The sequence below is a fragment of the Phoenix dactylifera genome, chromosome 3 (genome assembly GCF_051530095.1).
Source record: "Phoenix dactylifera cultivar Ajwa chromosome 3, Ajwa_hap1_PhDact_Kaust_v1.1, whole genome shotgun sequence".
Classification (NCBI taxonomy): domain Eukaryota; kingdom Viridiplantae; phylum Streptophyta; class Magnoliopsida; order Arecales; family Arecaceae; genus Phoenix; species Phoenix dactylifera.
This window is the reverse complement of record NC_143192.1, coordinates 40,942,669-41,006,154: the sequence shown is the minus strand read 5'-3', so window position 1 is coordinate 41,006,154 and position 63,486 is coordinate 40,942,669. Positions and strand designations below refer to the sequence as shown.

General features: G+C 39.7%; 4 protein-coding genes and 1 long non-coding RNA gene across 8 annotated transcripts; 2 read left to right on the top strand and 3 right to left on the bottom strand.

Moving 5' to 3' along the window:
* Positions 1-4,354: 4,354 nt before the first annotated feature.
* Positions 4,355-6,517, bottom strand: LOC120109892 (uncharacterized). Its single transcript, XR_015976361.2, has 2 exons — positions 5,026-6,517; positions 4,355-4,920 (listed from the first exon to the last, which is right to left on the bottom strand). It is a non-coding gene; the product is annotated as an uncharacterized LOC120109892 (long non-coding RNA).
* A 10,019-nt stretch (positions 6,518-16,536) lies between these two features.
* Positions 16,537-19,371, top strand: LOC103712793 (flavanone 3-dioxygenase 2-like). Its single transcript, XM_008799420.5, has 4 exons — positions 16,537-16,802; positions 16,902-17,149; positions 18,324-18,648; positions 18,794-19,371. Exons 1-4 carry the CDS (start codon positions 16,605-16,607, stop codon positions 19,034-19,036), a joined length of 1,014 nt encoding a protein of 337 aa, XP_008797642.1. The 5' UTR covers positions 16,537-16,604; the 3' UTR covers positions 19,037-19,371.
* Positions 19,372-24,723: 5,352 nt separating this feature from the next.
* LOC103712792 (uncharacterized) lies at positions 24,724-29,625 on the top strand. The gene is made up of 4 exons (XM_008799418.6): positions 24,724-24,958; positions 25,101-25,273; positions 25,495-25,558; positions 29,215-29,625. The coding sequence occupies exons 1-4, from the start codon at positions 24,751-24,753 to the stop codon at positions 29,421-29,423; spliced, it is 654 nt and encodes a 217-aa protein (XP_008797640.2). The 5' UTR covers positions 24,724-24,750; the 3' UTR covers positions 29,424-29,625.
* A 4,425-nt stretch (positions 29,626-34,050) lies between these two features.
* Positions 34,051-36,772, bottom strand: LOC103712791 (transcription factor bHLH71). 2 transcript variants are annotated; one of them, XM_039123505.3, is made up of 5 exons: positions 36,481-36,740; positions 36,246-36,357; positions 35,324-35,968; positions 34,756-35,238; positions 34,051-34,648 (listed from the first exon to the last, which is right to left on the bottom strand). In XM_039123505.3, the coding sequence occupies exons 2-5, from the start codon at positions 36,276-36,278 to the stop codon at positions 34,562-34,564; spliced, it is 1,248 nt and encodes a 415-aa protein (XP_038979433.3). In that variant the 5' UTR covers positions 36,279-36,357; positions 36,481-36,740; the 3' UTR covers positions 34,051-34,561. The 2 variants fall into 2 exon arrangements, with proteins under 2 accessions (XP_038979433.3, XP_026662619.3); XM_026806818.4 differs by having other exon boundaries at positions 36,246-36,772.
* A 13,651-nt stretch (positions 36,773-50,423) lies between these two features.
* Positions 50,424-62,959, bottom strand: LOC103712790 (protein DMR6-LIKE OXYGENASE 1-like). Of its 3 annotated transcripts, none has more exons than XM_008799413.5 (4): positions 62,473-62,938; positions 62,144-62,391; positions 52,302-52,623; positions 50,424-51,219 (listed from the first exon to the last, which is right to left on the bottom strand). In XM_008799413.5, the coding sequence occupies exons 1-4, from the start codon at positions 62,695-62,697 to the stop codon at positions 50,977-50,979; spliced, it is 1,038 nt and encodes a 345-aa protein (XP_008797635.3). In that variant the 5' UTR covers positions 62,698-62,938; the 3' UTR covers positions 50,424-50,976. The 3 variants fall into 3 exon arrangements, with proteins under 3 accessions (XP_008797635.3, XP_088574558.2, XP_088574557.2); XM_088718432.2 differs by having other exon boundaries at positions 50,991-51,119; positions 62,473-62,947; XM_088718431.2 differs by lacking the exon at positions 50,424-51,219 and adding an exon at positions 51,231-51,832 and having other exon boundaries at positions 62,473-62,959.
* Between the last annotated feature and the right edge of the window lie 527 nt (positions 62,960-63,486).

Genomic DNA, 63,486 nt, shown 5'->3' with positions numbered 1-63,486 from the left:
AGGAAGGAAGATGATAGTCTCGAGGGAGGACAGGGGAGAATTATATGTGATTGGATTAAGATTCCATTTATCATATTAAGTCCCACAATTTCCCATAATTTTCCATGCTTGGGGGGTGGAGCGGAATCTGTCATAATGTGAAAGTGAACTTAGTCGCAAATAAAGGATGATAGGTAGGTGTTAGTTGCAAAAAAAGGAAAACAATAAAAAAAAAAGAAGTTTATTGGGAACAAGTATGAACGTGTTTAATTGGGCCTCGATGGTTCTACTGGATATCCACTACCTTTTAATTTATTGGGCCGGTAAGGATTGGAGGGGTTTCTAAGGTGTTAATACAAGACTTATTTTCATGCCCCGACCGAGATCGTGAGCCAGAGTTGTAATAATCGCTGCATACTCATAAAAAATTCTCCTTATGAGCATGCAAGATATCTCAACATGATATCATAAACAAGTAGCGAAATAAATTTAAATAATTAACATTTAATTCTAATTTAAATAACAAAATTAAAAGTCCTGTAGACTAATAATATTCTAAAATCTTACATCAATTCTAAAATAAAATCTAGTCTAAATAAAGATATGAAAATCTTATCTATAGTTGCTCTCCTATGATAAATCTCCACATTTGTAACAACTGAGGACCATACCCAAAAAGCTAGTCGGAAAGTATTTTTTGGGTTTCTTAATCATATATAAGTACTCAAGATCTTCTTGGCTAATAACTAATATGGGATTAAACACACACCTGCACGGGTCCTCACATACTTCTACGTTTAAGTTTTGACGTCCTCATCAGGCTAAGGGTTCAAATCTATTCAAATCTAATCACAAACACCACGATCGGCCCGTGGTCAGTTTTTATAAACTCGTATTATAGTGGCCCCTAGTCCACATAAGCTATGAGCCGGGTTTGTTCTAATAGCTAATTCTTCAGATCTATAAAAATAGTAAGAAATCGTATAATGAAATAAACAACCCAGTAAGTAATAAATAACCTAACTAAACAATTCATATAATAACATAGAATACAATAGTAAAATACAAATTATCACGAATTAGTATAAAAATATAACTAGTTCTGTTTCAAAACATAAATCCATTGGGATCCATATCTTTCAAATATTCATATACATAATCATAAATACGATTCAAAACAAATCATATTCAACTCAACAGCTTTTAACTAGAACCACATATACTCTGTAGCTAGGCCAGAAACAAAACCGCACTTATACCCTATAGAGTGGGCTAGAATATCGCACTTATACCCCTACAGAGTAGACCAGAATACTATATTTATATCATGCGGCAGGGCTAAAAGCAAAATCAATGAGCTCAATAATAATAGAAGTGTCAATGCATAACCCCCAATTGGTAGGGTTTAGAACATAGTAAGATCAGGAGTTCAAACTTGATACATGTCAAAATTCAAAATACATATATATATATCATAATCTAATCAAAATATATATATATATACGATATAAGATCAGTAAACAATATAACAATAATTTGGATTAAATATATGATCAGTTCAAAATATTATTCCAAATTACATATCTATTTTTTATTCCAAGCACTATCTCATAAAATTCATAAATCACATGTAGACCGATTAAAAATTTATTTGATATAAAAATAATATTATACGAATAAAAAATCTAGCAAGGCATATCATTACTTACTTTGTGAGCGAAATCAAACTATAGGTTCAAATAATTTCGACAATTCCTCTTCGAACCTAAGACTTCTAAGAGCGCTCAACTGAAATCTCAGATAAGCAGTGTGAGCTAAGACCTTTGAAAGTCAAGAGAAGAAGGAGAAGGAACCAACGATGGTTCAACGGTGGTAATTGGAAAAACTTATCAGTGGTGAGGTGAAAGGGGGTATGGGGGTCTTTAAATAGTCGTTGGAGGCTATATTTCCTAGCTCTTGTAAAAAATCGAGATGGAGGAGCAGTCCATCTCCTATTCCAAGTAGAATAGGGCTCTATCTTTTTTTTCCTTCTCTTACTCCAAGTTGAATAGGGCTCTATTCTTTCTTTTTTCATATTCTACTCCAACTCTTACATCCGGGCCAATCAAGTAAACCAAGCCTAATTCGTTACTAGCTGGGTTGGGTATTACACTTATAGCCATGCATGTTGTGGTGCTGTTGTTAGGAAGTACACTTACAGCCATGTTGAGATGGGAGTCTTACTGCTTTCTTTTTATTTGTGTTGGTTTCCCATACATCTTATAGGCCACTGCTTTGCTATATAAAATGAAATGTGGTAGTTATCTTCTCCAAGGTGTTAGAAGGAGCTATTGTACATCTCCCAACTAGTTATGATATATCGGTTTGATGCCTTACAAATGCTTATAATGTGCCTTTAATTAGAGAAGGACCTATGTTCTACAAACTAGGAGGCTGACGAAATTTAGTAAATCTAACTAAGTTTGGCATAATGTTCTACAATAATTCTAACACCATGAACAGCTTATGGCTCAACTCACTCAACGACTGCATCAAACAGACGCCATACAGTTGTGGACGGCCATCTATTTTGTTTGCATACCATATCATAAATGACAAATATTATTGGATGGTTGTCCATCTTCATAATGGTCAGAAACGTATAGTATTCTGCGGTGTAGCAGGCGCGCACAGCTTACTGCTAGAGCACTGCTCCAAGTGGGCACGTTTGGGTGTCACAGTTGGAAACCTTTCTTTTTCTATAAGTTGTAATTCCACGGGCTCTGGCTTTTCTGGATTTTGGCATGTCATGGTGGCGAAAAAAGTGACGCACACGTACTTATCCATTTGCATGTCTTTTATCCTCGCGGGTCTCCGCTCTTTGTTTCTATCGATAGGGAAGTCGTCTGAGGACTGAGACGATGATCGCCATGCTTGGTCGGTCTCTTGGTTTTTGTTTCTCTCTCCGCCATAAGACATGGAATGATGAGATTAATACGACCGCCTGGTGCGACGTGGTGCCCCTCATCCATTTGTCTGGGAAGTAAGAGATAAGGGATAGATGGATAGGTTCAAGGCCACGCCCGCCGAATGAAGTAATTAAGCTGGAAAGCTTTGCGCCTTTCTTTTTTGATAGGAAAATCCAGAGGCTGCCCCGTGACTTCTGAAGTCGTCTGCCGTCCCCATTGCGCCGAGACGTGGCCGACACGCCTTGCACGCCGGGCGTTGGCACTGAGTCCAAGCATGGTGATGGGCGACGATAACCCATGTTTATAATACTAAAACAGCCTAATTTAATGCATTATTGCTGCCGTTAGAGGTGCAAACAAGCTGAGCCGAGCCTAGCCACGGATTAAGGATAATAAATGAATACAAGAAAGAGTATAAATTGTTAAAATACATCAGCTTTTGAAGCTTTAGAAGAGGTATATAGTAATGAAAAACTGTTAAAATTAGCTGATCTTCATTCTTCATCATCTTCTAATTTTTTTTTTTATTTCGTAGTAAGGAAATTCTCCGCCACACAACCATAGCTTGCAAGATCCAACCCGTCCAGAGAGTAGATGGAACATGGGCCTCTTAACACTTGAGGTTTATCTATATTCCAGTTTGAAGTAGTCGCACATATGTCAAGTGGGCAGTCTAAAGAAAGGAGAGGAATCCAGCAGAAAATTTGAACTCTTTTAGGCGTATTAGAGATCCAGAAATGCTTGGCACCTTAAAGTTTAACCTTACTGAAGTTCAGGACTATGCCAAACTGATTGGCAGTGAGCTTGCCTTAATTATTCTAAACTTCAAATATACTAAATACACTACCAGAAAACACGCGTATAGTGACGGAGATTTCCGTCACTATACCGTGTTTCCGGTTACTAATATGGAATTTGTGACCGGAGCTCCCGTCACTGACTTCGTTACAAAAACACGCGTCGCTAAATTCTCCGTGACGGCGGCAATTCCCGTCACTAACCTCCGTGACAGAACCGCCGTCACTAAGCCGTTACAAATTCAAGAATTAAATATTTAAGAAATTATGTATTTCCCGTCACTATCCAGTTGCGGAGTTAGTGACGAAGGCAACTTGGTCACTGATTTTGTCACAGAATGCGGTCACAAGTTTGGTCACTAATCTGTCACGACCTTTAGTGACAGATTTAGTCGTCACAGACATGGTCACACATTTTGTCACTACATTTGTCATTAATCCCGTCACTGACCTAGTGATAAGTTTACGGTCACTAATTGGTTACAAACGCGCTGAGCAAAATCAATTTTTATTGACCAAAATCCTGTCACTAAGTTTATGACTGCTCGTCACAATAGTTGGTAAACAATTTAGTAACCAAAATTTGGTCACCGATCACAATCTAATAACCTGGTACATTTGGTACATTGATTGGCACATAATAATAATAACAATAATATCATTAATAGCAAAGGCATTCAACATTACGCAAAAGTCATTTTAAATGTCATTCAAAATTGGCATCAACATGTCCTGAATCCATCAAAATCAAAGTCTAAAAATATGTCATAAAGATCAACAGAGATTTCATTCCTCCTAGGAATGCAAAGACCTATCATCTAAGGCAAAAACAATTATAATGAAGCATGATCAGCAGAACCAGAATCACCATTACTCCCCCGATCTGCATGCCTTGGTCCAAAGCCAATCTCTTCTCTCATCTTTTGAAGAACCTCCTCTTGCCATTTTTTCTTTTCTTGCTCAAGAATACGTAGAAGGTCTTCATGAGTGTACAGCTCTGGAGCTTGACTTGTAGAGGTGGAAGCAGATGATGATTGCCCAATAATTCCAGTGAGATCCTCTAGGGGACTAAAGCCATAGACATGGCCATGAGTTGGGACACCAGTTGCCTCAAACCACAAGTCATAATCACGTGGAGGAGCATCTGAGGTGGAGGCATCACCATATTTTTTGGAGTATTCAGCTGAATACTTTGCCTGCCAGTTGATTTAAAAGAAGAGAAAACATTATGGTGGATCAAACAAGAGATAAACATGAGCAAGCTCAATAATATTTATGAATCATAAAAAAATTATACTTACCATGACAGCTTCACTTCTCTAGAAAATATTAAAGAGATGATAAAAAAAGAAAACAACATAAGAAAAACCGAATCATTAAAAACACGAAAGGCAAGATCGTAAAAAATGTAAAAGAAACAAAAACTGGTATGATATTTATGAAGATGAGAAGTTATCATAAGCATGACAAAAATAAGTCATTCAATCTTGTCCCAGCATCATTGACATTAAGAAGGCATTCAATCTTTACAAAAAGCTGAACATAAGGAATTAACCTTTACAAGTTATCTGTTCATTCATCTAATACCAGCAATATTCAAAAAGCATTTAATCTTTACAAAGACAAGGAATACAAGTCAAATCATCCAAATTTACATATGGAATACTATCTGCTTCACATAGAACAAATGTGAATATACATGATCGCCTCTGATGCTAGGAAAGCATGGTACTTCTTAGCAAGCTTTTTGACCAGCTTCTTGATTGCACACTGGAAATAACTCACAACCATGAAGCAACACCACTTTCCACCACTTTCCATTATTCCTTGCAGATGAACAATGATTGTAAAAATGAATAACATGACGAAAAAATTAAAATCCATGAACTTTACATAATCCCAACCCATCAACCCTCAAAATTACAACAATAATCAGTGAAGCAGTCTAAATATATGCAAACCATTGGTAGGACTAACAAATGTGTCAGAATAAAAATGCATAATATTAAGGAGCTCCTCAAGTACAACATTATTTTTGTCTATTTTAGCAACAGTAAATTCGACACAGTGCCCGTATCATGATTTATCCAACCAAGTGATGTGTCCAAGTATCATAATAAAAGCAGCTACTCAGATATATCAAAGTTTCTTTCGTCTATTTTAGCAAAAAAAAAAAAAAAAATCCCTCCTCTCTTTCGTCTATTTTAGCAAAAAGTGCCCGTATCATATTTATCAAAAAAAAAATATGATAGACAAGGCTCCCAAGAAATTTCATGAAGATTTTTCAGCTGAGAACGTGCAAGACCTTGGTTGTATTACATACAGCTTAGACTAATTTACACATATTATATAATTCATTTACTGGGAGGGAAACCAGCAGAGACTAAGAATTCTCTGCACGGAAATTTCAACTCAGCATTAAGACTCTAGAATGTGAATTTTTAGTTGGCGGAATTTGAAGAATTTAAGATGACTTAAAATAAACTAATTGCTGATTTATATAATTCTTTTACTGGAAAGGTAATCATCACTCAGCAGAGCCAAAGAATTTAGAGTGCTGAAATTTCAACTCAATGTTGAGTTTCCACAACACCAAGAATTCTCGGGTGTCAGAAAATTCAAACTGCTTCCATTACCCTGCAGTGGCAACTAAAACAAAACCACTGTCCCCACTCCCCACTCTCCCACTGTTCTGAGCTCTCTCGCTGCCCCACCACCTCTCTCTCTCTCTCTCTTTCTCTCTCCGGGCTTGGGCAAAATCTACCGGGATCGAGCTTGAAGAGGAGGAGGAGGAGGAGAAAACTTTTACCGTCCGGGGAGGTTGTGAGTCGGTGACCGGAGCCGCGGAGGTTGCCGTCCGGGGGAGAAGGACGCGAAGAGCCGCCGGCCGGTCGTTGAAGAGGCGACGACACCGAGAGGAGGCGGCTATCAGGCTCTCAGCGAGGGAAAAGGGGGGGCGGGGGCGGCGGCGGCGGCGGCTCTCAGCGAGGGAGGGGAGGCAGCGGCGGCTCTCAGCGAGGGAGGGGGGGTGCGGCGGCGGCTCTCAGCGAGGGGGTGCGGCGGGCGACGGCTCTCAGCGAGGGAGGGCGGCGACGGCTAGCTCTCAGCGAGGGAGGGGGGGCGAGGGAGTGGGGGGGGCGGCGGCTGCTCTCAACTAGGGACGGGACGGGAAGGGAAGGGAAAGGTTAGGGTTTTTTATTTAAGTCGGTTTGCAAGCCAAAGGCTGATTTGGGCTAAATCGTGATTTGGGCTAAATCGGTTTGCAAGCCAAATTTCATATCAATTTTTTTTTTTATTTATAAGGCTGATTGGATGGGACTTGCAAGGCAAAAATATTTTTGAACTATAAAGTATGGTAAAAAAATTCTATAAAGCAGGAAACTTGCAATAGGGGTGCAAATGGGTCATGGCCGACACCATGAGATTTTAAAATGAGAAGAAGAAATTTGAGTTTTATAGAGAGCGATTGGAATTTGGATTGTCGAAGAAATTTGGGCGGAACGGCGGGCACACTTAGTTTCATTTTGGATATTCCTCCTTTTATTTTTTCTTTTAATTTAGGTTTACTCAAAAATAATATTTTTAATATTTTTGGAATTAAAAATTAAATTTGGTGACAGAAATTTTTGTCAATAATCTGTTACTGCCAAAAATAATCTTTTAAAAATTTATAAATACTAGGGTTACTATATTTGTGACGGCTGCATTTGTCACTGTCTGGTTGCAATTTTGGTTATCATATTGCTGACAGATACCCTGTCACTTGATGGTCACTAAGGTTTGGCGCCCATCCTACCCGCGCATTCTGTGACCGGTCTGTCACTAAACGGTCACTAAGTTTACACCACGGTGACCAAATTTCTGTCGGTCACTAATCCGTCACAAATAGTAACTGATAACGGTCCGTCACTAATTTCCCGTCACTATACGCGTGTTTTCTGGTAGTGATATCAGACTTAGCTTGTTGTTACAAGAACCAAGTTTGTAGAAGCTATGTGTCGAGCTGAGCTGAGCTCCTATTCATTTTATAAGACTAAGGTCTTCAAGCATGACTTGTTTTTATTTAAAAAATGTTCACGTTCGACTTGTTTTCTAGCTGAACCAAACTTTTAAAAGCTTAACAAGCTTAGCACCACCCCTCCTCACATGCGGCTTCCGGCCGTGCACGTAGGGGAACAACAATGACTGAAATATCAAAATAATAACCAGAAGTATTAAATAAATAATTAGCGTACGCGTCGAGGACTCAAGCTCATAATCTCCAACAAACCTATATCTTATGCCATGTTGATGAACTAATTAATCCCAAAAAGATAATAAATGGGATAATTAAATAATTAGTTAGTATAGCAAAGTATATCAAACTTAAGACAAAGGTGATCCATTGCCAAGCTGAGCTCTAGCTATTACAGATTTACAGTGCTTGCTGCTATGAAACTTTCCACGGTTGCTGCAGCATGGTTGGATTATGACGACTAATTTGGGACCACGTAGAGTTTATCTCTTCAAATGTTGAGTAGACCCCAAGGGGGTCTGTATAAAAGCCTATCCTGTTTACAAGATAAGCTTGGCCTTGACCACGTAGACTAATTTGGGATACAAGGATTCGATGTAATCGGAAAAGTCTCTTATTATCTCATCACAAAAGAGTAAAAGATAATGTATTTTATTTTCAAAATATTCTACTTCATTCATGATATTTTTCCTAGGTTATATATATTCTGATGATAGCTCAAGCCAAACGAAGAAGATATATATCCATCAAGAGAGCTTTAGAGACCATCCAGGCAACCCCGGAATGACCAGCTTGAACTGGTTTTGTTGACTGTTCTACATGTTCATGGTTATTTTGTATCAAACGATCTTATAATATATAAAGGATAGACTTATTTAGGAAAGCAAGTTAGCAGCTCTTATGAATTATGTGCTCCTTGAATTATAGTAGCTCTTCCGGTACTTGAGCTTTGTCATGTATATATATATATATCATTTCGACTAGACCGCGAATGCCGAGCAGCTTTTAAGATTCTTGGTCATGGTTCTCTGTCGCTTTAATTCACATTTACCATTGTTGCTGCCATTCTGAGTACCATCCTTGTGGCAGAGAAAAGTCATGTCTGGCCACGCTGCACGATGATCGAACAACGTGTTTCAGGTGCTGAGCGACCGATCAAAAATATATACAAAACTTCGATTATTATACACAAGCCCAAAAGCTTGCAAGGCACCCGAGTGGAACCTAGAATCCTCTCTTAAGTAACTATTAGGCAAAGGCCTCATATTATCTCACACTATATCACCTAGACCTAGCTAGATTTGGTTGCACGTAAGTCGTAACATGCCAGATAATACTACGGCAGCATACCTAATTATAATATCGGCTGCAGAGTTAACTATGGGACTCCTTTTAAGGCGAATATATTGTTGCTTTCACCCAAAAAAAAAAAAAGGACAATGGATGCCCGATCTACTATGGACTCGTGACCGTCGAGACTAACGTGAAGCCAAGTCTGCATATTTATTATTATTTTTTTTTGCTAAGGCCAAGTCTGCTTGACTTGAGGTCAAAGGCAGTAGAGGTGTTGGTGGATGGTGGCATTTTATCGTTTGGTGTACCAAGGAGAGTTCCCGAGGGCAACCAGACGGCCAACATGAACGTGATTTACGGGCCAAGCCATAGTGCGCTTGCCGGCACTTTGCATGGCGGTGCGGGGGAGATGTCAATTTGATTCCTCATCACACGCACCGTCCACATCACCGAAAATATTCTCATCATATCAGTAACCATCCTTTCTTGATCTATTTATAAAACTCGAAGGATTATTTAGTTCCCTAAAAAAAATCAAAATATTATTTTTCAAAAATTGATTTTTAAAAATATAATATCTGAAAAAATAATTGGCCGAACATCTATTTTCTTAAGAAAGTTAAGCAAAATATCCATTATATCCTTAATAAAGAAAAAGATCTTAACATTGATTTTGGTGGCTTAAGGGTAGTTTAAAAAAAAAATCTAATTTTCAACTAGCGAAAAATTAGCCTTTTCATATCTACCATGAATTTTTTTATTAAAATATAGAATCTTATTTCTATTGAAATGCCACTTTTTTATCTTTTTTTTAAAAAAACTCCAATCAAATAAGGGATTTTTTTTTTATTTTCTATTGACCATACTTTCCTTCTTTTTTTTTCCTGCAAACCAAACAAGTCCTGATATGTACATCTTTCGAAATAGAGGATAGATTGTAATATTACATAATAAATAATTAAAAAAATATTAATTAGTTAGGGATCACCATCAATCATGTTTCCTTTCACATGCAGCTGCACATGCATGGCATTAGGCACGAAGATAGTCCGCTTTAGAGCTATTTGCGTGCACAAGCAAGGCTTGATTTAGCTAGGCTTGATTTAGCTTGTTTTCATGGTGAAAATTTTATTAGAATGCAACTAGAAGTTTCATAATGATAAGTTTTGTAAACCTTATCATCACTCTCCATTACAATGGGGGGATTCTCTTACCAACATCCTATGCCAAACATCAATTTTTGAGCCTACATTTTTTGTGGGAATTGCCAAACACCAACATCCTCATGACTTTATTTTTTTTCTATATCTCAGAGGCAAAATTGGCATTTCAACCCTATTAAATCATCTAGCCAGCATGTTTGGTACCAAAAATATCGAATTTTACATCATTCCAAGAAGATTTTTTGGTAAATATAGCAACTCCCATTTACTATATCTTCGTTTAACAAAAAAATTTTGGTGCATGCACTAGAGGAGTTGGCTTAGGGACCACTTTCTCTTTGGCCACATACTTTATGGCACCATTTTTAAATCTGAACTCTTTCTACCAACAGAGTCCATGTGTTTCATGACTTTCAACCCAAAAAAGAAGAACATATGTGAAGCATTCTCATGTCATCAGTTCCGTAGCTTTTCTTCCTTTGGAAGCTATCCATCCCTCTCCATCCATCCATAAGATCTTTCTCCTCCTTCCCAAATCCATTTCTCCTTCTTTCTTTTCGATGATTTATTTGTCAAGTGTGTATCACATGACCATTAACCATGCGCTGATGGATACTATGCTTTGAAAACTATGTACTTATTTGTCAAGTACATCTCATATAGCTATAGACTATGTATGAGTGAACATCATATTCTGAAAATTATATACTGATTTTTCTAGAGATATATATTAGGTCGCTAGATGGCTTATCTACCAAATATATATCACATATGGTTTATGTACTGATAAATGTCATATTTTGAAAACTGTGTACTAATTTACCTGGGGGTATATATTGAGTCAATAGATGACTTATTTACCGAATATGTATCATATGGCCATAGATTGTGTACTGGTGAATATAATGTTCTGAAAACTATGTACTAATTTTTCTAACTATATATACTAAGTTGCTAGATAGCTTATTTATCAAATGTATATCAAATAGCTATGAACTATTTAATAGTGAGTATCATATTCTGAAAATTATGCATCGATTTGCCATATATATTAGGTTGCTAGATGACTTATTTTTCAAATATATATCACGTGGTTATGAACCGTGTGTCAATGAAAGGATGAGAAAAAAAAAGAAAAAAAAAAAAACTTAGAACGGAGGAGGAAGATCTCACGGGCAGAGAGTCATGGGGTCGACGCCAATCAAAGGATGGATTGCGTGAGAAGAAGAAGTTCCATCCCATCTTGCCCTTTTTATTTTTATTTTAAGATCAGTGCCATGTATTCGTGGCCAAAAACAAAGCAATCATCATCGGATGATCTTCTCCATCTGTCCTTCGCTATCTGCCTAATTAAAATAATATAATATTTTTAATTCAAAGCTTCTTGTAAATCTAAAATGATAATGTATTTTGTGTAAAAGTGACACAATCAATTGACCTTATTTTTTTACTGCAACGGTCCGCTACTTCCTTGTCTAATACCTTCGGAACCAGCATGAAAGCCTGAAAGGAGGATACCTTGTCTTTTGTTATAATGGCAATCAAAGGTTTCACAGATGGGAGCCATTATAATGTGGCAGGGAATTTATTAATGCCTCGGTGTACGGGGAGTCATTCAAGCCGTCCAATCAATCGATAATTAATTGTCACACCGTAACGTGCAGGTCGGTGGGAAATCGTTCCAGATCCGGAAGGAAACATCCCATCTGCGACCCATATTAGGTTGGGTTTAAATTTAAATTTTTATTTTAGATTTTAGATATAAATAAATTTCGATCATAAATAAATCAACCATCTAATCTGGTTATTAAATAGATTAGATTTAGATTTAGAATTTTTTTTACTCATTTAGCCTGTATAATAATTAAATCGGAACATAATTCGATTTAATAATCCATTTTTTAATCCATTTAAAATCTACTTAATTTAATTAAAACTTACTCAATTTATTTATATTCCAATTAATCCTATACCCTTAACCTATTTAATTATTTAAATTTATTTAATCCATCGAAAATAGATCAAATTCGAGCTGGTGAATTTTTGAATCGATTTACATCTGATTAGATTGTATCCATGATTACTACCGGTGAGGATAGCAAGCAGATACATGACAGCTGTACGTATCATTGAGTCCGGCTGAAGGAAGCGTATCACGTATGAAATGCTATGCTGTTTTTTTTTTTTTTTGATACAACGGTAACTCAAACAGCTCTAATGTGAGTACAACCAATAAAATTAAGAAAGAAAAAATAGCGTAAACATGAAGAGGTAGCTATATCAGTAGTCCACAGGAATGCCGACAATAAAAAAGGCGACCCATTCAGCCGCCTTATTGGCCTTTCTAAAGTATGAACTGTCTGAAAGAAATCCAAATTTTCCATCAGTTGGCGGATATCATGCAACAATGGACGCCCAAACCTACACCGATCCTTTTCCCAAATCTAATTAGTCATGATAGAAGAGTTCCCTTAAGAATGCTATGCTCCTTGGTGTCGGCACCGTGAGAGTGACGATCAACGGCCGTTGGAATTGGAGCGAAACCTTTGGGTTAAGGAACGGGGACAAGGACAAGTGGTTGCAGCATCACGGAGTTCTTCCACGCGGCAGGGACCCAAACGCGCTTCTCCATTTCCGCGTGAGATAGTTTTATAAAGGGGTATGAAATGTCTGCCTACAGTGTTTTGATTGGCTAAAATTGGAGCGACGTTATATTTACCATGCAGCATTTGGTACAGGCTCATATCCTTATGACAAGGGCATGATAGAGTTTAAACGACGAATCTTTCTCAACAGCTGGCTTTTGATTTAGATGGGTGCAGTTTCATCGGAAAGGGTTAGATCACAATCTATTATAATTGCAGTAAATTTGTTCACGGCAGATGGATAGATCAAGTTAAAAAAAAAAAAAAATCAAATTTTCTAATCTCTTTAAATTCTTTAAATTATCTTTTACAAGACGTCTCTTTCAAAAAAAGTTGTAACTTTTTAGAAGAGAACACTGTCTTTCGAAAAGATACGATATTTCCAAAACATTTCTTATCTTCGGAACTATCACATCTCTGATAGAATCTATCTCCAGGACTAATCCTAATCTAATCTTATTTTTCTCTCTTTCTTACTGATACTCTGTCTTCTAAAGAGTTTCTTCCATAGACAGAATTCTTCTACTCTTCAACTTTTTGCTTTATATCTTCTTCTTTTTTAATCTTTTATTCTTTTCTGGGCATAAGAAGGAGTCGGTCGGATCAAGCCTCCTCAGCGATCGTGCTCGTTAGAGAAGGATCAAGTTGAGCCGAATTGTTGTACCTTGGGAACAAAATCACCGCAAACCCGTACGTAGGAGGCGAATCACATTCTTAGGGCAGTGTATATAACACGCCTCAATCTAGGCAAGCTCTTTTTAATCTTCTGAATTTATTTTAGTGAATTATTCTTTTATAAAATAATGTTATAGCAATTTCAAGACAATAATTTTTTCAACAGGTTTAATATCCAAATCTCTTCAATATTGCAGTAACGTTCAATGTCGATTCGTTTTTCTTTTTAGTCATTCTTGTTAAGCTCTATCCAGGGTATCAAGCTATTTCAAATCTTTTAGGGATGCACACTTCCTTAAATCGTGTTTAGTTATGCATCTTCATTAGCATGTATCGAATGGTCAACTTGACTTAATTTAGCATGTGGATGCTTGTTCTTCCAAAAGATGAATGCATATTTTTCAATTCATATAACGATAGTGTTACATATCTGCATTCATAGGTAAAAGTCACCCACTTACCATACGAAATATGTTTCTTCCATAGCTATGAAAATAATATCTAATATTTTCTTAGGACCAATATCTGCAACCAAATTATATAATACATAATGTTTGTGATTTTCACTTGCATGCATGTGTACTAAAAAACACTATATCTATATATATATATATATATATATATATATATATATATATATATATATATATATATATATATATATATATATATATATATATATATATATATATATATATATATATATATATATATATATATTATGCATTCTTCTAGAACCAATGTATTCTTAGGACCTATATATTTTCTTAGTTGTTAGGTGCGCCTTGCATTTTTTATTGTCAAAATATTTTGATTAGTCAATAAGAAACTGCATGTCTATCACTTGAGCAAACCCATCCTATTCTAAAGCTCCACGGCAATGTCACTAGTTTATAAAAGTCAAAATATGAGGTAGGAAACACTCAATGCCGTAGAATACTCTCCTATCGCCATGTGATGATAGAATAAACTAAATCATTGCCATCATCTAAGTATTTTCCTTCATCAAATACATGGACAATCAAGAAGTAAAACGAGGGCATGGCTAAAAGATTGAGCAAATACTACAACTCACCATCAGTTGCAAGTCTGTTTGAATTGTTGCAGAATTGATAGAAATCCTTCAAGTTAAACTGCACTTGCAGGCTGTTTTACAATATTTTGTGATGGCCAAGTTGGTCATTAGACAAACTAATTTTTTAGAAGCATCTTTACATAGATTTAAGTATGAGTTACACAAGATTTTATTTCATTATAACTACAAAATTAAACCAAACACTGGTTATGTAGTTATAAATATAACAACTACAACCACATACTATCGTAATTGCATATATTTCTTATGTACCTAAAAACTATCTTAATAATTTACTATGTGAAGATTGATGTCGAGGATAGCATATATTTGCATAAAACTTCAACAATTTATAATCATTATTTTTAAAATAGTAGACCTTTGCTATCAAATGTTTTAAAACTATACAAACTATTTTAAAAATGCAAAATTGCTTTCACCTTTGATGTTATTCATTTTTCTTCTAACATTTTTTATATAACTCGGATTCACCATCCTTAAAATCTCGTCTGACAACTTAGCCCGTCAACCAAATGATAATATATGTTCAGCAAAATCAACGATCAATCAAATCTTCGAGCAATTAATATGAATAGTTACAGCTCGACGCGATCTCAACATGCTTGAAAAAGAAATATTGTAACCGACCAGATCAACAAATAAGAAAAGTGCCTAATTACAACGCACCTGAGAAAGAAAATCTTAATTGCCTCGAACGGTAGATATGAAAAGAGCTCAACTGCTAATCTGCGAATTGTGCGATCCTAACTGCGCAAATTCGCGTCCTCTCCTCTATAAATATCAGGCATAGAGACCCCTAAAGTACAATAAGAAATCCGAATATTATATTCTCATACATCTATCTCATTTTTATCTCTATTGGTTTCTCTCAAAACTCTGCTTGACTTAAACATTGGAGGGTCCCTAGTCGGATATGTTCTCGTGACTTCCTGTTCCTTTTTTGTGGTTGCAGAACAACTTTAGCATCATGCTATTTTTCTCCAACTCAACTGAGCAGGCTCATCCATCGGCTCGTCTACTTGTCAAGACCGATTTTTAGTGGCAACATTTATTTATTCCCAACATACTAGATAAATATCAAACAAGCCTTGTCATAGTTCTACGAATTCGAATGAGGCTTATCTACTATTGGCAATCTGCATTCAGCTCTCTCCTATCAAAAGAAACATGCCATGTTGTCATGGGGATAATAACACCATTTGCAGTCATAACTGTTTCAATTTCAAAATCATGAGGCAATTACCTCAAAAAAATGTATATTAGAAAGACAATTGGGGGTAAAAATGAGCCAAGCAGCTCGTGAGCTCCTTAAGCTCCACTTAGAGACCGAGCTCAACTCGATTATTACCGAGCTAGAGTTGCACTCAAGTAACTCAAACAGTTTTTTGAATCGGGCTCGAATAGCAAAATACTCAGTTCGAAAGCTCGCAAGTCTAGTTGAATATATATATTTAATAATATTATATTTTATATATAATATATTGCTAATTTTATATTTTAAAATATAATATTATAATATTTTGTTTCAATTTTATCTTCTAATTATGATCAAAGCTCGACATAGAGCTCAACCTCAAACTTAAGTATAACTCAATTGATATTCGAATCAAATCGAGCTGATTTTGAGTATTATTATTATTATTTTAATCAAGTTGAGCTCGAGCTTGAATATTGAATTGAATATTGAAGCTCAATCGGTCTTAGGTTGATTTTAAATTTGAGTATTTTGAATCTACTCCAGCAAGAAAAATTAACTACTCGCCTTCGTTGCGCAAGGGGTTTTAAAAAAAACACCATGCTTTTCTCCACATCTTGGTTGACGATATATAGCGTCATCATATGACGTCGACGAGATAATGTATGTGCTGACGTCACCATCGAGGGTTCAAGCTTTATAAAGCCATTCGTTCGAGGCTTCTCACCGCACTCCTCTCTCTCTCTCTTCCCCCATCTCCGGCCACAATTACTTCCCAGGGCTCCTTTCCCGCCTCTCATGGCGGACCAACTCCTCTCCACGGGGCCCCCCCGCCGGACCCTCCCTGAGAGCTACGTCCGGCCGGAGTCTGAGAGGCCCCGGCTCGCCGAAGTCGAGAGCGACACGAACATTCCTGTTATCGACCTCGGCGCCGACAATGAATCCCATATCATCTCCCAAATCGGCGCCGCGTGCCAATCCTATGGCTTCTTCCAGGTCTCACTCACAAACTTTATTTTGCTCCTTCTAAACTGAGTAAATTCCGTGGCGGCTCTTATGCATTTTTACATAGTTTTCATATCCTTTTGGTCATAGATCGTGAACCATGGGATGGCTATTGGATTGATGGACGACATGGTGGAGATTACCCGGGAATTCTTCAGCCTCCCTCCGGAAGAGAAGGCGAAGCTGTACTCCGATGACCCTGCAAAAAAAATCAGGTTGTCGACGAGCTTCAATATCCGGAAGGAGAAAGTCCACAACTGGAGAGACTATCTCCGGCTTCACTGCTATCCTCTGGAGGACTTCGTGCCAGGGTGGCCTTCCAAACCCCCTTCGTTCAGGTCTGTATCGGAACCAGCTCTGTTTTCTCTACTGTTTCTTTAATTCGACGTAGTGTTCCAAGGGAATATGGAGGATATGAAAACTAAAACCTACTCACGTGGTGCCAAAATTTCCTTGTTTAAGCTAATTGCATCTCTAAGCTTGTTGGCTTAGGCTGGTCCGACCCTGGTTACCTGAAGACAAAGCTTCGGCATGGGGACTCGTCTTACGCAGCGATTTGGCTGCACTCTGTTATCGATGTTCTCGCCTCAGGCTGCTCGTATCTCGATGACCGATGAGGACCACTGAATGGTGATTATGCAGTAACGTCGTGTGGGGAACGAGACGCGGAATATGATCTCACACAAGCTTTGTGTGTATGAGAGGAGCATGCCAGTTCTTGAGGTTCCAGCGGAGAAATCATACGCTGCACCTCGTGCACGACCACACGAACAAATCGTGATAACTAGTACCATGAACCATTGACTTTGTACCGGGAGGGGAAAAAGCTTCACGGATTCTAGATGCCTCTTTTGTTTAAGCAAAGCAACTTGAATAAGATGGAAGCTCTATAAATTAATCCTTCGTAAGCTATCTTACTGCCTAATAATGTTAAGATTAGTTTTATTTATCTACATAGGATTAGTATTATTGGTTCTTGTCTTAAAGGGCGGAACCATGGTTTTCAATTCAACTTTCTTAGAGTAGGAGCATTTCATAATAGGAATCTCTAGCATGTTATGAGCCAGCATTTGTCTACTCTACCTGGCATTTGTCTCTTCCACATATATATATCATGATTTTGATGGCATGAATATTATAGTCAACAACAAAAATGTGGCAATTTTGCAGTCATGGAGAGACTTATCGCTAAAAGGAAGATCGAATCCATGGCTCAGACATGCATAGCTCTCGTTTTCACTTTGAATCCTGTTAGTGGGGGTAGAGCTTCATATATGGTGGCCATTAACATGCCTGTTTCGTGAAGAAGATAGCCCATCCTTAAGCAGAGCCTCTAGGAAATGTAGGGCCACAAAAGACTTGACCATCCATGCGAAGTCACATGCGAGTCATATGGCTACTAGGCTCTAGAATCTTGAAGTTTACCTACTTTACCTCACTTGTTCTCTTTGTAAACTACCTCGATGAGTTGATCTCAAAAGCTTGCTCTGATTTGTTTTCCTCCCTCATCAGGGAAGTGGTGAGCAGCTATTGTAGGGAAGTTCGTCATCTAGGCTTCAAAATCCTTGGGCTAATATCTTTGAGCCTGGGTTTGGAGAAGGACTACATTGAGAAGGTTCTTGGCGAGCAAGAACAACACATGGCCATTAACTACTACCCGCAGTGCCCGGAGCCTGAGCTCACATATGGCCTACCAGCCCACACTGATCCAAATGCTGTGACGATTCTTCTTCAGGACCAGAAGGTGGCTGGCTTGCAGGTTCAGAGGGATGGCAAATGGATCAGAGTGGATCCCCACCCCAATGCTTTTGTGATCAACCTAGGCGACCAAATACAGGTGACATAGGCTTACAAAGCTCTACGATTCATAGCTAATTCCATGCCATCTCAAAATGCTTGCATCTCAGCATTTGGGCATGTCGGAAAGTTCTTCTAAATTTCAGCTATTATCAGTGCACAAAATTTTATATTTGTGAATGCAGGCATTAAGTAATGGTAGGTACAAGAGCGTTTGGCATCGGGCGATAGTCAATTCAGACAAGGAAAGGATCTCGGTGGCGTCTTTCCTTTGTCCATGTAACAGTGCAGCCATCAGCCCTGCAAAGAAACTCACCGGAGAGGGATCCCCAGCCGTATATAGGAGCTACACATATGACGAATACTACAAGAAGTTTTGGAGCAGCAACTTGGATCAGGACCATTGCTTGGAGCTCTTCAAAACCTAGCCGCATCCACCATGCTGTCCACAGTCAATGTTTATACTTTGTTGCGATCGACATGTGAGAGTTTGCTATCAACACACATCATCAACTCCAGAAGCTTCCCCACTGTTTCTCCCCCATGTGCTCAGACCAAGTTATCCAACGGTCACTCAAAACGTTTCAAGCTGAAATGTTTCAACTACCTTATAACAGCAGGAACGGATTCTGGTGCTGTAACAGAAAGTTAAACAGAATCCGTTGTGTACTATTGAGCTTCAAAACAACTCTGTAATGAGCTCTATATAAGCTCATGAATTGCGACTGACCATGGTAATAAAATGATACCATTTATCCCATCATCTCTTTATCTATCTCTTCAAAAACTTCTTCATGGTATCAGAGCCTAAGATCCTGTGCATCCTCTCAATCTTTCTCTCATCATGATGGAAGACCTCTAACAACAGATGTCAGGAAAATCAATCGATCTGGAAGTTTGACTGCTCATGGCCTCTTCCGGGCCTGTTCATGCCACAGGTGCTGCAGAAGACATACAAGCTCAGGATGTTCAAGCTATTCCACCTAAACTAAAATTCCTGCTGAATCAGATTCGATCCTTGGTACCAAATCAGCTTACCTCTGATAATTACCTTACATGGAGATCTCAAGTCATTAGAATCTTCAAAGCTAGCGGATTTTTTGGCTTTCTTGATGGTTCATCTACACACATTCAACCATCTGATACATCGGATTCTTCAGCATATGATGCTTGGTTTTTTACGGATCAATTTCTTGCCATAGCATTGAACTCCATCATCTCCTCTTCTGTTCTTCCATATGTCATTAATCTAGAACACTGTTACCAAATCTGAGCAGTTCTAGATTGCAGATTAAACTCTGCTACGAGAACACATATCATTCAGCTCAAAAGTGAGTTACACAATGTCAAGAAACGGCATCTGTCCATGGCTCAATATCTTGATGAGATTCGATCCAAAGTTGATGCACTGACTGCTGCTGGTTCGCAGATTGATCCAGAGGATGTTATTCTCTATGTTCTCAATGGGTTACCAGCCTCCTATGACTCCTTTGCAACGGCAATTCGAACCCGATCCTCCTCAATTTCCATGGATGTGCTTTATGCTCTCTTATGCAATGAGGAGATCATCTTATCCACTAAGGAAAGAGACCACCCAACACATGACTCCACGTTTGCTCTGTCTGCCGTTCAGGGATGAGAATGTGGTGGCAGACTTTCTTCTATATAGAGAGGTGGTGGTAGAACAAGACCACTTTTACGAGCTGGTGTTTGGATCACCTCTGGGCGTGGCAATGGTGGTAAGTCCATTATAGAATGTCAGATTTGTAGAAAGCGAGGATACTCTGCAGTCCACTGTTGGTATCGCCTAGATACCAACTACACGGAAAAACTTCTATCATCTTCTGGTCATCAGGCGTTCTTTACAGCACCTACAACTGCTGCTTCCTCTTTAGGTGATTGGATAATAAACAGTGGTGCCACAATTCACTTGACCGCTGATGCTTCAACTATAAATCAACCAACAGCCTTTCATGGTCCTGAGCAGGTATCTATTGGTAATGGGGAGTCACTTCCCATCCGCCACTCAGGAACTGGTATTCTTTCCACCCCAACTCTTTCACAAATTCTTCATGTTCCTACCATTTCATAATGGAGACTTTAAGTAATTTGTCCTCTCTTGCGGCCCTTGGCACTCGGTCCCGTGTCATAAGAGAAGCTTCGGTAGTAGCTCGCCCATGTGGTCCAGCTTTGGCCAAGTAAAATGCCGTAATTGCTTGTTTAATTACATACTCATTGGACTATTCTATCACACCTTATTCTGTATTCTTCTATTCTCTGTTTTAAGGCTATTATTTCAAGCTGAAAAATCTGACAGACGAGAAACTAAAGCTAAATTTTACGAAGCAAAAGAGCCTTAGCCTTATGACTTGCTCAAAAGATTCTGGATAACAATGGAGTCTCACTTTGTGGTCCTGAGAGGCGATTGACAATTTGTGGAGAACAATTGGAACCTAGTTACTGGTCTTACAGAGTTGCTCTTACTCCTCGATTTCTGATGCCAAGAAATACGCGATGCCTTCACATGAAGTTACCACTCTTTTTGTGCTGGCCATTTGTTGGGCCCTAGGTTATCAAGATAGCATGAGGAAACAAAGCCGATCTAAAGGACTTCCCTGAGCACACCTCCCTATGGATCTCTTATTCTCTTTCCCTTTACCACAGCCAAAGTTCGCCTTATCTGCCTAAAAGCTCACACCTGATAAAATCTTTGAAAGCACGGTCAAAAGGCTGCATGCTCAAACCTCGAGCGCTGAGGATCTTTGGCTTGCTGGTGATCAAATTTTGCTGCCCAATTAGCTAAGCACCTCACCTTCATGTTCTTGGAGTATTAGAGCCATCGTCGCCCGGATTCATTGAACAATTGCAGGCACCGGCCAAACAATTTTCTCCACAGCACCACTTCCATCACTTTCAGACAACCACCTTCCACCCAACCAGCCTTAACAATCCCTTCTCTCATTAATGTCATAGTTCCCATTTGATTTGTCGCATCAACATAATGGGCTCTGGGCACCAGTTCCTTCATGATGGTGCTTGGACCACTCAAAATTTAATGGTCCGCAGAAAGATCCAAACAGACCATCTTTTTGCCCTTGATTGTTGCCATGGATCTTGCACAAGATTGGAGTCCATAAAATTGCTAGTCTGGAGGGTTGAAGTGAAGTAGTGGCAACTTAATGATGTAGAGTTATGTTCTCCATGAGCTCGCTCGCATGGACCTCAAAAATACGTCAGCAGGCAAGGCAATACTATGACATAAACTGTTTGAGAAAGTACACAATTATATAATAGTTGTATTACAATGAGCAGACCTCAACGTGAAGGCAGGGCAAGCTTCTGCCACCATAAAGGTCACAGTAGTGAGAACCCATGACAGACCGCAATCTATGGTTGACTCGTTCTCGCTAGATCGGAGGTCATCGAGATTGCCCCCTTGTACCCTCCTCGGTTGGTAAAATAGAAGAAAAAAAAGACTACTCACAAGACAACTTGAAAAGACCGATACTCATTTCTCGAAGACAGTTTCTTGTAAGATTTTCAGCTTCAAGTTTTTCAACTGTTTATAAGGATGGCATTGACATATAAGACAGCTTTAAAGCACCGCTACTCGTTTCTCCCAAGGCAGTTTATGTGTTCCATCTTCTGCCTACAAGGATTTTTTATAGATTTTTTTTTTTTTTTGAGAAATAGGGAGGGATCAGTCTCACCAGTTTCATTAAGTAAATGAAGGTTTCTTTTAAAATATTCCTACTAAAATTTTTCAACTGTCTAGCAGGATAGCATTGACATTGAAGGCAACTTTAAAGGACCACTGCTGATTTCTCCACCATGATCCATTCAATTATTTTCTGCGCACAAGCTTCTTTTGGTAGATTTTTTTTTTACCCCTGACAATAGGGAGGGGACTAGTCTCATGACTCTCATCAGTTTCATTAAATGGAGTCTTTGTTTTTTAAGATTTCCAGTTTAAAGTTTTTATTTCACAGGCTTTCCAAATGTCAAAAATTAACAGGTTATCAAGCCAAATGTGCCTCACTGTTGGACCCTACGGTGGCACCATAGACACTTAAATTTTCGATTTAGTGACAAGCATGTTCTTGAAATATTTGCAGTCTGTCAAGATTTCCAAATACCAGCCCAATCTCATATTAAACAAGGTATGTAAGAACAGATTTTACTCCTTTAAAGAAAAGAAGGTATATGCCTTTTTAAATTTCAAAATCAACAATAAGACATTCAAATTGAAGATTTATATTATTGATCATTATTTATAATGTTAAAATATCTAGAAATCGAAATTATGTATTTTGATAATTTCTAATTTATGCAGATTGCGGATACAAAATAAATGGTTTTTATTATACAAGTATACTAAATACAAAATAAAGTATTTAAATTGAGATACATGCCATCTGCCATTTGGGATGAGAAAAAAAATGTTTTTTACAATTTAACCTCCAACATTATTTTTTTTGAACAATACAGTGCCATAGATTTTATTAGAGACGAAATAAGTGCAAAGGAGGGGGGTAGCGGGAGAGAGAGGGAAGGAGGGGAGCCCAACAAAATAGGACAGCCCAACCCAACTAGTCCAAGCCTAAAAGCCCACCCCCCCGGGCAGCAAACTCCAATCCAATCAGCACTAATGGAGAACCTCTTTTAGGCATTTCGTCGAACAGCCGAGATTTCTCATCACTTCCGTCAACCTCGCCGTTACCACAGCCCACTCCCCTGCTATCCTCGCTCTCTCTTTTGGCACCGACACACCTTCACACATGCTCCACTACCTCTCCACCTGCCGCCGCTACCGGGCATTCCAAGCACCATCCCTTCACCATACCTCCGCCTCAGGCTTCATCGCAAGGAGGACGCTGCAACCCTATTCTCCCTGGCTTCTTCGTCACTCCGGCCGCCATCCGACCCTTCTCCTCAGTCTCGGGCACCCTAGGTCAAGATTCCGGCCCAGCCCAACTTATTGTAGCTTTGCCTCCATGCAGCACCACCACGCCGCATTAGATTAGTCCGCTCTGATGCCACTCCTCACCCCGGGCAGCACCGCTCATCGCCGCCGGTCTTCCACGACAATGTGACCGTGGCCATGGCTCACCATCACGTGGCCACTGCTCCACGCTGCGGGCCACCGAACCATGACCACCTCTCACCGCTGTGTGGCCGCCGCGCCATCGCCGTGAGCCATTGCGCCGCCACCGCGTGCCACCTCTCCGCCTTGCTTTGTTGGAGACATTCCAACCGTCAGGGCCCTCCTAGCGTCCGGCGCAGCCTCCGTCGGCCTCCAAAGTAAACGTGATCCGAACTCAACCCAATGCATCAAGTCCAAGTCTGATCAAGTCAAGGACTTGGTCGAAAAAGCTTAAAAAAACTAACAAGTTGTGGAACCTTGATTGAATTATCGTCCTACAAAAAATTGCACTAAATGTTGTAACAGAGTAATTAGGAATAAATGTTGTGATAGAGTAATTAGGGATTCCAAGCTCATTGAATTTTTGGGTTGAGCTGGATTATATCATGTTCATCAAGTTAGGTGGAAAAACGATATAGTCTACACTTGGCCTAATCTCAAAAAATGAGTTCCAAGAACCATCATAAAAATGTTGTGGTTCATAGGCTAAGATTATGGTCTATCTGGCCTTTTTTTTTTCCTTTGGTATAAATTCTTTACTTTCTCTTTATTTTCTTTTCATTTTTAGCAGAAGTGACTCCCATATGCTACTATTATAGTATTATCCTGGAAGGTGGTTTGAGTTCTATCGTGACATGGTCATCAACTATAACACATGCCCACCAATTGTTGTTCGATGTGTGGAAGATTATCAGGAGCCTTGCAGGATTTGAAGTAAACTCATATGTATTGTGAGGTATATTATACTAAATCTTATGTGGCTAATTATTTCGGGGAGGTTGTTTTGGAGAACTCTTGTCCTCGGTGTAAAATGTTGCCTCATCAAGCAAACATACAATCAGGAAAGAAGGGTTGGGGTGGGGTTGGGTTCGATCCAATAATCAAACGGATCGGGTCCATGTCAGGGATTTTGACCCAAATCCCGCATCCAAGCTTAGATAACGGGCGAACCCATCTCCTAGGTCTATCTCTTCCTCTCACCATCCCCTCCTCTCTCCCATGGCGACCGCCTTGTCGACCTCTCTCTCACTGCCCCGCGCCCCCTCCCCGTCCCCCTGCAAACCCCACCTCTCATCCTCTTTCCTCCCTCCCTTTTCCTCCTCCTTCCGTCCACTCCTCCGCGGCGGACCCTCTCTTCTTCGCACTCCGAGGCCTCCCGCCGTGAAAGCCATGGCTCCACCCAAGTCCTCAGGGAAACCCAAAAAGGGTAGATCTCCAGACCCATACTTTTCCTTTCTTTATACTTCCCTTTGATTAACCTCTTCGAATTGCTATGGTTTTTCCTTTACTTTTTTTGTTGTTGTTGTTGTTGTTGTTGTTGTTGTGTGTTTCTGCTGTGAGTGCTGCAGTGGTGGGTGTTATCAAGCTTGCTCTGGAGGCGGGGAAAGCGACTCCGGCCCCGCCGGTGGGTCCGGCACTGGGGTCCAAGGGCGTCAACATAATGGCCTTCTGCAAGGAGTACAATGCCAAGACCGCCGATAAGGCCGGCTACGTGATTCCCGCGGAAATCACGGTTTATGATGTGAGCTATCTAATTACTTTCTTTACTTGGTTCTTGTTAACTTGATTTCTCTTCTGTTTGGTTCTGGCATGCAATCTCGTTCTTCTTCTTTGCCATTTGAGAGCGATTCTGGGGATTGATTTCCGAAAACGAATGCTTACTGTAGTAATTTTGTGGCCAATTTTATCTCGAAAAAGTGACATGGTTGTATATGATACGTTTCTTCTATGCTGTTTGAATAGGATAAGAGCTTTACTTTCATTCTGAAGACTCCTCCTGCTTCGGTTTTGCTTCTCAAGGCTGCAGGTGTGCTCCCCTCTGTTATTATTTTCAAAGTATTCGATAATGCAGTGCCTCTTTGTTACTGAAGTATACAGAATTCTAAAGTTTAATGCTTTTATCATATTAGACTACATGTAGCAGCTATTGAATAAAATATAAGCCATCTATGTAGAGAGAATCGATGATTGCTTTTCTTGAGAACCTTTTTATGAAGCATTTAGCCAATTGTACTCTGTGGCCGTCTGTTCCTGTAATTATTTAGCGTTAATTCTAGTAAAAGATATACATATATGACGAATTTTGTTAAGCAGTTTATTTTTTTCCTAAATATGAACAAATGCCTCACTTAAATTGACGGTTTCGTACTTCAACAATGAATTTCATTCTGACCCTGTGAATGGTTTGCTGTTTTGTGTCTACCATCTAGGTTTCATGAGGTTAGTTGCATGGGAGTGGTTCTTCTCATGATTGTTGAACGAACCTCCTGGCTTATAAAATATTGGAAAACTTTTGGGATCCTACTTTTTCCACAGTTTTGTATCTGAAAATGTAGATGCTGCTCATCCACTAGAAGTCTATTTTACATTTCAGATTAGATTTAATCCATATGAGGCATTGCTTGATAAGCACAAAAAAAACATCTTCACTTTGACATTAGTGTTGCTGGGACATGATATGTTTATGAAGATAAAAACATCATTAATAATCCTTCAAAGGTAATTTTAGTGTATCCGAACGCGTTACTAGTGGTCCATTCCATCACATAAAAACTTTGAGACGCCACAAAAACTTTTCAGAGAAACAGCATCCAAATTATTAGGACGGATCCATACAATCAGTTAATACACGACATAAACAATTTTCACCAGACTGAGTATAGAAAAGATTTCACTGATTTAATAGTCATATTTCGTGTTACATCTCGCGATTGCTCCAATGGGAAGCAATTTCTTATATAACCATCTTATATCATGACAAAAGAAGATGGATTTGACATTATTCTTACATTTTTATTTTTAACAAGTACCACGTCTCTGCAACTACCAAGTGGACAATAATGGCAAGTTTTAGGGTTAAATAGACAATTTAAATATAGTAATACAGCAGTCATATATATACATGTATTGAGAATAAGAAACTTGGTTTCTGTTTCAGCAATTTTGGTGGTTTCAGCAGTTTCACATCGAGTTATGGTCAAAATAGTTAGGAAACAGTCTAAAAAGTAAAAAATAAAGAAAAAAACAAGGAAAATTATTTTCCATCATTCAACTGTGTTTCATATTATCTATGTTCATAACTTTGTCTGCGTAGATTCAGCTGAGTTTAAAGTATATGTAAGTCATTTCCTTTTACTTGAGTGCATTTAAGTTATCTAAGATCATAATTTATATAATCTGGGTAGTTTCAAGCTGTAACTAAGCTATATTGAATCTCAATTTATTAAATATATCACATAAATGTTCTAATCTCAAAGTAAAATATCAAGTATCAATCTATCAAGTATAAACTCACAAGATATGTATTCATGATTATAAAATAAATTAGATTTGCCTATTCAATACTGCATACTATTGCAAGATTTACACAATTGATAATAGCCATCATCATCATTATCAGGATCTAAGTGGGAGTATTGATAAAGATGAGGATGATAATGAGGTAGCTCACCACGAATCCAAGTAGTTATAAAATGTTTAATCTATTGTATATGAAAAAATATTACTTTTGTGAAATGAATTGTGTTTTGTTATTTATGATGATCTTTGTAAAATACTATGATAGGGGATATTAGAAACCTTGACCTGAAGAATTATATCATTATGTGTCTCTTTTAACTCAAAAAACAAAAGGAAAATCCATTAAAAATTGATACTGAATAACTTATATACTTAATAAACAAACAGAGGACAAAAAAATATGATAGCAAACTTCAAAACAGAGATTTAAAAAAGCATCCATATTTATTTTTCAGTTAGTTTCGGTCAAAACTGATCGAAACAGCCAAAAGTGGACTTCCCGCCAAAACTGGCTGAAACACCGAAGTTGGGGTCAGTTTCGGTTTGGTTTCCTTCAAAACTTAACACCGTAGCGCAAACTTAAAAGAAAAGTAATAGTTAATTCTAAAAGATCCTTTGGTTATGTCCCTCTGTAGAGAATACAAAGTTTAATAAGGATAATTGTATCTCATAATGTGTGACCTTCGTGTAAGGGAAAAGTTTGGGTGCAGCACTATCTTGATTCCATCACACAAAAGGATGCCATGATAAATTCAAAAGGCATCCATTGCTAGATAAAAATATTCAAGCTGTTATGAGCCACACTTCTCTGCAACTCAAACTAATAGATTGTTTCCTCCATTGGATCCCCATTCACTCCCACTCCTTCACCTTCTCAATTCTCAGAAAGATGGAGGTTATCTACTAATATAAAAGTGGATAAGTTGAGATTTGCTTATGGATATGATTGTTGAATATCAATAGAGATTTGGGTGGGCTCATAAACACAAGCATAGCAAAGATGAGATTGTCGAGGTTGGCCTAGAAGCAACGCTTATTATGACAGTTTGAGTTTTGTGACATGCCAAATTGCCACTTTGGATGCACTCTCATGTGGAGAGGTACGCAAGCTTATTAAAATCTGGCATCTCATGTTGATTTGTATGTTTTTCCCCCTTTTTTGGCCATTCACTAATGAAGTGCCAAAAAATGTTACACTATATTTCTTTTTCCAATCCACCAATTTTCTCTGCTATCTCATAGATTATTGACATGTCTTGTTGAACAAAATGAGTACCACATGCTTTTATCAATCTATGCTGCCATCTCATGTATTGACATTTACCATACATACTGCTTAAGACAGAGAACTGGAAGTAGGGAAAGAGGTATGATACATTCAGTGAACATATGATCATCACAAGGTAACGGCTTTATAAATTGATGTTTGTCGTGGTTATCAGTCAACCACAATTTTGTGATTCAGCCTTTAATTGATGTGGTGATTGCATATCAATGAATGCTGTACCGGCCTGAATCTAGCGGTACGGAGCATACTGTACCGGTTCGGAACTGGTGCTCGGTATGGGTTGCGTATCAACACTCGATACACCAAAAAAATTTCATACCGTACCGTAACGACACTGTGCTAGTGTGGCACTGGTACGGGGTCCAGTACCGAGACGGCGAACCTTGTTGCAAATGTCATGTATTTTTAATATTAGTTTGGCAAGTCATTAATATTGGAAATAAAATATTTGGCTTTTTTTCTGAATTGCATCAAATTTTTTTTTAGTATAGTTGATAGTTGTGTCAAATTTTGTGCATACACCTTGTATGTCTCTACGAATGTATGCATATTTGAGACGGACAATGTTGTCCTCCAAACACATGGGTCTGAATTGGGCATTGTAAGTTGCTCCCCATATACGTCTCCCAATCCATATACAACACCACTCATACATGATCCTTTTCCATTGGTCCACACTATACACCAGGTGGTAAAATAAAATTTCTTCAGACAGGCAACACAAATGGCAGATCGGGCACCCTCATGGAATTTTTTGTGCATGTGGAAAAACAAACTTATTCAATGATAATAGATTTATCTTGCCTATCTTTCTCTACCAACCTTGCTTATTTTTAGCGGTCTGCTAAATTGATCGTCCCATTTGTGATGCCTAGGAGTTGAGAAAGGTTCAAAGGAACCAAAGCTAGAAAAGGTGGGGAAGATAACCATTGAGCAACTACGTGCCATAGCAACAGAAAAGCTGCCAGACTTGAACTGTAAAAATATTGAATCTGCCATGAGAATTGTAGCAGGTACTGCAGCTAACATGGGCATCGACATCGACCCTCCAGTACTTGAACCCAAGAAGAAAGTACTTCGATAGCAAGTATTTTTCTTATTCCACTGTCATTTTTTCTCAATTGGAATCAGTGGCTTGTAATTTCCACTTATGTGTTGGCATCCCTATTCGGTCTAAACAAATTTTTGGCCCTACTTTATATTCTTTTGGAACTCATTTGTTGTATACAAGTTGTCAAGCAGTAATTCTAATTATCCCCAATGTGCAAAGGCTTTTGTTGCATAAATTCTACTGCAGGCGGGAATCCTGAAAATGTTTGTTTTTTTTTTTTTGCCGGTCCAAAGGCAACTATGAATAAAACTTGGCATGGCATAGTTTTCCATCTGAAGGTAGCTACATTAGTGCTGTGATTTATCATTTATGAAAGTTCTAAAGAATCCAAACCATATATCTGGACCTACTTCTATTTTTTTCGGTGCTGGTTACGAGGGCTAGAGTCCTTGATAGGTGCAGAAGGTTTGCCCACAGTTCAAGTTTGTGGTGTTCTTCATTTTTTTTCTTTTCTTAGGAAGCGTCCACAGGCATCTCTCTCCTTCAAACACCTCTAATTCTCTCAAATTCCTGTAGTCTAGGGGGTTTGTGCTGGAATGTGTTTTATCTTTTAGAGAGGCATGGTGGGGATGTCTTCTCCTAATCCTATTGGCTGCTCACAGCGTGAAGGACGGAGTCTTGTTGGAAAGTAGAAACCGTGGAAGAGAAACCTTCAGGAGCCCAAGGATGATAGGAACCAAAAAGGAGGGTTAGGTTCCTTGAGTATTGAAGCTGACTTGCTATTATTCTTTCAAAAAGAGAGGATGGGATGTTTTTACCGGATAAGAAACCTTTTTTGGAGCATGCCATAGGTGATACAAGGAGGGGTTGATTCCTCGAGAGTTCTTTCTCATTCTGGACCTTGAGAATTAACCATTTGTCATGAAATTTGGAATTTCTGCCGCAGCATTTGCATTTTATGCATGCACACTTCCTTTTTTAAAAAATAACTTCTTTTACAAGTAGGGTAGAAGTAAACTTAGTCAAAATTAATCGATGTCCCTCGATGACTTTACCAATTGAGCCAATTGATATGCTCAAGCATATCTGTAATTGATCCTCGAGCACACGAGTTTACTGTGTTCTTCCATGTTCCCTGCTTTAAGATGAGCATCTGCTTTTTTTGTGATCTCTCGAACATCATTGAATGTTATTGATGATAATATTTTAGATAATAATAACAACAATAATCATCTTTGATAAAAAAAAAAAAATAACCATCATCATATAATTGTTCCATATCCATAATAACGACGGGGTACATAAAAATGTTCTTTTATTTAAATATAGTGGAAGGATATAGGATGAATGAGAAATTCCGAGATAAGATGGTTGAAAGCATCCAAGATATACATCATAGTAGCTTAGATCTTCACTATGGAGATGAGATTAACATTAGGACCGGCCTAAGACAAACTGCCGAGCAAACCTTTGCTCTAAAACGTGTCTTCATGGTGGAATTGTTGAAGAGGATTAAACGAAACCTTGTTTCACCCCTTTATGTTAAAGAAGGTAGTTAATTTCAATGATAGCTTCCTCCATCAACGAACAGGCCGTTCTCTCTTCGTCCTCAATATACCTCTAAATTTGCTTCAGATTTTTCAGTTAATAAACTTGGGGAAGCATCTCAGCTTCCTCCATGACACTTCAGATAGATAGATGATGACAGGGTCATTGATTTGGTAGCAATTCTTCTCAAATATCGCCTAGTTTTATCTTTCTGGTGCAGTGGCGCACGATAAAAGATTTCATGCAGTCGAGAAGCCATATTAGCGACTTATGCATGATATCAGGCCAAATTAGAACCATATCTCATCCTCCGACATGGACAAAATTCTCCATTCTATGCTTCCCTCCTGATAAGGTTATCAGATTTAACTCTTTGAGGGTTGCGACAGCTTGTGGGCCTGAACAACCAATAATGTCTTCCTTCCTCTCACGTAATCCACAATTCCATTACTAAGAAAATATCATTAAGACAATGCGTGCATCCCCGGAGACGGTGCCGACATTCACGTCGCTATAGTTATTATGATCCATGGTAAGATATTTTGCAAATCATTTGCCGACCCAAAAAGTGATAAGCTAAATTTCCCGCCGATGTTTCCAAAAGCATCTCACCTAGATATCGGCTATATAAACATGGGAAATGAAAATTTTGACGCGTAACACTTGCATTGTCGTTTTTCTGAATGACGCTTATGAACGTCGATGATTGATGAAGCTTTTGAAAAGCATTGCAAGGTCTCCATACTTTGTTGCTTCATTTAGACTGCCACTGGATGCCAAGAAAGTTGTTTCGTGGCATGGATGATGATGCTTTTTTCCGTCGCCAGTTTGGTAAATTCCACGCTTTAAAGCATTTCCAGGATATATATATATATATATATATATATATATATATATATATATATATATATATATATATATATATATATATATATATGAAATTATATGATTGCTTTGTAATAGTTTGTTTAACAAAAGCTGTATCATATATCAAAATGGTCAATATGTACATAATATTAAATATAAGTGTTCGCTAATTGTTTTAAAATTTCTAATAACTAAAACTCCAAAAAATGCTCAAATTGTGTTAGTTGCATTTAGCACTATAATTTGAGGAGTTCAATAACTTAATTAATGTATCCCCATAATAGCTATTCTGTTTCTAAGCTCTTAATGTACCGACTTGCTATCCCTTAATAGAAGAGAGAAATGAGAACAAAAATAGAAAGATGAGTTTATGGCCTTGGCAAAAGAGGTGGTGGCTCATGACGACTGCTGATGGTAGGAGCGATAGAAGGGTTATTAAAATTTGATGCTTGGAGTCGATTGAGTTCATATTAGATTCTTTTTTAAAAAAAAAAATAGAGGGAGAGTGAGCCACATTGCAACAATGTGAAAAATAGAGGAGTAATATTATAGCAATTAAACATGTAGATAGTTATCCGAAAATCCATAAAGAATGTAGAGAATTATTTTATTAGCCATTATTTTATTTTAGTTTCTAATTTCTATTCATCGAAAACATGCACAACATGTAAAAAAACAAAGCTTAATATCATCGGCTGATATTAATATCATCAACTAATTTCAAGAATATATTTGATTTAATAAAAAAACTTATTTTTCCTTAAAAACTTATTTATTTTATAAAAAATAATAATTATAAAAATTTATACTATATGTCCAACTACTAGTTTTTTGTTTTTACATTATCGAGCACACCCTAAGGAAAAGTTAATTGGGAGCCGAGCTGATCACAAGCGGAGCTTCAGGGCTAAACTCTATTTATTTTTAGTCAAACTTTAGCCAGATCTATTTAAAATTTTATCTTTTCCTATGATCAGCTGTAACCACTGAGGGTGCTACAAAGGTCTGAGATTTTTTTTTTTTTTATCGAGGGTAGATGAAGGACTCAGAATCATAAAATTATTAATCAAAAGTCGAGAAAATTACATTCTTGCTGTGCACTGCCGTAGGCCTAGAGAAGCGTGAACATGGAAGACGTTTCCAGCGACCCATCAAAGCAGGTTCCATCCTCCCTGAGGCATCATTAATTTTAAATGCGACCAACCGACGATGGAACTTTAACTCTAACATAGAAATATCATGAACCAAAGTAATGTATAATATAATTATAAGTTGCTTTAGAAATGTCAATAGAAAAAACCCTGTTGTTGTCTCCCGCTCTTCTACCTCTAATATATTTTTTTATTCAAATCTATCTAAATATAAATATAAATTTGAATATCCAATCAATTAATATTTATATTTATATCTATATTCGTCAAATATATATATATATAAATAGATAAACAATTTGCAGATCCTATCCTTCCTAAGACATCATTAATTTTAAATGCAACCAATCAATAATAGAACTTTAACTCTATCAAAGAGTTATCATGAACCAAAGCCATGCATAATATAATTATAAATTGCTTTTCCAGTTCTTGTCCCCCGCTCTTCTACCTCCAATATATTTTTTCTCTATCCAAATCTATCCTCATGTAGATATAAATTTAAACATCCAATTAATTAATATTTATATTTATATCCATATTTATTAAAAATATAAATATAAATAGATAAATAATTAGCAAGTTCTATCCACCCTAAGGCACCATTAGTTTTAAATGTGACCAACCAATAATAGACCTTTAACTCTATCAAAGAATTATCACGAGCTAAAGTAATGTATAATATAATTATAAGTTGCATGGGAAATGTCAACAGAGAAAACCGGGCTGTTGTCGCCCACTCTTTTACTTTCGATATATTTTTCTCTATTCAAATTTGAGCATCCAATTAATTAATATCTATATTTATATCAATACTTATAATATATATATATATATATATATAAATTGACAAACAATTATTTAATCTATATTTTATATATAATCCTATTTAATTTTATATAATAATCAAGAAGAATAAATAACTATATGAACAAACTACTAAGTTGATTTTCCTTACCTTTAGTAATTTCTTTTAACTTTATATCCGTAAAATTTAGTTATCCAATTTATATTCAGATTTATATTTATATATCTAAAATCTAATTTATATGAATTATAAATAAAATAATTGTGAATATCTTGTTTCAGCCCAATTGCCGGAAGTCCACCATTCCATAAATAAATCAATGGCTAAAACGGAATTTTAACAAACGGTCAGGAACCTCTCATCATGGGCAACTCATACAGCCGCTTTATCCATGGAGCCAAACACAAGACCGAAAAAAAAGGGAACCAAACACATTAGAATAACACATAGAAGGCTAGCCTCGAGCATCATCTGCAATCATGAACGAAGCAATTCAACGCCAGCGATCTCAAAAGGCGCATCCTTTCCTTCCAAGAGAGAGAGAGAGAGAGAGAGAACAAAAAGAAAAGAAAAGCCAAAAGTAGAGGGACTGAAAGCTCGAAAGATGGAACCAAACAGCAAGAAATTCTCTCACTTCTCTGGTCTCCGGAGAGAAGGAAAAAGCTGCTGCCCCCGCTGCTCCCTTGCTGTAACCCCCCACTCTCCCCTTCCACGGTGCAGCATCAGCATAATAGCATAGCTTTGGACTGCCTTTCTTGGCCCATGTCATCTCTCTGAAATCATGACAAGACCCAGCGTCATCGGCAGGAGTTGATGTAGCCGAATATCTGGTGCACCGCCGTGGCTATCTCGTCCGCGGATCCAAGCTTGCACCCCTCCTCCATCTGTTTGCTCGTTTTAATTACCGGACAAAATATCTTAGAGTTGGTGCTTAGAAGAAAGCATTTAGTTTTTAAGACTAATAATGGAAGACTTTTTTTTTAGTACTAACTTTGAGGTTAAGGGAGTAGAGGATAGAGGAGGGGTCGAGGGAGGTGATGTTGAGGTGGAGGACGGAGAGGCGGAGCTCCTCCAAGGCGGCGATGGCCCGCACCAGCTGCCCCTCCCGTTGCCGCCCCGCCACCTTCAGATTCACGTGTCCCTGCACCACCGTCGCCTCCACGTCCACCCCTACCTCCTCCGCCACCGCCTCCGGCGACTCCTCGCCGTCCTCCTCCTCCTTGACCCGCCGGCGCTGCTGTTGGGACTGCGAGTAGCTCGTGTACTGAGGGGAGATGAAGAAGCCCTCCAGCGAGGCCGGCGCCGACGCCACGGGGCACGCGTCCTCCTCGCTGCTGGTTCTCCGGATGGCGGTGCATGTGGAGGACACGACGGCGGACGTGCGCCGCCGCTTCTCGGCGTGGATGGAGAGGAGGAGCTGCTCGAGCTCCTTGATGAAGTCGATGGCCCCACCGATGATGGAGGCCTGGTCTCCCTGGGGCCAAACACGACGTCGTCAAATGAGGAAACGTGGATGGAATTGGAAGGAGATGGAAGAGAGAGAGAGAGAGAGAGCGTACGCGTTGGACGAAGGAGGAGGGCATGACGGCGCGGAGGGCGGCGAGGTGGTCGTTCATGAGTCGCCGGCGGTTGCGCTCAACGGCGATGTGGGTCATCCGCTGGCTCTCCGCCTCCTCCGTGCTCTTCGTCGAGGCCGCCGCCGCCCGCAATCGCTTCCTCTTCTTCCGCTCCCTCGTCCCCGCCGCCGCCGGAGATCTGGTGGTTCCAGCGGAGAGTTGGCCGTGGTGGTCGGGTTCGTGGCCCTCGGCTCCTCTGGCGTCGGACTGGGACTCGGAGGCGTGGGTGACGCAGCTCTCCAGCTGCTGCGCGGCACGGACGGAGTCGATCTCGGCCGTCCATTTCTTATCTTGGTGGCTCTGGAGGCGGAGGAGGAGCTGGAAGTTGGCTTCCGGTGGGAAGGAGGCCAAGAGCTCTTGCTGGTGGTGGTGGTGCTGCTGCTGTTGCTGGACGACTTGGAAGTGGAGTTGCTGCTCTTCCTCTTCTTCCGTCTCCTCCTCCACTTGCATTGCGCTTTGGAGCAGCTGGAGGAAGGGCATGTGGCCGTAATGGTCTGGAATTAAGCTGCCGTAGCTCGTCTCAGGACCAGAACTCGGGCTCCAGACTTCCAGTTCCAAGCACTCCGAGCTCCTCCCCTCTCCAGCCAACTTCATTATTTTTTATGAAATTAACCCAAAAAAAAAAGTTAAACTGGACCGAATTGAGCAAGAGATTTGACTAGAAAACGGATTTCCTTAAAAATAGCAGCTTACACTCGCCACCCAAGAGGAAAGGCGGAATTAAGTGCAAAAGGAATACATAACAAAGAAGAAGAAACAAGGTTTATCCTGTTCTTCTCCTACCTAGAATTTTTCTATATACCACTTGTACCGCATTGAATGAAATCTCCAGAAAGAGAGGGAACTTATTAAGAAGTGCACTTACAAAGGGGTTAATGGGCCCTTGGAGCCTCTCCATTGGAGGTGGTGGGGATAATTGAGCACTCCTGCTCCTACCAGCTGTGTGAAGTACCTTTTAAAACTCCGCACTCAACCACCTGTTCTCTTTCACAATCAAATAAAAAAGGGAGGCTTATTAAATCCCCTCAACACCCGCACGGAGCAATAAATATGGAGGCAAAGACAGGCTGCAGAGAGAGAAAGGAACTAGAGCTCATTACTCTCCGCTCCTTCCCTACTTCTTCTTTTGTTTTCTTCTTCTTCTGTGCTTTGCCCCCCTTCTACGCCTGCGTTGTGAAACAATATAGTGCTATGGCCGTATAAGAGGGGGAAGGAGAGGAGGAAAAAGAAGCAGGAATTAGAGGAAGGAAAGAGATGAGGAGGTGATAGAAACTATAAAAAGTGATGAGTGTGGTGATAAATGAGAAAGGTAGGTAAAGGCTTGCAGCTAAAGATATATGCTTTAGCATCTTGGGAAGTAGTGTTGAGTATCATAATATGAAGGCAATATATGGACCGGGGAGTAGGAGGAGTGGGTGAGATAAGAGCATTGGGGGGGGGGGGGGGGGGGGGACCTTTGCGTTAGGGTTTAGGGATGGGGGTCCGGATCTGGGGATTGTGGCCCTGCCTGGTTTGCAAGCTCCCATGCATTATTGCTGGATGGCAGATTTGTCCCGAAGTGGCGGCAAGCAGCCGTGGGGACTCCCACCCCTCCTCTACACCGCTTCTCCCTCGCTTTTTTAATTATAGGAGAGAGATTACAAGTATAAGAAAATTTCTGGTGGGCGAGAAAAGTTTCTGAATCCCTGCAAGAAGGATAAAGAGGAAACGAGCAATTATGGAATACTAACAAGTATATATACATGCGTTGAGAGGGAAGACATCGATACTCGTAATCCCCAGTATGACCCTTTTTCCGCTTGTGCACTCGCAGAATTATATATATATATATATATATTGAAGTAGAACAAGAAACTATATAGCTGAAAGTTTAATGAATATAACAAACCAAAAGACAACTATAAGATATAAATATATCAATTAATTTTTTACGATCCGCTCTAAATTTTCTAGAGAGGTAAGCTCTAGTAGACTTGCATATCCATTGTCTCCCACGAACAGACTCCAACAACTATGTTAGACATCATTAGCCTTTAAAACTTTTTTACATTTCTTTTAGCAAGATAGAAGGAACTATGCAAGTGCCATGACAGGATGTAAATGTGAACAATTGGGAACTCATAGCTAATCAAGTGAAAGGCACAAATAAGATCCTCCCAATATTTCATCTTGCCCCAAGGACAATAAAATTGATCTGGAAATGCAAGAGTCCCTATTTCACCTTTATAGATATTAATCATAAAGATATACATGCTCAGTTTCAGCATCATCGATTCAAGGGTAACAAACTCTGGATGGACTTGGTCATCCAATTGAATGACAAAGTCAGCAATCCGGGCTTTATTTGCTGAGTAATCAGCAGCCCGATTAACCTCTCGGTATGCATAAGAAACCTGCAAAGCTTGAAATATATTCTTCCATGCTATCATGTCTTGTAACAAAAGAATTTAAACTAGGCACATAAGATTTAGAACCTATTGTTGAGAGATCTAGACTTCAATTTTGAATATTGCTAAAAGAAAAAAAAAAAAGTTCAGCTAAAACAATGCACGGAGTGTTCCAATTCAACTTATATTGTAGCCGAGTCAAAACCCTGTTACAAAAAATGACCATCCAACACCCATGTTCAAAAATAATACGTTTAATAGATTGATGACAACTTGAGGTCTCCAAAGCCTAGTTCTAGTTATGAATGAGTGATCTGACAAATGACTTGCTCAGTTTATAGTCTTGGGTTTAGGTTTAGGATTATCTCTAAGATATGAGATCTATTTAGACTTAGGCATCATAACGTATTCTATTAATCTTTATGAAAAAGCTTATCTAACTACTTGCTTATAATAATAATTGAACTAATAAAAATATATATTATCTATTAATAAAAATATTCAAGCTCCATTGAAACAAAAACCTCCCCTTTGGCCCTCTTTCTTTAAAAAAGAAAAAAAAAACATAAATTTTGGTAAATTTCAAGCCTGGCTCAACCAGCGATTGATTACATAATTTCTACCCCAAAAGTAGCTACTCGTCAATGACAAGCTCATTTGACATTCTCAGAAGTAGAAAGCGAACTCACAATGAGAAGCATAATTTAGGGACGGTCCGCTTGATGTGGTCACACAAAGGTTTGGAAGGCAGTGTTCCGGTCCTCAAGATTCAATTCAGGTAGTTCTCTTTCTATTACTTCATATTTCAACTACCAAAAGAAAATGACTGATTTGGTACCTATAGATTTTTGTCCTGATAAACTGTACTAAAATATTCCAAAAAGTTTCTAACCATTCGGATTATATTCTATAATGATATTGTAGGTTTATGAGACCAGCTGGTAAAAATATGTAGGTTTATTTGTGACTTTCGTGCCTCCTTCCATTGCATTCCCTTCTTTCCACGATTTATATATCTCAAAAGATTCCGAACGATTTACATTTCTTTTCTTTGTTTTTTTTCCAAACAGACTCAAACGGCTTTACATGGAAAGCCAGCACATAGCTCAAAACATTTGAACGTTCTGTATTTTTTTCCAGACGGAATCAAATAGCTGTAGGGAAGCAAGAACAAACCTGAAAGCATTCCGTGATGGGATGGGATTATAGGGGCGGCAATCAAATCGGGTCGAGTCTAAGATGAGTCGGACTGAATGGAGATCAAATCAAAAATTCATCAACTCGAAGCCAATCTGTTTACTAAACAGATCCAAATTTTTGATCCGAATTCAACCTGTTTATTAAACAAATAACTCCATCCGACCAACATAATCTATTTATTAAACGAATAAAATTAGGTTAACAATTTTTAACATATTAAATGAATTAAAATAGGTTAAACAAGTTAAGCGGGCCAGGTTAAATAGGTCAGAAACAAATTAAGTAGGTTTTAAAAAGTTAAACATGTTTCGCGGGGTGAGCAAAAAGCCTTTCCCTGGATCCTGGTATGAACTCACAAAACTGAGCAAGAGGAGAAGCCTAGGGATCCGATTTAAATAGGTTAAATCGGTCGGGTAATGATCTGACCTAATTATTAAACAGGTCAAAATGAATTGACCGGATTAACAGTCTAAACCTGAACCCAACCCGTTGAATAAATAGGTCTAAACAGGTTGATCTGTTTATAACTCAAATATATCCATGTCAAACCTAAATCTGCTTAAAGTGGATCGTTCATGGGTCGGATTGATGGTTAGATCATAAATTACCATCTTTAGATGGGGAAAAAAATTTCATTCTGTCTAGCTCAAGCACATATCTCAAGATATTTTGTGATGAAATCGGAAGGATCCAACAATATGGGAAGGAAAATTTCATTCTATCAACCTTTTAGTTTTAACCGTTTATATTTGTTTCTTCTTCTTCTTGTTTTTTTTTCAACGGATGACTTATACACGTTTAGTATGAATACGTTTAAAAAAGTCAAAATACAACAAATGTCTCTAACTCCATAGCTTCTCTAGAATAGTAGAATGGTCAATCACAAATGAAGCTATTCAATCTACAGTTTTATTGGTCTTTCTATATACATGTTTAGCCTCTAAGTTTTTCTTTTTTTTTTTTTTTTTGAGATAAACTGGATGTGACGCAAGCCCTACCAAAAGGCCTCACTTGGTCTGCTATCCAGTCTTGCCCGTTGTGGTACGTCAGCGCTAGTACAGAGAATCATCGTATCTTTATCTTAAAAGGATTGTGGCCTCACAAAGTGCCACCCATGGAGAGTCGTGCGCGCATGGACAATGCCCAGGTGGAAGATATAGGGACATGCAGGAGGGGGATCCCATAGATTGAACTTGGATGGATTTAGAGTGCCCACAGCAGATAAGAGTCCATTTTAATTTATTGGGCAGCTTAGAGCCAGAAAAACCGAGAATATTTAGATATGATAAAAATCTGTTTCTCATAAGTAAATGATGGCGTTTTTGTTCATATGGCTTTTAATCATAAGTAAACCGAGAATATTTAGATATGGTCTTTTGAAGAGTCGTAAATTATCTATCAAGCATAACTGTTTTATTCAAAATATCGGTGGCCATTAATCAGTTCAATCAAATTGCCACGTATGTCAGATGGAGATACATGGACAAGACGACTTATGAGAGAGAGAAACATGTGCTATGTTTGGAAAATATTTCATTAATATCTGTTTCACCCATATAACATAGTCTTGGTCTCGGGAAAGGGAAAGAAGACCTATTTGAAATAAATTATTCAAATCGAAACAGTTATAGATGCACCTTTTAAGACACGGTCCCTCCGAGGCGAGATGTGACAATTAATGCACCTTGTCCAATATACCTTTTACATTTTATAGCCATGGTTCCTTGTGCATGGCTCTTAAGAATACATTGATTTTGATTAGCAAGTTGTCGTGAGAAGTCATACTCTAAGAATCGCATAAGATTGCACATGGACAGGGAATCTTGGAAGAAGCTGGTAAACATTCGCAGGAGAAGGATCATTTGGTTCGAGGGATGTATGCAAAATTTTGGACAGCTCTCCCTTGGGCTTTTTAACTTTGAAATGAACTAGATAGACGAGCAACACGTACGCTCTCCATCCCCTCGTTCTCCGTTCCTCTCTGCGTCCTGCTTCCTTGTCCTTCTTTTCAGTCGATCGTAGTTGTCCTCCTTTTGACCGCGGAATACATATTCCCGAGGCCTGCCTGTCCTCGGTGCGCTCCGGCCATATCTTTTACCGCCCTCCAAAACTGCGGTAAAGCGTCGCGGTAAAACGCGCGAAAGGTGATGGAATGAACTCTACGGCGTACACCTATTTACCTTGTTATAAATTTCAAAGCAATGAATATTGTCATGCACGAATTTTTTTTTGTTTGGCAACGCAACTAGAAAGGAAGGGAAAAAAAAAAAAACTTCACCACATCATTCAATTATATTTGGTGAGATAATAAGTACGATCTATTCATGGCAATTTTTAATTATCATTATAAACTATTTTTTTTTTTAATACCGGCAGCTCACACTAGTCTTACGTGAGCATTGCCATTAGAGTGAAGAAACAAAATACTACACAGAGATGGAGGAACATATATAAAATGGGTCCAAAAATATTTTCAGAATAGTGAGTAGTAAAAGAGGCGATGCAATCAGCAGTTCGATTCATCTTTCGGAATATATGCATAACCTGGTAGGCATCGCACTTTCTCAGTAACCTTCGAATGTCATCTAGAAGCGGATGATCGGACATCTTCGATCTCTCCAATAAAATCTGCTACCAAAATTAATACTTTCAGTAGAGAATAGAACAAACGTTCTTAAAAAATTTATTAAGTTTCATCATTGTCTCTGTTGAAATCACCACTTACTTCAAAAGCTCAAGCTAATAGAATGAAGTGGATTTATTTATATATTTTATATTCTTTTACAGTCCTTCTCACATGTGGGCCATTTTTTTTTAATGAATAATCCCAACATGCGAAATTTTTAATAATGGAGTCAAAAAGTGCGGAGACAGGGTTTAAATTCCGCATCTCTGCTCTGATACTAGGTTGAAATCACCATTTGTTCCAAAAATTTAAGCTAATAAAATAATATAAATTTATTTATAATATTTTTAATTTTTTTACTGTCTCTAATAAAATGTTGCTCGGGTTCAAGAACTATGTCTATTACATTCAACCCAGCTCACTTATTTTTGGTAAATAATAGGAGGGGAGGGGAGGGACCAGCACACCCACGTAGCAGCCCCATTACTGGGCCCCCCTTCCACTAGGAAATGTTCGATACAGGTCGCAGGTTTCGCGTGCCTTCTCCGATCCGTGGGCTCACCCCACTGGGTTCACCGCCTCACGTATGGGTATGTCACCCTAGTGCCATCTTGGTACAAGTGGAAGGAAAGCATAATCGCTAACAAGCTAGCCGAACGTGGGGCATTCAATCCCCTAATTTAATCGACGTCCGTGCGTTTCGAACTCGGACAACTAGAACGGAATTATCGCCTCCTTACCATCAGACTACTATCTTGGTGGTACCCAGCTCACTTATGGCGGACGGGTTTTACTACCATCATCCTCTCCGTTGAAAGATAAATTTGTGTGTGATGGGAGAAGGGAGGTGAAAAGATGGACAAGTCTCCTCGTATGATTTTTGTCCGGAAGAGGAGCGTGTTTCCTCGAGGGGAAAAGAAAAAAAAAAAAGGAGAAAAAAGAAGTAATAACTACTCATTTCTAAGCTGTCCCCTTGGCTGTGGGATGGTGGGTACAAGCGTACCTTTTTTTAGCTGAAGCTGTCCGGAAGTTTGACCTTGCAGGATTCCGTCCTCCTTACGGAAAGCATCTGACAGGAATCCGACGGTCCAACAGCTTGGAAGGCTGTCAGCTGACTTCGATGGAACAATTAAACCTGCCTTCTTCTTTTCAACGGCGCGGACCGGAGAGGATCCGGACTGTGTCTTTTCTGCGTTTTTTTTGCTTCCATGGCCTTCGATGCGAGGTTCGGCCTCGGGTGATGCAATACTTCGGCTTCAAAAATATTTATTAGTTGTTTTAAATAATTATGGGCTGCAGAAAAAAATAGAAATAACATTATATCTATCGAAGTAGTTACGTCTTAAGTTTATTTATTGACTGCAAATATTATATTAATCTTTGAAGAAAAGCCATTTTAGGACTTTTTGCATGCATCCCTACAATTTTTTTTTTAGGCATTTATTCTTTAAAACTACTTTTTTGCATGCATATTTTTGAAGTTATCTCCCTTTTTTTTTTTTGGAAAACTACTTTATTACCCTTTATATCACCGCTCCTCAAAAATTATGCAAAAATATAGCTTTTTACAATATAAACTAAATATTATTTTGTGCATCGTTGCAAATTTTGCAAAGAAATTTCAGAGTTATATATGCAGTGGTCATTTTTGAAGGATAATACGTAATAAGCAATATTTATAGCTAGGGTGTAATACAAATTAAAGGCCTTTTTATTTATCCACATGAAAATAATAAGGTTGATGCAAAAGACATTCTTGTGCTAGGCATGGTTTATAATAATTTTCCACTAAAATAATTATACTTATCATAAGCAAGCTTGATTCTACATTATTTCCTTTTAATATGTGTCTTCCAAAATTCTATGTGCATAAAACTTATTCTATATCTTATGCTCTCCTTATTCTCCTAGAAAATGCTACCCTAACAGCTGTTATTTCTGAGGAAATGTTTACTTTTAAATTATTTTCATATAAAATACTATTATGATAATCATTATTTATTATTATAATACAAATAATGGTCAATAAAGGAAGAATAACAGTTTTTTGTTAAATTATTATCACTGAATAATCTTATTTCCTAGTTGATATAAAGATTAAATATTATCTGATTTACATGAATAGCAGAAATGTTAGTACAATACGTTACCTACCAAATAGTCATAGTTATGTATTTGTTTATTTATTGTAAGTAGGATGAAAGAGGTCAGATGCTCCATACAAGAAAAGAAAATTGAGGCATAAAAGTAACAAAGTCGTCTCAAATACTTCCCAAGCATCACCTTGTACCAAGTAATGCAAATCATTTAGAAAATTTTGAGTCTAGCATAGTCAATTTGATGCATTAGAGCCTTCTCCATATCCACCATCTGCTAATATCTACTAATATACAATAAGAAAGGCTTTAAGAATGGCTTCAACCAAATGGCACTAAAGCTTGAAGTTGGGGGCTGCATGTTATTAGAAAAATCCAAAATCTCGCACTTCTGTAAGCTTCCATCGTATTAATTTTTCCAGCTATACCATATAATACATGAGAGAAAAAAAGAAAATTATAAATGCCTCCGCCATGCCACTTTCTCTCCTTGCGCGGACCCAATGATTAAAAGAAAAATAAAAAAGCATGCTCCTAGTATATGCATAGTATATGCAAAAGACTCTAGCATACATAATGCATAACTTCCTTACATTATGATTGATGAAAATGTCATTGGTGTTCCAGTGGTTTGAGTTGAAAGGTATGGAACCCATCCAGCATAGCTTGACGAGTCCTAATAAAAAATGTGACCTAACATGTTGACAATGCGAATGTGTTAAGATCCAAATCTAAATTTTAACTCTGAAGCTAGTTCGGTTCAGAAGCTGAGTCAAGCATGACTTACTTACTGGCGTATAAATATCTACCACCAGCCTAGTAAAATTTGGATTTGTCTGTCTTCATTGGTTTTTTGCTGCTTTTATTCTCTAGAGCAGCGGTACCTCATCTAAATAAGAAACAAGCCCTCCTCTTTCTTGCAGTAATTAGAGTCATTAATTTTTACCTCCTGTTATTTTATTTTATTATATATTTTTATTGTTATTTGTGATAAGAGCCTTCACCTTCTGCTTCGCTGGACCGTAGGTTACGACTAAGAGGAGCTGCGCCCACAAGCGCACATGGCCTTGGGACGCTCCTCTGCTCATGATGAGGACGGGGAGCCGCATCTCAATTAATGAATCGCCCTGGTATGATGTGATTTGCTCACCAAGAGCGGCCCTTCTAAGGAGTAATTTGGTCACCGTGATTGAAGGCATTAATAGAATAGACGAGCGCTATCTTCTATTTCAAAATATTCGGATCATGACGAAAGATGATGTTGAGTTTCAAGCTGAAAATATTTAAAAAAAATTAATAAAGTTGTGGACTGGATGATTTCGTATGTGGTCGATTAATTCTGAAAAAAGCCTATAGATCGAAAAAAGAGAGCCGCCTAGCATACTATGTGATGTATGGTATTTTTTTTTTGAATATATTCATATGAAAAGTATATAAATCGTGGGCTAAAAAAAAATAAAAAAATAAAAAAATAAAGAGAGAGAAAGAAATAAGAAGAAAAAAAAAAAGTACATGGCCTGCGGGCGGTACCCAAGGGCTATTCGGTGGTCAGATGGGCAGCAGCATTCCGTGACGAGAACCGCAGGCGAGGACATACGTGCGGTCCACAACAAGTTTGGCTGATTTGAAGTCATGGTACAGATGCTAGCTCGCACTTCTTGCATCGGCTTCTTAAAAAACGTTGGCTTACTTGGATAAATTTTTGGAATCCAGATTTTTTTTTTTTCACATAAAATTTATTAAAATCACCGGTTTCTTGACCGGTCCAATTTCACTATTCACTTGCGATGCCAGTCACTCACTGTACTTGAAAATGATATCCGACTATCTGTCCTTTTTAACTCTTTTAAAAACTTCCAGGACGGAGAATAAAATATATTTTACTCTTTCACGTCAGGGTGTAAAATGATGTAAAATCCTTATTTTTATTTGAAAAATACAGTGTTGTAATTGTAGTTATTTTTTTTTCTATTTGGATGGTGATGGGGGAATAAACAATGTTGTTTAGATATAACTCGGAAATTAGTGGATAAAAAGAAGTGATTCTTATAAAATTAGAAAGTTTATCATTCAAATCCATATTATTGTTAATATAATAATTATTTTCAGAAAGTTTGTTTAACTAGTCAATGATGACAAGATTGGTAGAAAGATGAGCAGACATGCCCCCAGTATTAGAATAGTCGAAAAGAGGATAATCGAATGGAGGATTCGAGAGTTGCGTCGGTTCAAGTACTTTGATTTTCAAGAACTTTTATTACCATCATCATATCATCATCCGAGAAAGATTGATTGGGATATGTAGCTTAGACTGTGCTGGAGGAAGTCTAAGTTAACACTAGTCTTAAGGTAAAATTCTTCCGAAAAATAAAGTGTAGGATAACATAAAGCTAAAATAAATTAAAATCTATTGATATATTGGATGCCGAAAGCTCCTTCATAGAATACAATTACATTTATTTATACGTAGTACAATAACTAGAATATAACCAATGATTCTTGTAACTATTTATGTTGCTATGATCCTTAGCGGTTTCAGAGTTTTGCTTCCATGATCCCACATGTAGTATAACTGCAAAATAGATCATGATCCAACTTTCTTCAGCCTGTGACTCATAATCACTCATTATGGTTGCTCACAGTTAAAGTCCGATCTTTCATCCTGCCTATTAATATTATGGTTGAATTCTACCTCTTCGACTTATGCCTCCATATTTAGTAAGATTTATCATTGTGAGGCCCAATAGTCCCACATCGGAAAGACTCGTTGCAGAGCCTGGGCATATGAGGCGGGTGTCTCCAAATCCTGCAGACGCGTTTTGGATGGAAAATAAAACCGGAGAGGGGTGAAGGACGCTTGTGTGAAGCCCCGGAACCGGACAATATCTGGCAGGGGAGCCCCGCGGTCCCTCCTCATGTGGCCCCCACGTGGGCACTGGGTGCCTCACGTGCTCCGCGCAGAGGCGGAGGCGTGACATTTGGTATCAGAGCCGAGGACGGCTCTTGTCCGATGGTGGGAAGGGTGTGAGGCCCAATAGTCCCACATCGAAAAGACTCGTTTCAGAGCCTGGGCATATGAGGCGGGTGTCTCCAAATCCTGCAGACGCGTTTTGGGTGGAAAACAAAACCGGGGAGGGATGAAGGACGCTTGCGTGAAGCTCCGGAACTGGACAATATCTGGCAGGAGAGCCCCACGGTCCCTCCTCATGTGGCCCCCACGTGGGCACTGGGTGCCTCACGTGCTCCGCGCAGAGGCAGAGGCATGACAATGATGGTCGAGTCTTATCAAGTTTAGCAAAGAACATGCAACTTTTATGTGCTCGGGCTCCATCTAACTTGATTCAGCCAGCTAGATTATTGATATAGAATGTAAACAATAATATGATATACCATATAATAATATCTTATATTGAAAATTTTTATGGTTCTCTAAAGGGTAAGATCATCTTTAACCCAAGTCAATACCACCTATGGCGAGTGATAGGCGTGGCTACTCTATGGTTGTTTTCACATTGCTTCGAATGGCAGGAAGCATAATTTTGTTGAAGTTAAGGGGTTCTTTCTGAATAGCCTTGTCCCCAGTTCAGCTGCTCCAGAGAAAGTGCAGCCAGGGGGAGAGCATGAGGAGGAGTTGCATAGGGCGAGATGGATCTGAGAGGGGCTTCTGACCTGGTTCAGCCTTCTCTCCCCACAAAGATTCCGGCCAACTCAGGGACCAAGTCTTGGTTATCCGACCAGCTATTGATGGGATTCTTCTTGGGCGACAGCTATGACCTTTGTTGTGGAAGAAGGCAGGGGACACTACAACAAGAATGGATTTTTTTGACTGTTTTCTATCGATGCAAGAAAGAAACGTCGGCAATTTGGGCACTCTGCCAAAATTTGCCGACGCTTTTTAGTAGCGTCGGAAGAAATCAAGATTAGACGACGTTTAAAAGTGTCGTCGAAAGCCCTCTTAAACTAAGACGACGCTTTAGAAAGTATCGTCGAAAGTCTTAGTGTGCTAACGCGATGCTTTTGAAAACATCGTTGGAGGCCTAATCATTCCTGGCCTAATTTTTTCCCAAGACAACGCTTTACAAAGCGTTGTCGGAGGCCTAATCACCTCTAGGCTAATCTCCCCGAAAGACGATGCTTTAAAAAGCATCGTTGGAGGCCTAATAGTGGACTAAGACGATGCTTTCTAAAGTGTCGTTGGAGAACAATCGCAGAATTACCCCTCCCCAATCCCTCTCTCTCTCTCTCTCTCTCTCTCTCTCTCTCTCTCGCAATCCCTAACCCCTTCACCCAGCCGCCATCATCTCGCAAGCCCCTCCTTCACCCAACTTGATCGGCTAGCCCTCTTCCCCCAAATCCCCCCACCAAGCTTCAGATCAAGAACCATACCCTAGCCCTCTCCCCCTTCATGCTCTCCCTCTCTCCATTTTGTGCGCCTCCCCCTCCCCTTCCACTGCCGCCCTCCCTTAGGTCCCCGTGTTCTACCTAGTTGGAGCCGGGAACCCGCAGTGCTAGTCGCAAATCGAGCTCCGAGGGAGAGGTGGCTGCAGCGGGAGATGCAGAGGAGGTGGCAGTGGAGGAAGGGGAAACCCTAGCAAACCAGTCGGAGGTGGAGGAAGAGTCGAAGGTCTTCGATGGCGAAGCCGAGGTGAAGTTGAGGAGGAAACCTAAAATCAAGCATGGAGATATCATGGAGGTAAATTCTTTTAAGGTGCTCTGTTTTTCATAAATTATATGGTTAAAAAATTTTGCCATGGGAGAGTGTGGATTGATGTGTAGATTTTTTTTTTTCATTTCTTTTTGATGCAAACTAGTGAACAAGAGAGCAGTCGAGGCTGCTGAGAAGGAAATGCTAGTGCCAGATATCAAGACTGGGGATATTGTGGAGATTAAACTCGTCATGTTTGAGGGAGACGAGTTGGATCTTCTTTTTTTTTTTTGTATAGACGAGTTAGATCTTTGCTCGCTCTTCCATGTCGTGAAGCTCAAGGTTGAGATCTGAGCTGCTGAAAAGATATACAACCAAATTCTTAAATCATTCTTCGCTCTCAGCTTCTCGAATTTTCTTCTCGCCTTTTTGCAACTCTAAATCTTCTCGCTCTCAGATTGTGCTCTTTTTGGATTTTAATTCATTTTTGATCTCGCTGGCAGCTGGGTTTTCAAGGAGCTAGCATTTGAAGACCAAGATAAAGATAAAGATGAAGATGAAGGCTGAGGGATGCTTCTATTTCTACTGTAATTTTTAATTTGTAACTTGTAATTATGCTTCATGTATTATTTCTATTGTAATTTGTTAAAAAAATATCAATAAATTGAGCATTTGTTGTTGTTCCTGTGTTATGTCTTTTCTAATTTTATTAGGAAGAGTAGGAGGAAGTGAGGAGGCCAGACATTGCCGTCGCTATGGGGTTGGGATGCGGTGCAAAATGGCACAAATTGTGGGGCTCCGACCCAAGATCACGAGCCGCCTCCTCTCCCCACTCGACCTCTTTTGCGCCATCGCCCACCCCTACTCCCCTTCCCTCCCCGAGAAAACTCTCCTCTTATAAAATAATATAAAGAAGCACAATGATCTTCTCTAAAGGAATGGATGATATCCTGATTTGGACTTAGAATTATAAAAAAGTAGAATTAGGTCAAGTGAAATGCTGTACATGGAAGCTTCAGTGAACAGCAAACAGATGCCTAACTAGATTATCCTTTTGATATTGTTATAACCAATTGAAATCTCACCTACTATGGATATATCGGAGAAGAAGCAGTGTATCAGAATGATAAGATGAAAGATTTCACCACTCATACACAAGAATGGCAACTATTGCAAGTGTTTTTAGAGATCCAAATAGACAAACATTATCCCGCGAAATGCAGCAGCATCACCAGAACAATCACATCTATAAAATCTTGTATAATCAAGAGAACCACAACTAATGTGATATCTTTTTTAAAATTTAGTTCAGAGAATCAAGAGAGACTAAGGACTCGTAGCTTGTCATAAAGGTTGTAATCTAAAGTATAAAGAAGTTGTTTTTGATTAGTGGTTTGCTGTCTGTGGCTGATTAGTGGGTTCTCATCGTGTGTTTCATTTGGGCTTTTATTGGTGGCCTGCATAAATTGAAATCAACCAATCTAAAGCGGTCCCCTGTGTTAATAAAAAGGGAAAAAAGGAACGAACGGATCCGTCACCCGTTCGTGAATCCAACAGCTCCCTTCAAATTTTCTTCAGATTTCTACTGCACTCAGACATCTGCATCTGTTTTGGAAAGTCCACGCTAACACGTACATGCAAGTTGATATGCATGACATTATTTCAGATACACAGCAGATCCTTGGTTTATGGGTATACAAAAAAAAAAAAAAAAAATCCTGTGAATACTGTGAAATGAAGTCTTGCTTGGCCTGTGTTCTTATGAGTCCTGTTAGATCGCACAGGATTATTCAAACAGGCCCTCAATTGGATTTTTTCAGCATCGACTACAATGTGGCTCACATGAATTTCATGATAATTAGAATTGCACTTCAGTTATTTGGAGTTTGTTTTGAGGATGGAGTCATTTAAAAGTTCGCTGAAGTCTATGTTCATAGTGCAGGAAACATAAGACACCCATTGCTTGTTTGCAGCTTCAGAGCGATGTTCATATACAACAAAACTGTATCATGAGAAGGGATCAATCCAAAGTTCTCCATTGCTCCACCAAAAAATATCTTTGGAAGCCCATAGTTGCCATTTATCAAGGCTCATGACAAGTCGAGAAGGATACCAAAAGAAAAATATGTATATATTTCCTCTTGTTTCACATCCCATAGGCTCTGACTGATTGTTTTTTTATTGCAAAATGTTAAGAATTTCTGATATTTTTTCGTTGCTTTTTTTTTTTTTTTTATACATGAAGTGGCACATTTATGGTTCAGGAATCTGGTGACGGTGGAGTGGTGGACCCACTCATGGCTTAATGAAGGGTTCGCAGCCTGGATATTTTAACTATGTTGATGTTTCTACTTGGTTTCCTTCAGTTCTGCTCTAGACTGGTGGAGACAAGGGAGTTTTCTTTTGATCGGGCCCGACTAACGGGCTTCTGCTCCACGTAACGTGGGCCGGGCCACCGGATGCTTGCCCGAATGAAAGACCATAAAAGGCCGAACCTTATTGACGTTAAGAATAAGGATCTTTCAACATAGAAACTATTTTTCGGGCTTAGAAAACCAAATAAGGCTACTCGATAATACATACTTTAAACAAGATAATTTAAAGCAAACTAGATAGTTTGGAGCAACAATTGCTGGGCGGCTTTAAAGTTTAAACACATCAAGGCAACTTGCAGATTGGAGCCCTTGTTTCCAAAACTTCTTATAGTAGTCCCCATAGGTAAAGCTTCGATATATGGGTGGATGCTCCTCATCAGCTATAGCTTCCGCTGGTTTAATTAGTGCATCTGGAGACGGGCAATAGAAAGTAGGGACAGAGATCCTCTCACTTGTATCATTCACAATTACACGATGAAGCACACTTTTAAAACGATCATTGCTAAGAACCTACAGAAAAAAATAAACATACAATTTTGTGTCGAATAAGTCTATATGATATTTATCCAACTCCTACATGTAGCAGCATCCAACTTGACACTTAAATTGCACCAAGCCCATAACCGAACTTACCTAAACTACATTCCGTGTATTTTAAAAACCATGTCGAAACCATGTATGTTCTGCTCAAATTTCTGTTGGAGTTAATTAATAGATATTTCAAGAAGTAATTCTGACCAACTAGCTAGAAGAATAAGAGCCTAGTTTTAAAAGGATAAAACAATTATGCACAGTCATCAACTCTGTTTTTCTGCAGTCCTTGCCATAAATTCAGAGTCCGCGATTTCCAAACCATATACTTTCTTCTTTTCTTGTATAGAATATCTTACAGTAAGGTAGCACCTATTGGAATTATCTTAGTCTCAAATACTGGGAAATAGCACTATCTAAAGTTCAAACTTGAAACCCCTGCTCCCATGGGCCAGGGATGCAGCCATTGGGCCACAGTCCAGTTTGCCCTGCTCTTGCACATATGTATCGAATAAATTATCCTCTCCAAATGAATCCCTGATGTGCATGCTGGTGTTGTTCCAAAGAGGAGGATTTGATGCCGATGCAGCAACTGCAGAAATTGACCACGATCCACCATAGCTTAGATTATTTTAACTTGGCTCTCTTCTAAATGATAGCAGGTCATACTATGACACCTTGTGCTACATACATGTTCCATTCACTATTAATCTGATAGCCAGATCACAACAGTGTCAGGAATAGCTCCTAGATGCAGCTAGTTCTTTATGCTGAAGATAACGACGTGCCCTTAGACAATAATTTCTTCTTGTTTTTTCGATGGTAATATTTTTTTTGCTTGATGGTAGTCTTAGAATAATATAAGATAGTACTCCAAATGAATCCAACTACCACACCAATCATTTCCTGAACTAGCTCGAGAAAGTAGGCGAATTTTGGGGGGAAAACACGAAAAAATGATGTGGGCGAGGACTCGTCCGGTATATATGTATATGTAACCAGCTACTATTCTACGGAGTCCAGCATTAACTTATGAATGGAACAAGAGAATCCAAATATACCTGTATCATGTCACCGATGTTGATGACCAAGGTATCTGGGACTGGGTTGACAGCCACCCATTTGCCGTTTCTGAGGACCTGCAAACCAGAGACTCCATCTTGGAGAAGGATGGTGATGGCGTTGGGGTCTTTGTGGCCCGGCAGGCCGTAGGTCAGCTCCGGCTGGGGGCACGGAGGGTAGTAGTTTATTGCCATATGTTGTCCCTGCTTGCCCAGTGCCTTCTCCATGTCGTCACTTTCAAGCCCCAAGCTCTCGGAGATGGCTTCTAACAGTCTCAAGGCTAGCTCTCTCGCGTTCTTGCAGTACTCACCAACAACTTGCCTGCAAGACAACTTGCGCATTCAAACATTCAAGTGATGTTTTACTGATTTCAACTGGAAACTTTTTTTATTTATTGAGTTTTTTGTTTGTCTTTTTGTCGTTGGCAGGGGTCTTCCTAACTTTCGTCGAGGATGAGCTTCCTTCCTTTCTTCTTCTTCTTTTACCTGAGATAAAGTGGAGCTGCCATTTTTTTTGCCTAATAAATAAAGCTGAACTGATTGAGGGCTGTCCAATCTTCTTTAGCTCAACCGAGTTCTCTAAAACAGCTAGCATTATTCCATTATATATGCATGGTGAATTGTTGCTGAAACGCTTATGAAGTATTACAAAAATTATGACAGTCACTATTATCCAACACTTCTAGAATGCAATTATTTGCCTTCAAGATTATAGTAGTTACCTTTGTAATGTCCGGGCCCAGAACCTACTAGGCCCAATAAGAAATAGGCCCAGTTAAGGGTTGGGCCCAAATTTCACTGTGGGCAGTGCTGTTATAATGTTTTTTTAAAAAAAAAAAACGAAGGGATAAGACCGACAGGGAAGGGTGACCCTCACCCCTGCTGGCAGCCGATGCCTGCGCACCGGAGACAGGGGGCGGCGGCCAGTCCCGGAGAGGGGAGGAATGGAGCGGATGGGACCTCTCAGAGGGGGGTCTCATCCTCTAAACAATGATTAAAGCCTCTGCCGGCAACCCTAAGTCACAGACCCCCAAGAACACTGAACGGGAGAGAGAGCCGAAGCCCTGGAGCCGAAGGCGAAGGAACCCTGAAGCTCCAAGAGGAAGGGCAAAAAGCCAGGTAAGCCCCCTTCCTTCTCTTCCCCTGTTTTGTGCAAGACAACAAAGAAACAAAGAAAGAAGGGAGGAAGGGGATTGATGGCAGACCAAGGGGAGCGGCCGCGGGCATCCCGCAGTGCCGCCGGCTTCTCCCGGCATCTCTTCCCCGTGGGAGAAGAGAGGGCCGCCGCAGGCGCGGCCGTGGGCTCAGCCGCAGGCGCGGCTGTGGACGCCGCGAGCTCGGCCATGGCACCGCCGACTGTGGCTCGGCCCTCCCAAACCCCCCTTCTTCCTTCACAGGGGAAGAATGGAGAGAGGAAGAGAGAGGGTTTGGGAGTGAGAGAGAGAATATGGGGTGGTGCCGGAGGGAAGGACCAAAGAAAAGAAAGAAAGAAAGAAAGAGAGAGGAGGAAGAGGCCGTAGATCCGGCCGGAGGAGAAGAAGAAGACCGGAGGATCGGCCGAAATGGCTAGGGCTTCCGATCGGAACCAAGAAGAGAGAGAAAAAGGAGAGGAGGAGGGGACTTGCCCGTGTACGGCCGTGAGCGTCGCCGGTGCGGGCTCGGCCGGGGAAGCCGAGAGCTCGGCCGCGGGCTCGGCCGGGGAAGCCGAGAGCTCGGCCGAGGGCTCGACCGAAGAAGCCGAGAGCTCGGCTGCGGGCGTCGCCGATCGCGGTCCGACCCCCTCCCCGTGAGGAGGAGACCATCGACCTCCCTTTCCGCTTGTCGTGCTCCCATCGTCGGAGAAAAGAGGAAGGGGAGATCGGGATGAAAGAAGAAGGGAGGAGAGGAAGCTTCGGGAAGGAGAAGAAAAGAAAAAGGAGAAGAGAAGAAAAGGAAAGAAAAAGGAAAAGAAAAAGAAAAAGAAAAAGAAAGAAAAAGAGAAACAAAAAAGAAAAGAAAAGAAAAAGAAAAGAAAAGAAAGAAAATGAGAAGAGAAAAGAAAAGAGTGGGTTAACGGACCGGAATCGGGTTCGGATCCGAAACACGTTAAGCCCAATTCAAGCCAATGTAATTAATATGGGGGCCAAATTGATTCCGGATTGACCCTGACTCAGGCCCAAACGGGTCACAGTGACCCTAAACCCGAAATTAAACCCAATTAAGCTGGGAATTAAGCTTAGTGGCCAATCGGAAGGCCAATTAAGACTTATGAGCCCAGCCAAGACCCCAATACAGAGGAATTAGGCTTGGGCTAAATTTCAGGTAGAAAAGGAAATAACATATTGTTATTATGACATGATTTAGGTGATTAAGGATCTGTCACCTGGACTTGAGCAATTTGGAAAGCGAATTGAAGTAAGTAATCTGCCTTAATCTTATCGTAGATCCTGTATTACATTTTATAAGATGAACCAGTGTTTTTTATACAATTTGAATTGTATGCATGATTAGTGAAGAATGTAAGTAACCTGCCCTAATCTTTATGGATCATACATGAAATTTAACATGTTATGCATGTACTGTAGGCTAAGAATGATATGTGTATCTGACATGCTCTAGTTATACAAGATATGATGATATATGTTTTATATTCCGTTATGCCTACAAATACTGGGATTACGTTACATGCTAAGATATGAGTTATGAAATATGAACATGAGTGGTACATGTCAGTCACATGATTCATAGTTGTGCACATATTATGTTTTCATAGCTCTTGTGATACATGCAAAATGAATGGAGTTCCATGTTATGATTTTCTTAGCATGAGTGTAAAGAATGATAATGATTTGCCCTAGCTGCATATTGCTTGTAAGGGGGTACCTAAGAACTACTAATGCTACGGGCCGAATGCAACTGAGCCGGCCTTGCCAGTGGCCGATAATGACTGAGCCGGCCCCGCCAGTGGCCGACTAATAACTGAGCAGGCCCCGCCAGTGACCATTAATGAATTCGCCGTAGAATCTATGAGGTACTACCTATACGGAGCATTATTTATGAACTCTTAAGAGCTACTGACCCAATGTAACTGAGCCGGCCTTGCCAGTGGCCGAGAATGACTGAGCCAGCCCCGCCAGTGGCCGCCTAATAACTGAGCCGGTCCCGCCAGTGGCCAAGAATGACTTCGCAGTAGCATTTAAGAGCATGACCACGGTATGCCGGGGGCACGGTTTCATGTGCATGTTTTATGAAAATTTTGTGATGTGCAATACTGCTTTGTTTAAATTGCATACTTTATGGAAATGATATTTGAAGCATGATCATGAGGCTCGTTTCAGAGATTGGGTATATGAGGCGGGTGCTTCCAAATCCTGCAGATGTGTTTTTGGGGAGAAGCAAAAATCGGTGAGGGGTGAAGGACGCTTGCGTGAAGCCCCGGAACCGGCCAACATCTGGCAGGGGAGCCCCGTGTTTCCCCCTCATGTGGGCCCGATAGTCACGTGCCCTGCGCAGGCGGGCCGTGACATTTCTGAACGTGCTTGGCCAAAGCATACATGGTTTTACAACGGGTTTTTGTATATATCGTTATGAAATGTTGTATTTTGCTATAACCGCTATCTCCTTTAAATTGCATACATATTATGCCATGAAGATGATTAGATAAAATATGCATGTCAGCTTCTCAAACCCTGCATAAACATGGTTACCGTTATGTTCGATCCGGTAAGATTATGTATGATTACTTACTGAGCCGTGTAGCTCATATCCGTTCATTTACTTTTTTCTTTCAGATCCTCACCACTGATAGCTGCCAGAGACACGTTAATTTGGTATTAGCGCTTCTTTCTTTTGGGGTAAAGCAAGTATACTTTTGTGTATATAAACTACGTAGAAGCTCTGTATTTGGGTACTGACCAGCATGTTGTACTAAGAATGCTTTCATATGAAAAGATTTGGTTGGTTTGACTACCCTATTACCCAGGTATGAGGCTGCGTGCTATTGTGGGCGGTAGTCGGCAATAGCACGGCCGTGTCACGGATCCGGATCCGGGGCGTGACATTTTAGTGGTATCAGAGCAATAGGTTAGTCGTGAGTAAAAAATTTCAAATTTTAATAAGGGAATGGGTAGTTAAGTCTCATTCGGTAAGATTCCGCATACTTGGAAAGAGAGAAAAAAAAAAAAAAGATTTTATTAGTCGTATCATCAGTCAATCACGAAAATTGCTTGACATGAATCTTTTGATAGGTGACAATGAGCAACAAAAAGAAAGAAGTTAAGACTAATACAAAATCATTCTAGGAGCATGATTATGACAGGTATGGTATCAGAATTCAAGACTACAAAAAAATTTTGGTGTTTTCAAACAGAATGGTAGCGAGCCATGCCAAAATAAGAATAAGCTAGTTTGGAGATTTCTCGATGGAGTAATTTGTATTTTGGATTATGATTAAAGTATATTTTGACTGATATTAAGTGGAGTACTAGCCATGGAATATTAAAGTACATTGTGATTATTTATGTATCAGTATATAGGTGATATTGGAAGTTTAACTTGGTACTGGGTACTGTGGATGATACTTCTAGTTTGAAGTTAATTATTTTGATGGCAAGATAGGGTTCATTCATAAGTTGTTTCAGGCTTGGACAAGGAAAGATATTTTTAATATTCTTCGAGGATAAAATCTGTATGACAATTGTGCAAGCAATTATTATATAGAAAGAAAGTATATTTGAGAAATGAGATCTAAGAGTTTCCCCTTTGTTTACTTGGAATGTGAAATATTAGATCTTTGCAAATTATAATGCAAGATTAATATTTCGATTGGAAGTCAATTAGTAAATTCTGAGAATAATTTTCAATGTTGAAGAATATTTTAGGCTCAAATGTTCTACATTAGATAAAGTGCAGTAGTTTGTGATCCTGTGATAAATCAATTAAACAAATATTAGTTGATGTTTTGACAAAAAAAAAAAAGAAAAAAAAGAGAGAGAATGATGATGACATGGGGTCATTAGGAAATGCGAGTGGAATCAGCAATAGAATTGATACGGGAACATGCCCAATAGCACATGATGTTGCAGGAGAATGTTCTGATTTCTGGATAGCACGGTGCTATCCTAGATTCTCCAGTTTTATGTCATGCTAAGAAACTTCTTAGCATCTTTTGACATGAATTAATAGATCATCGATTTTGATCTTGGATCTAGAATATGTTGGTATGAACCTTTTCCCTCCTAAATTTGAAGCTTGAATTTTTTTAATTAATATCCATCCTTTATTCGATTGAAAGAAATTAAGGTTGTCAATTGACTTTGATGAATAACTATCAAGGGTGGATTGAAGTTGTTTATGATCTAATCTTGTGATAGATCGGGTAATCGAGAGCAGTTGATACTTTGACAAAGAAACTTGATCTTCTTATTCAGAATTAAGATGTTGATTCTATGAATAATCTGAAGAGAGAGCTGTATAATCTTCACCCGTGAGTTTTTCTATTATTGGTAACTCCCGGGAGAATCTTGGCATCTTAAATTTAGTATTAACGGATTGATGGTGCCTTGGTTGTGCTTAGACCTGAAATGTTCCCTACTCCTAGCTATGACATCTTCGATCTACCTATCTAAAAGAGGTTTGAAGTTTTGCTAGGATAAAAGTTGATCATAAAATTGTAGGCAGGGTTAAGAGAAGAAAGAAGATTATAGATTATGAAAAGTATTTGATGCTAATGCTCTCACCTATTTTTGTTAAGCCGATTACGATTTTTGTGTGGACTTAATCGAAAGCAATTAATTTCTCGGGCCAAGGATTATAGCATTTAAAATCTAAGGTGGGAAGATTAGTCTTCTTTTGGAAGAGATCAAAAGAACTCCTATATCATAAATGGAAAGGATCAAGTTTTGAGATGCCATGATTTTGTCAAAATCTTATCAGTAGGTACTCCGAGAGAGAGACTAACTGAGATCTCGAGGATGACTCAATGGTTGAATACTTTTAAAGCCTGAACCTTAAGGTATGACTAATTTCGAGGACGAAATTTATTTTAAGGGGGGTAGGATGTAATGTCCGGGCCCAGAACCTACTAGGCCCAATAAGAAATAGGCCCAGTTAAGGGTTGGGCCCAAATTTCACTGTGGGCAGTGCTGTTATAATGTTTTAAAAAAAAAAAAAATGAAGGGATAAGACCGACAGGGAAGGGTGACCCTCACCCCTGCTGGCAGCCGATGCCTGCGCACCGGAGACAGGGGGGCGGCGGCCAGTCCCGGAGAGGGGAGGAATGGAGCGGATGGGACCTCTCAGAGGGGGGTCTCATCCTCTAAACAATGATTAAAGCCTCTGCCGGCAACCCTAAGTCACAGACCCCCAAGAACACTGAACGGGAGAGAGAGCCGAAGCCCTGGAGCCGAAGGCGAAGGAACCCTGAAGCTCCAAGAGGAAGGGCAAAAAGCCAGGTAAGCCCCCTTCCTTCTCTTCCCCTGTTTTGTGCAAGACAACAAAGAAACAAAGAAAGAAGGGAGGAAGGGGATTGATGGCAGACCAAGGGGAGCGGCCGCGGGCATCCCGCAGTGCCGCCGGCTTCTCCCGGCATCTCTTCCCCGTGGGAGAAGAGAGGGCCGCCGCAGGCGCGGCCGTGGGCTCAGCCGCAGGCGCGGCTGTGGACGCCGCGAGCTCGGCCATGGCACCGCCGACTGTGGCTCGGCCCTCCCAAACCCCCCTTCTTCCTTCACAGGGGAAGAATGGAGAGAGGAAGAGAGAGGGTTTGGGAGTGAGAGAGAGAATATGGGGTGGTGCCGGAGGGAAGGACCAAAGAAAAGAAAGAAAGAAAGAAAGAGAGAGAGGAGGAAGAGGCCGTAGATCCGGCCGGAGGAGAAGAAGAAGACCGGAGGATCGGCCGAAATGGCTAGGGCTTCCGATCGGAACCAAGGAGAGAGAGAAAAAGGAGAGGAGGAGGGGACTTGCCCGTGTACGGCCGTGAGCGTCGCCGGTGCGGGCTCGGCCGGGGAAGCCGAGAGCTCGGCCGCGGGCTCGGCCGGGGAAGCCGAGAGCTCGGCCGCGGGCTTGGCCGGGGAAGCCGAGAGCTCGGCCGAAGGCTCGACCGAAGAAGCCGAGAGCTCGGCTGCGGGCGTCGCCGATCGCGGTCCGACCCCCTCCCCGTGAGGAGGAGACCATCGACCTCCCTTTCCGCTCGTCGTGCTCCCATCGTCGGAGAAAAGAGGAAGGGGAGATCGGGATGAAAGAAGAAGGGAGGAGAGGAAGCTTCGGGAAGGAGAAGAAAAGAAAAAGGAGAAGAGAAGAAAAGGAAAGGAAAAGGAAAAGAAAAAGAAAAAGAAAAAGAAAGAAAAAGAGAAACAAAAAAGAAAAGAAAAGAAAAAGAAAAAGAAAAGAAAGAAAATGAGAAGAGAAAAGAAAAGAGTGGGTTAACGGACCGGAATCGGGTTCGGATCCGAAACACGTTAAGCCCAATTCAAGCCAATGTAATTAATATGGGGGCCAAATTGATTCCGGATTGACCCTGACTCAGGCCCAAACGGGTCACAGTGACCCTAAACCCGAAATTAAACCCAATTAAGCTGGGAATTAAGCTTAGTGGCCAATCGGAAGGCCAATTAAGACTTATGAGCCCAGCCAAGACCCCAATACAGAGGAATTAGGCTTGGGCTAAATTTCAGGTAGAAAAGGAAATAACATATTGTTATTATGACATGATTTAGGTGATTAAGGATCTGTCACCTGGACTTGAGCAATTTGGAAAGCGAATTGAAGTAAGTAATCTGCCTTAATCTTATCGTAGATCCTGTATTACATTTTATAAGATGAACCAGTGTTTTTTATACAATTTGAATTGTATGCATGATTAGTGAAGAATGTAAGTAACCTGCCCTAATCTTTATGGATCATACATGAAATTTAACATGTTATGCATGTACTGTAGGCTAAGAATGATATGTGTATCTGACATGCTCTAGTTATACAAGATATGATGATATATGTTTTATATTCCGTTATGCCTACAAATACTGGGATTACGTTACATGCTAAGATATGAGTTATGAAATATGAACATGAGTGGTACATGTCAGTCACATGATTCATAGTTGTGCACATATTATGTTTTCATAGCTCTTGTGATACATGCAAAATGAATGGAGTTCCATGTTATGATTTTCTTAGCATGAGTGTAAAGAATGATAATGATTTGCCCTAGCTGCATATTGCTTGTAAGGGGGTACCTAAGAACTACTAATGCTACGGGCCGAATGCAACTGAGCCGGCCTTGCCAGTGGCCGATAATGACTGAGCCGGCCCCGCCAGTGGCCGACTAATAACTGAGCAGGCCCCGCCAGTGACCATTAATGAATTCGCCGTAGAATCTATGAGGTACTACCTATACGGAGCATTATTTATGAACTCTTAAGAGCTACTGACCCAATGTAACTGAGCCGGCCTTGCCAGTGGCCGAGAATGACTGAGCCAGCCCCGCCAGTGGCCGCCTAATAACTGAGCCGGTCCCGCCAGTGGCCAAGAATGACTTCGCAGTAGCATTTAAGAGCATGACCACGGTATGCCGGGGGCACGGTTTCATGTGCATGTTTTATGAAAATTTTGTGATGTGCAATACTGCTTTGTTTAAATTGCATACTTTATGGAAATGATATTTGAAGCATGATCATGAGGCTCGTTTCAGAGATTGGGTATATGAGGCGGGTGCTTCCAAATCCTACAGATGTGTTTTTGGGGAGAAGCAAAAATCGGTGAGGGGTGAAGGACGCTTGCGTGAAGCCCCGGAACCGGCCAACATCTGGCAGGGGAGCCCCGTGTTTCCCCCTCATGTGGGCCCGATAGTCACGTGCCCTGCGCAGGCGGGCCGTGACATTTCTGAACGTGCTTGGCCAAAGCATACATGGTTTTACAACGGGTTTTTGTATATATCGTTATGAAATGTTGTATTTTGCTATAACCGCTATCTCCTTTAAATTGTATACATATTATGCCATGAAGATGATTAGATAAAATATGCATGTCAGCTTCTCAAATCCTGCATAAACATGGTTACCGTTATGTTCGATCCGGTAAGATTATGTATGATTACTTACTGAGCCGTGTAGCTCATATCCGTTCATTTACTTTTTTCTTTCAGATCCTCACCACTGATAGCTGCCAGAGACACGTTAATTTGGTATTAGCGCTTCTTTCTTTTGGGGTAAAGCAAGTATACTTTTGTGTATATAAACTACGTAGAAGCTCTGTATTTGGGTACTGACCAGCATGTTGTACTAAGAATGCTTTCATATGAAAAGATTTGGTTGGTTTGACTACCCTATTACCCAGGTATGAGGCTGCGTGCTATTGTGGGCGGTAGTCGGCAATAGCACGGCCGTGTCACGGATCCGGATCCGGGGCGTGACAACCTTCGTCAGAAAAAAAAAGGATTATAATGGTTATAGCAGTCATTACTCATCGTTATGTTAGACAATAACAATCAATATATAATGGAAGAGCAACACCATTTTCTGCCCAAATAACTACTGACCTATAAAAATACTATTTTAATTTGATCTATTTGTTGAACAAAAAATAATTTCAGCTGGTGTAACCAAATGGAAAATAACAGTTGTTATTTTCTCTGTATAATGTATAAAAATTGTTCTTATAATGATATAATCATAAGATAACAGCTGTTATTTAAGTACCTAGATACTACCTATATAGATAGATGGATGGATAGATATAACGTCCTATATTTCTCTAAAACTGCTAAAATGGATCTCATTTTAAACCACAATGTCAACATAAACAGAAAACCAAAAAGTAATATTAACCTTCAAATAGATGGGAATGGTAGAAGCTTTGATTTTGCGTACCTAAAACATGGAGGGTTGGAGGGCCACTCATGCACAAAATCCTCGAGAGGGTAGCAATGGAGTCTTAAGTAATCTCTCCAGCTGCTTACTTTCTCGGTCTTCACATTGAAGCTGGTCGATAGCCTGGTCGTTCTTGTAGGATCCTGAGAGTAGCTCTTCAACCTTTCCGACTCCGGCAAATGAAAGAAATCCTTCGCAACACGTAGCATGCCATCAACGACATCCTTTGGGATGCCATGATTCTTAACCTACAAAATCCACCACGGATTCAGAGAAGAGAAAGCACTAAAGGAAAACCGATGCTTCAAACACCATTTGCAGAGATCTACCTGAAAGAACCCGTCATTCCGGCATGCCAAACCAATTTCTCTAACAACCTGGGATCGATCCTCGCAGGTGAGACCTTGAAGATCTATGAGAGCAATCGTTGCATTGGACTCAACGTTGAGCAGGTCGGGACGGTCGGAAAGAGGCCTGATGTAATTGTGGGGGACTTGTTTAACGTGGGAAGAAACAAGGTCAGTTAGGAGAAGCTTGGTATAGGCAGTGGCCATGGAGGAAGACAACCTAGGGGAAATTAACCTAAACTCTATGACTACGTTTCTGATGACTAACTGGCTTAGAGTCCCCTATAAATAGCGGTCGATATGGTAATAATAATGTGCCACCTTTTCTTGCTGAGTGAACATATATTTTTACTGCTCTCCATCCAAACATCAGAAATCATGTTTTCTCACGAAGATTGAATCCAATTGTTGGGTTTGAGCTAAAAAAGCTCAGGCGTTCCCCGCATGGTGCCGGCCACTGCCCATTGCCAAATTTATGGTAATCATGATGTTTCTGATCCCATTCTAACTCCTCATTTCGGGTCTTTATTTTCTGGTACGCTTCCTTCCATGAGCGCTTACCCAAGCCTAGTGACGTGGGAGACATGACGTCAGGAAGAGGTTATATTATTTGCGTCATCTATGAGTCACTGGAGGTCCGCTTCTGCGTAGAATAATGTACAGGAAACGACGAATGCAAGAGTCGGTGGAAAAGGCGCCGTATTCACGGCTAAGATTTTTTTTTAGCGTAGAATAATGTACAGGAAACGACGAATGCAAGAGTCGGTGGAAATGGTGCCATATTCACGGCTAAGATTTTTTTTTTTTTTAAAAATAACGCCTGATCGTTCGTCGACCGTGCAATAATTTTTAATTATTAGTGACCAGACTTATAACACCAGATTCAATTATTGACTTTTTATGCGAACAAAATTACCCTTCTATTTCATATTCATAGTAGATGCATGGCTGATCAACTTGTCACGCCCCGAACCCGAACCTAGGCCCGGGACGCGC

Bases quoted from the DNA above. Each gene is read 5' to 3' on its own strand.
- LOC103712791 (XM_026806818.4), bottom strand. From the start codon at position 36,278: ATGGAGAGGCTCCAAGGGCCCATTAACCCCTTT. The intron at 35,969-36,245 runs GTAAGTGCACTT...AAAATAATGAAG, and splicing joins AAGGGCCCATTAACCCCTTT to TTGGCTGGAGAGGGGAGGAG. The intron at 34,649-34,755 runs GTTAGTACTAAA...ACGAGCAAACAG, and splicing joins TCTACTCCCTTAACCTCAAA to ATGGAGGAGGGGTGCAAGCT.
- LOC103712792 (XM_008799418.6), top strand. From the start codon at position 24,751: ATGGCGACCGCCTTGTCGACCTCTCTCTCACTGCCCCGCGCCCCCTCC. The intron at 24,959-25,100 runs GTAGATCTCCAG...TGAGTGCTGCAG, and splicing joins CTCAGGGAAACCCAAAAAGG to TGGTGGGTGTTATCAAGCTT. The intron at 25,274-25,494 runs GTGAGCTATCTA...CTGTTTGAATAG, and splicing joins CGGAAATCACGGTTTATGAT to GATAAGAGCTTTACTTTCAT.
- LOC103712790 (XM_008799413.5), bottom strand. From the start codon at position 62,697: ATGGCCACTGCCTATACCAAGCTTCTCCTAACTGACCTTGTTTCTTCC. The intron at 52,624-62,143 runs GTACGCAAAATC...GTTGTCTTGCAG, and splicing joins TCCAACCCTCCATGTTTTAG to GCAAGTTGTTGGTGAGTACT. The intron at 51,220-52,301 runs GTATATTTGGAT...TTTTTTCTGTAG, and splicing joins ACATCGGTGACATGATACAG to GTTCTTAGCAATGATCGTTT.
- LOC103712793 (XM_008799420.5), top strand. From the start codon at position 16,605: ATGGCGGACCAACTCCTCTCCACGGGGCCCCCCCGCCGGACCCTCCCT. The intron at 17,150-18,323 runs GTCTGTATCGGA...CTCCCTCATCAG, and splicing joins TCCAAACCCCCTTCGTTCAG to GGAAGTGGTGAGCAGCTATT. The intron at 18,649-18,793 runs GTGACATAGGCT...TTGTGAATGCAG, and splicing joins ACCTAGGCGACCAAATACAG to GCATTAAGTAATGGTAGGTA.